This window comes from Phaseolus vulgaris, chromosome 8 (genome assembly GCF_051622355.1).
Source record: "Phaseolus vulgaris cultivar YP4 chromosome 8, ASM5162235v1, whole genome shotgun sequence".
Classification (NCBI taxonomy): domain Eukaryota; kingdom Viridiplantae; phylum Streptophyta; class Magnoliopsida; order Fabales; family Fabaceae; genus Phaseolus; species Phaseolus vulgaris.
Window position 1 is genome coordinate 5,551,842 of NC_143505.1, and position 69,038 is coordinate 5,620,879.

The following is a 69,038-nucleotide window of genomic DNA, read 5'->3' on the forward strand; positions in this document are numbered from 1 at the left end:
CTCAAATTAATATCATATTTCAGATTACAGGAATGATCGGATCATGAGATGTAAGTCCTGCTGATTTATAAATGAAGGCTTCAGCAGGTAAATTTCAAAGTGTTTGGGGTTTATAACTTCTAGACAAGTTTTCAGTTTGAAGAAAACCAAAATATTGATCCAACCAGTGAATTAAACTCTGTTTTTATGAAGGCTGTTAAAGGTGAATGGCACCTTTAAGGCACTAAAATCAGCAGCCAGAACACATGATGAAATATTTACAAAAATATAAACTTTTACATTGTAACTATTATATTTAACGTATAAATCAAGTCTAACAAAATTCCATATTATTTAAAAACTATATGATATTTTATATACAATATCAAATCTAAAATACAAGCAAATAGCTATTATCAGATTACAGTACACATCTACAAATGCCAAAATATCTAAAATTTTGATTTACATGATCACAAGAATAATATCTCATGATTCAATAATTGCATTGATGAAATTTACTTCTTGAAAAGTGTTTTTAAAAGTGTAATTATACATAGTATGCCACTTACTTAGTGTTGATTGGTTCTGTCACATTTTTAGAGTATTAACATTTCAAGATTGAAGTACCTGGATATATCTGCTTCAAATACTGTAAAAAGAAGCCACTCTAGACAATGTGAAAAATGAGGCTTCTCGGCTGATAGCTCTGCCAGCCTTAAAGCTTCCTCAATTTTGTCCCTCTAGAAGAAACATAAATAAACAGGAAATAATCAGACAACTATTCCTTTTCTCTATAGAACAGGAGTTTTTTATTAAGAGAGAAATGATAAGTTAAAATAAAGGGTCTAACATGGCTCAAAAAAAATCATAAAAAATAAAAGCAACAACCCCGCAACTTTAACCAGAGAATTGCAGGCTCCCAAAACTCTTTGAATATGTGAATGTGACAGTTCTTAAATCTTATTTAATCTATTTTTCTTATACAATAGAGGTGAGAAATAAGAAGAGTAGAAACTCAGAGAATAAGCAATCCTTATAAGAAATATAAAAGACATATATGTTCCATCTAGAACAAAAACAGGACAAAATCTGTTTGACAATTCACACATCCTCTGTGATAGTTCTGAATTATTTTCTTATCAAACTCTTTGCATGTTTCAAAGCAATGGATCACAAATTATGGCAAATATGAACAAAGACTATGACAAATTCAACAAGATTAAAGACCAATTCTACTTTATATATAGTGCCTCTGAAAGTAAAAAATTGAAACTCTTATCAAACTTCTCAAAGACCAACATCAATAATGAAAATTGCAATTTTCTCTATTGCTTTCTTAGATACTTATGTTCATTACACTGTTCATATGATACCTAGTAAAAATATACCTTTGACTCCATTTCTTTTAATTTAATATTCGTATGTGACCCCAGGGTGGGAATATACATGATCGTCAATCAGAATTCAAATCATAAAGTTGCCTTAATTTATGATCATAATCCCTCTGAAAGATTCAAATTGCTTATGAAGTCACAGGCAATATAAAATCTGAAGGAAATTGGAACTCAATTCATAAAATTGGAAAAATCAAGTGATTTTTTTCGACTTCATAATCTGATCCATTTGAAAGGTTTTTGACCCAGTGTAATCTGTTGACCCAGTTTTAAAGTTAGTGGCCCTAGATTTGGTTCTATACTGTTTGAAGCTTGTCTCTGCATGACTGCAAACCCTAACATCAAAGTTGTTGTTGTTGTTGCTGCTGCTAAATCAAACCCTGAACCTAACCACCATTATTCTCCCTCCGTCTGAACAAAGCTGCAACCACCATTTCTGATGAAAGTTCTATTATTTTGGTGTTTAACCTTTGCTTTATGGTCAACAATGAAGAATCAAGCTGCGATTCAGTAAGTAATTGTTCAACTGATTCTAAAAGCTATGATCAATTATTAATTGCATTTAAGGAAACGCATGATAAAGCTAATAGACTTGTTGTCATATGTAATAAGCTAAGAAGTGCCAATAATCTTCTTGAACCTAAGGTTAAGTCTTTAGAAAAAGAGCTGCATAATGCTAAAACAGAATTAGTTACTCTTGAATTAATGTGTTTGCATGCTTCCATTAAAACCTGTGAAAACTGCAAAGGTTTAGAAAATAAAGTAGAATATCTTCTAAAAACCTTATCTAAGTTTACCATGGGTAGAGATAATCTTGAAACCATTCTAGGTTCTCAAAATGCTGTTTTAATAAAAATGGAATATAATATAACCCTGGGAAGAAGAAGAATGTTAAAAGATTATCAAGCTTCTTTGTTTCTGCTAAAACAAAGTATTCTTCTTTCAATAATTTTAAACCAATGCATTCAGTTTCCTGTTTTTATTGCATGAAGTCTGGTCATATTATATTGATTCCATTTTCTCAATATAAATAAAGCACATGCCTTGTCTCGTAAACACACAGGTTCAACTAATACCTCTCTATTTATTATAGTTTAACAATGATTTTTACCCACCTCTAGATTTAAGGTAAAATCCTGATTTTGATTGCAGAGATGATATTTATTGGTTCATATAGTGAATGCATGCCATACTAAAAAAAATCCTTTAAAGTATTGAATGAAAAAGGCAACCAAGAGACCAAAAAAACCCAAAAATAGAATATGAACCAAGAGCTCAAGAAATTATAACAATCTTCAATTTAACTCAATGCAGTACCTGAAGAAGATGGCGGAGTAAGCAGTGAAGTATTGTTTGTGCTTGAGGAGATGGTTCAAAACATGGAAATTCAGCACTTGATGAAAATGACATTCTCTGGGAAACACCAACAACTACACCAGCATTTGGAAGAAGACCCAAAGGGTAAACTTCACGATCAAACTCCAGCTCTGGGTCCAACTAAAAATTGTGGCAAATATCAGAAAATTAACTGATTTCAGAATGAAGGAATGACTGAAGTTATTTGTTTCAAATAGAATAAATTGTTTTTTCTTTACAAGATCTATTATCTACCAGATAAATTGTAAGACAATGCAGAAATTACTCAATAAAGGAAACAGAGTAAAGAAGATAAGAAGTCAGATATGATGTGTAGTTCTTCATTTAGAGTGAAACCAGAGTATTATAATATGAAGCCAATCACATACACAAACTACGTGGACCTTCAATTGCATGTGATTTCTTCATAATTATAATACAATATAAACAAAAAAATCTGAAAGGATGAATACAATGTCAAATGTTAAGGGAAGAAAATTTTGAATAAATGAATATGAGGTAATGCAGTATGTTCAACGCAGCCTACAAGGTTGTAAACATCCTTTCCGGTTAATCTATACCTGTAAGAAATCTTCCTGCTTAAAAGGATTAGCACCTGGAGATGGATACCAAACCTGCAACAGTAAACTTCCATGTAAAAAATTATCAGACAGAGTAAAAAGGAAATACACCACAGGGTGAATCAAGAGTTAAAAACCTAGTCAAATTTAGGGAAGTACATACAGCGAATAGGAAAGATCTTAACAGTTTACCTGCATTCCCCGATGACCATAATCTAACCATGAAACTTCTTCAATCAAATTTGTTTTATCCTCAGACTGGCCACAGGTGACCCAAAACAGTTCGACCGAATCAGTAAGATTTCTCTCCCGTCCATCATCCAGATCAAGAAGTGAAAGCTCCCCGTTTGCCCTCAATATCAAACATCTAGAACAAAAAACACTTTCATGAGGAATGTAATGTGAAAATATAAGCCCACCTCCTCCTGCATTGGATGCTTCCATCCTAGTTAATTTTTCTTAGCACAAAACAATAAGGAAAAAAAATTTCTCAAGATGAATTATTAGTTAGAGAAAAATAGCACTAAGGACAGCAACAAAATTAGAGAAATAGCGAACCAAATTGGAGAAAGTAAGTAAGGCTGTTCACAAGAACATATACCTAGCTGGCTCTCTTGTTAATGAATCTGATGAAACTGAACTGTAATTGTTTGAAATAGATTCTCTTGGAAGTTGATCAGGAATGAATCGCATCGCAGCAGGATGGCTCTTGGCAGTCATAATTGAAAGTTCTCGTACTGCAGAAAGCTGTTTGTCATGTTATCACTTAAAAATGTATAACAATGCAGGATTTATAGAAGAAAACTTAAATAAATAAAAAGGGCATAACAAGCAATAGTCTTACTTGAGGCCAAAAAAAGTAGAAGAACTATTTGAAAGTATGCATTTACCTGTAAATCTGGACTTCCTGAAGGAGATAATTCACCAAATAATTTCACATGGAATATGTGGACATCAAATGGTCTATAAGTAAGCAGCATATGATCTTGGTACACATCCATCACCATTGGTTTAGCAAGCAACGGTTTTCGACAGAGTAATGAACTTTGATCAAGGTGATATCTTGGGTAAAAGAGCAATTCATACCTGAAGATAAAATGAGGAGACACAAGAGACAGTGGATTTAGAACAAAATGGTGTTGCATAATGCTACAAAAAGACATAATTTAAATGAGACCTATTTCTTTTCTTGTGTGTGGACATCTACTAGAATTAGGCTTTTTCATACATGTACATTGCTCAACACCACTTGATTATGAAAGATATTTTGACTAGCACTAAAATTTGTGAAGCATCAACAACATGTAACATGTTAAGTGACAAGAGTATCTCACGTGTTGGATGAATCAACATAGTTGCAGACAACAACAATTTTGCCCAGCCATAACAAGCCTTTACACTGAATCTTTTGCTCTTGAGTAACATCTCCAAATACTCTCCATCTTTTCAGTCGTATGTCATACAATATCAAACCATGAAGACCAGCAATAGCTAAGTACATCCCATCCTGGCTGGCTGCCACATGTTGAACAGGCCAGTTTTGGGAAATATAAGAAACCTGCACAAGCTTTTCAACTTTAGAAGGGATTTCCATACAGCAAATTACATGTTCACAATTTGACAATCAAACACGTAACTGGAAGCTTAAGATGTAGCATTTTAAGTTCATCCGTCTCTTCTGACTGCACAATGAGTAGACGGTCTTCTCCATAAATCACTTGACGGATATATGTAGTGCCTGAAACACCTCTGCTAAGACAGCATTTCCCAAATGAGAACGATAGAATTCTCTCGGAACACCCCTCCTCAATAGCATAAAGTCTATATCCATATTCATCCCACTGCATCAGTGAGGTACCACCCATCAATGATTCATACTTACAATCATGGTTTGATTTAGCAATTGGGGAAGACATGGAACTTAAGCCTATTTGTCGGACAGTTGACATCAAGCGACAACCAGAAACGGACCAAACTGTAAGCCCTCTTAACTTCCACCCGACTGCAAAAGCGGAATTATCGGGTGTCCAAGCAATGCAACTAACAGGACCAGTGTCATCCATTGAATATCTGCAATTTAATATTTCAAGCCATCAAACCAAACTCCATCTAAATAAAAGGAAAATACTCTCTAGAGTGAGTTTGTATCTAAAGTGCACAAGAGTGTATCCACACTTGATCTTAAAAAAGTATATCATGATCTTACCCACTCAAATTCAATGGTGGATACATCCTTATTTGTGCAATTTATAGATAAGCTCATTTTAGAGGAGCCTTATCTGTAAATGACATTCAACACAAGTCCCAATATACTGTAAGATAGAGATAACTATAGTCATATGTCTTCTTACACTCTGAAATTGCATGCATTCAATAGACAGCAAAGAAATGTAATTTTATAATGACTGGTTTTGGATAACTATGGTCATTGCTGATCTTTCCAATAATGTTAACTGTGACTATATACTTTCAAAACATAAAAAAAAAGTAATAAAAATGAGATAGCATTAACATCAAGGATACATAACACAACATTAGACCGGGTATTTATTCATAATCTTTGAGAGAACTTGTGTGTCAAGCTTGGAAAAGTATATCATGAAGGTTTCAATCTGATACTGATTCCTTAGATGTATAATAAACAAAACTTACCCCCAGTCATACAAAGAGACTGCACGTATAAGTGATACTGATTCTGCCAAATCATACAACTCCACTGTTCCTCTTTTAGTACCAACAGCAAGAATTTGCTGCTCTAGAGCTACTGAGGCACAGACAGCATCCCCACCAGACAACCTCTTTTCTGCTTTGATACAGTCAACTTGCTTTAGGCCTTTTTTACTCACAGAACATGAGACAAGTTGCCCATCAGAATACAAGACAAATAGCAACCTCAATGGAAGGCAAAGTTCAAGTTGATTGATTTCAGACTTTTTAGGAATAACATGGTTGAACATAACAGACTTCGGTTGAGTTTTAGGAGAAAGACCATTCTCTAGTGTAGGTGGCAGTTGAGAACTGTCAAAGCTAGCAGTGGGTTGTGGATCAAATTCAAAAGCCCCAAAGAACTGTTCAGGAGATCAAAAAATCATAGTAATATTGTTAAAAAAAATTATTGTATTACATGGCTGAATATTGCTGGATATCAATGATCATACAATGTCCAAAATTGTTTAGTCGAGTATTTTAAATTACCTCCCCTTTCCAAGACATGCTGTATAAAGTTCCATCAGAAAGTCCGAGTAACATATGTTTGTTATCACAGACAATATTGCTCCTGGCAAAACAGTAGAATAAAAAGAAGTATCAAAATCACACTGCAAATGGCTTCAGATTTAAACTATGATACAGAGTGAAGCACAGAAAGTTGACACTTTCTAGGAAACATTGAGGAATTAGAAGTTTATAACTTGGTATGGCCAGTGGGTTAAAAAGAGATCGTGTAGGAAACATTGAGGAATTAGAAGTTTATAACTTGGTATGGCCAGTGGGTTAAAAAGAGATCGTGTAGACACCCAATTGTGATAATAATTAATAACCCATAATATGACACATACCGTTGATACCAATAGTTACTTTGTAAAGCATTGGCCCTTACACAATCAAATGGATACAGACTTTTACAAGAGGCATATTCTTCAGAGCTAATACAATACTCCTTCTACTTTTTATTTACAAATACCTATACTCTTTACTTCTCTCTTCATTTCCTATCTATCAGGAAGACATTACACTCAATTTCAACTATCACAAACTAATAAACATACGTTTTGTTGGTTTTGTAAAATGGACGATATACAATTTTTAATTACTAAAAAAAACTCTATTCAATTCACATTCCACAATCCATACCAGTAGGAGTCTAATACTTTTGTTCAATCAAACTAATTCATTTCATATAGATGAAGAAAATTATAAAATCAAAACGAGAAGGAAACTTACACAGACAAATCCTTTACTGCAAAAGGAACTTGCTCTGTAAGCAGAAGAGAAATGATAGCAAGGCACAAAGCAGGTGGATGTCTCCCACCAGTGTGTATTCTTTTATCCGAGAACTGGACTTTGAAAATATGAAGAAAGAAGCTAGATGTCTGCAGATGGAAAATATAGAAGCATAAGGAAGATGAATATGACTGGATGATTTATACTTAGAAAGTAAAGTTGGTCATTCATTAATCATATATCAAAAGACTAGCAAACTTACAAGAATAGCAATTAATTTGGCATCAGGGCTCCACACGGCCTGCAAGTTTTCTCCTTCCCTCTGCAATGAATCTGAATCTCTCTTGTACTTCCCCAATCTCACTCTATGCTGAACCAACAAAAAATCATAAACACTGTTAAGCCCAAACTCTTTATACCACATTACAGCAATCATCCCCATATATCCCATGAAACCCACTTCATCTTTCATCCTAAAATTTAAAAATAAATATATACCCATTATACTTAACTTCAATTACCCACATTTCAGAAACTCACCTCCATCAAAACCCAGTTAACATTTTTTCCCAAAAAAAAAAAAATATTAACACAATTGAGTATAATCACAAATTCCCAATAAACTCGCATTAATGAAAACCAGTCCACACACAAAAACAACACACACACATTGATTCAAACACCCACATTTAAGAATCCCACCTCCAGGAAAACCCATATCAATTCTCTCAAAAAACAAAAGAATTTATACAGAACCCAACCACACAACCGGTAAAACACGGATCCATGTACCTGGGAAGTGCTCCAAAGTTCAAAGTGAGTGGGGGAGACAACGAGCAACGTGCGATTGATGACTTTGAGGTACACAATCTTGTGTGCAGATGCACACAGTCCTTGCTCGAGAAGGATGACCTGAGGCCACCCATATGCCATATACATGTTTTTCCTCTTGTCTTCTCAGATTTGGTTGTGATTGTTACAATCTGTGACGGATCTAGAATAAGCAGAGCGATATGAGGAACTGCAAAACCGAGATCATGAGCATTTCCTAAGGACGCTAATTGTTCAGCTTTGATCCACGATTCGGATTTGCGATTGGAACAACAACAACCAAGTTCAACTACAAGGCCACCCCAACAACACACTGAAAATTAAATTAGAATATCGTTTTTCTCACAGAAAATTGTATGCATAGTAATACTCATAAATAATAAATTAATAACAATTCATCTCTATACATCAATCTATATGCCACGTAATAAATATTTTCTATTAATTTACATTGCCATACAATTCAAATATATATATATATATATATATGTATATATGTATGTATGATTTTAATTTTAATACGTGATTAAGTTGTTTTAATTTATCATAAATTTTTATATTTGTAGAATTTTACCTTTTAATTCCTATTCTTAAAATTTACCACCTATAGTCTTTTCATGTATAATTTTATTTTCTAATTTTATACGTATTTTTTTGTTTAATTTTATAAAATATTAAAAATAGTATATATAAAGATTAAAATAAAAACTTAAAGTGTAAGTATAAATAAAAATTATATTATTTTATAAATTATTGGACTATTAACTAATTAAGATCACTTATAAAAGATAATTTACGATTAAATGGTTGCTTATATATAAATAAAAGTCTTAGATATTATTATATATTAATAGATTTTGTTAGATATTTTAATGCATAAAATATATTTTGCTTATATATAAATAAAAGTATGAAATATTATTATATATTATTAGATATTTTTATGTGTGTAGGGTATATTTTTGTTTCATATAAACATAACTTTATGAGAGAGTTTTTTTTTTATTTTAATAAAATTAAAAGATTGTTTTTTCTTTATCTATGGAAATTATTTAGATTTCCCATTTCGAAATCAATTTTTTTCTATTTGTGGAATGTGTAATTTAAAGAAAATTATAAATTCTGGATAAAATTTTAGGAAAGTGTAAATTTTTTTAAAGATTTTATTCATTTCATTGTAAAGGAAGGTACGAAAAGTAATTATGGAGTGCAAATGCAAAAGCTTTTATTTTATTGACTTGGGGCTGATGAATGTGTATGTTATTTTTTGTTAATGGGCTTCACCCAATTTTAGCTTTAGGACTGCTTCTTCCTGCACCTCCATATGTTCTTGTGCCACCTCCATATAAAATGTGAACATTTTATCTGTCACCTCATCGATATATATATATATATATATATATATATATATATATATATATATATATATATATATATATATATATATATTTCGTACTACATCATCCGGAAGCTAATTTTGGATTTGGAAATAGCTTACGGATTATGTAATCCAAAATATATTTTTAAAATAATCCGAAAGTCTGGATTTGAGAGTAGCTTCCGGAATATGTAATTTGGAAACACATTTAAAAAAAGACTTTCAGATTAAAATTCAAAAATAAATCTCATATTAGAAAAGCCTTCCGAATTATGTAATCCAAAAAACTAATCATGCATCTCAAAAAGACTTATAGATTACATAATCCGAAAGCTAATTACAAATTCAAAAAAAAAATAACTTATATTATGTAATCTGAAATATTACATAAGAACGTTTTTGGAATACAAAAATTTATTTATGGAAGTGAGATAATAACATTTGGAGGTGCAGGAAGAAACAATTTAGTTTTAGACTTTTACTTCCTACAAATCCTATTTTTGGACCTGAAGCTCCTCAGAAAGGTTCTTTCTCCCTGCACCATATCAATTTTAATATCCATCCAACATAAAATTTAAAACCCAAAAATTCTCTTTTCATCTTTATTTTCAAAAAAAAATATCAAATGAAAAAAAGCATACGCACTGACTTTTAGATTTATGCATTCGGAACACCATTGCGTTTTTTATTTTCATATATGAAACAATTACGGATATCCAAATCCGAAAGCAATCAATTCTTCTTTAAACTTCCAGACAACACCACTTAGAAAATCTTCGAATTTCCCTATTCGGATTAGATAAAACACTTTTGGATATACAAATTCAAAATTCACCAGTTTCACGAAAACTCACATTCTTCTCTGATGAACAATGTATATCACAACCCACCAACACTGTCTTCTTCGATGCACCCTTCTCCTTCGTCGACAACTCTTCTATTTGCCGCTGGAAAATTAGCTTTTCCAAAATAACTGTTTTTCCTTTTCTTAAAGTCACTTCTAGATCATCTCTTGTGGACATTTTTCAGAACACACTCTTTTTGAATTCATGAAATAAATTTGGAACCCGTTTTAAAATAGGAAGATTTTGGGAGCAAAATTTCTAAAATAAAATTTTCGGAGCGATTAACTACATTAACAAACTTTCGAGAACATGTTTTTTAAAACAAAACTTTCTGAAACGTATAATATCTTTCGAAATGCATTTTTTTAATGAATTTTCTAGAGTAAGCTTGTGTTTTAGAGAGAGCTTCATAGAACAAATTTTATGTGTTCTTCTTCGTCTAATTGCAGCGTTCTCCTTCTCTTCTTCTTCTACAACGATGATGGTGCAACAACGATGATTATAGGGAGAAGCGGAGAGAAAATTCAATCATTTTACACAGTTATGAGGGTGCAGGTTCTAGAGTAGGGGTGTAGGAAGTAAAGGCCTTTGATTTTGAAGTGCTTTTAGGACTTATTTTCTTATGGGCTGATTCTCCCTCCACTATATCAATTTAGACATGCACCCAACACACTAACGTAAATTTTTGTCTTTTGGATATTCATATTCGTAAATCAAATTACAAAATTCCAAATATACAAATTCAGAATTAATATGTCACTTCCAGATTTTACCATCCAGAAGTTTACTTGAACAACATAAATGACCTTTCGGATGTCAATATCCATACGTAAACATAAATGAGTTCCGGAACTCATAACTCATTTCTGGATATAACTATCCGGAAGCTTAAATAAAATACAAAAATGACTTTCCATATTTTGAAATCCATAATATATAAAACTCACTTCCAAATTTGTGCATCCATAATAAGCAAAAATAAAATCAAAGGCAATGTTGAGTTTTAAATTTTCTCTTGGGTGTAATTGCCTTCTTATATATGTTGCTAAAGCCTGCCCTGAGCTCTTGGATAATGGTATGCAACTTTGGGTCTTGCCTCTTTTAATATTTGGCAATTGATTCCTGCACCATATAACTGCACCCAATTTTAGATGAAAAGACGAAAATGCTCTTAAAAAAATGGAATACATATAAAAATACATTTTGAATCCCATTTTCCAGAACACAATAATCTCTTTCAGATCTACTTTTTTGGAATGTATTATTTTAATTCCGAATTTTCTTATTTGGAATGAAATTTTTTATTTTTGTTCAAAATTTTTATTTTTGAATTTTTATTTCCAAAATACAATAATCACTTTTGGATCTATTTTTTAAGAATATATTATTTTCAATTCCGAATTTTTATTTTCAAAATAAATGGTATTTTCGGAATTTAAATATTTTGTTCGGTAGAGGTTAAAAATGTTGGGTGTAGGAAGTCTTGCCTTAATATTTTTCTCCTCTTAAAAACACTTCATACTTTTGCTAGTTTAAACAAAGGCAAACATAACCTATTTGTACTATAATAATAAAAAATTGCTTAATATTTTTTATTTTTTTTCTGTTTTGTTATAAGAGCTAATTATTAAATCACTAATTAAACTGGATAATTTAAAATGAGTTGGAATAACATTTTTTTTTAATACATGATTACTTTTTGTGGACTCAACTTATTTAAGTTTTGCCTTTTTGCAATGTTTTTCTTTCCGTGTTCTAATAGTAATCATGGATTGAATTTTTCAAGATTTAGTCTAAATTCAATAAAACAAAATAGATATAAAATCCAAATACATTTCACTAGATTAAATTGATTTGAATTTTTTAATTTAATTTAAATTAAATTAAATATAGATTTAATTTATTTTGTTAATTAGATTTAATTTAATGTGGGATCGACCTAATTACCTGACATGAGATCAACTTAATTCATCTTGATATGGTCTCGACTCGATGTAGGTTCAATGTCCTGATCTAATAGAGACCCAATTCTACATGGTAAGATTAAATACAAGGTTGAGAGTGATAGTATTAATAATGATAATTATGACAACGTTGACAATATAAGAATACCACAAAAAGTGATGTCACTAATGATAGTTTTTTTTATCAGCAATAAATATTGAATAACAGGAACCACTTAAGGTGATTCAACCTTATACATACCTATATAATATCAATTTCTCAGGTCTCCCAAACCAACAAAATGAGAGAAACAAAAAAATCTACCACTAAAAATTCGTACAAACCCGTACAATCTCATACAAACTCAAAAAAAAATCATACAAACTCAAAACAAACCCAATACAATATCACGGCAACCAAAACAAGGGGCAAAAAGAACAACATCCCTTATCCACCAACTCAGACACCAACCCAGACACTAACCGAACAGCCCACAAAAACCAACAACTATCGAAATAGAGATACCTATCACCCTAGACTGGGTCATGCCAATTAAATCGATTTCAAACACGATAAAGGAGCAAGACACCAGTCAGAAAAGGAGAAGCAAGCATAGGATATATTAGAGGTAAAAGGGTCAATAATGATAGTGGTGAAGGTGTAATAGTTTTTAATATGAAAACAATATAGTGATAATGATAACAAAAATGAAAATGACAATAATAATAATGGTGGTCACTATTGTGACAAAAGTTTTGGCAATAACAATAAAAGTAAGAGGGTTTGTTATCAAAATTGATGTGAACATCGATAATTAAAGGCAATGACATGTAATCCTTTCTCTATAATGTTTCATATCTTTTTTTTCATGTTAGTGTGTTAAGTTTCATGTATTGTAAGTTCTGATTAATTCTTTTTGATTGGATTGTGTTGTATTCAACTGATATCTAACACGAACATATATGAGTATTTATCTAAAATGATATTTTGAGGCATGTTTAAAAGAAAACTTATTTAAAGATACTTTTAAAAAGAAAAAAAATGTTTTTATAAGTTAAGATTAACCTTTAGTAAGTTAAAAAATTGATTTAAAAAAATAAAAATAATTTTAAAAACTAATTTATATAAAAGTTATTTAATTTATTATAAAAATAATTTTGTTTTCTTCTTATTTTCCCCTTCAGAACTTTTGTGAACAAGTTTTTCAAACATCAGTATTCTCCATATTATATTTTGCCTCTTAATTAAGAATGCAACATCCTTTTCTTAATTAATAATGTAATTCACTTTTCTTCTACCGGTTAATCTTTTATGTACATATTTTATAAGTTTAATTGAGATTTATGTTTTTCGTAAGTTTAATTTTTTTTATTGAGTTTTTTTTGTTATTAATTATATACAAAATTTATATCTTTAAATTGAATCTCTACTATTTGACATTGTTGTTAACTTGGATGATACGACTCTTACTTTCTTCACACTACACGAAAAGAAAATCATGAAATAGAAACTAATTTGTAGAAACCAAAATAATTAGTTGCAATAGTAACTAAATTTTAGAGACCAAAATAATCAGTTTCTATTATTTTCTATTATTGTTAAATAGTTTCTAAATTGGTATCTAATTAGCGTTTTAGAGACCAAATTTAGAAACTAAATAATTGGTAGTTAAAACCTTAGTTGCTAATTAAATACCAATTTAGAAACTATTTAACAATAATAGAAAATAATAGAAACTAATTTAGAAACCAATTTTTTTTAGTTTCTAAAATGGTCTCTATTTTAGTTCCTATTGTAATTAATTATTTTGGTCTCTAAAGATTGGTTTCTATTTCATGATTTTCTTGTAGTGTCAACGGTGTTGCTGGTTTGTTTTCACATTGAGAAATAAAAAAAACTTACATTAAAAAAAATATTAAATAACAATCAAATTTAGAGACAAAAAATAATTAGTCACTATATTAACTAAATTAGATATTATTTTAGAGACTAAAAAATTATTAATATCTAAAATAATTTTTATTATTTTAAAATTTTTATAAAATAGTTTATAAATTGGTATCTAACTATTAGTTATCGAGGTTTTAGCTACTAATATTTTAGATTTTAATTAGTCTAACTAAAATCTTGGTAGCTAATAATTAGATATTAATTTAGAATCTATTTTATAAATTTTGATTAGACACCAATATTATTTTTAGTATATAAAATAGTCTCTAATTTAATGAAATAATAATTAAATATTTTTTAAAATTAGTTTTTAATTAACTATTTTCTTGTAGTAATTCTCTCGTAAATTTGAGTAAGTTGAATTGAGTATCGGTTAATAATATTTTTTATATTGAGTGTCCGAATTTTTTATATTTTAATTGAATATCTACCTTAATTGGGTGACAAGGCACTCTAATTTTTTAGTTTCAGCAAAACACCACTTGGACAAGAAAAACAAATTTTTAAAATCCTAATTATCCTTATGAAATGTCATCTTTTCATGTTTTCACATGGTGGATTTGATTTTTGTTTTAGTATTTAATTTATAAAATGAAACAATGTTGTTTTTATAAAGATAAGTAGGGTTTTAGAACTCCATCTTTTTATTGTCAAAGTTCTTGATGTTCTACTTGACACTACAAAACAAAATGGTCATATCACTCCAATTTATGACAGAGACATTGAAAAATATATAAAGATTTTAAACACCTAATAGAACAATTTTTTTTTTAATAAAAACTCAAATGAAAATAGTCAAATTTATGAAAAATTCAAAACTTAATTAAGTAATTTTTTATTTTTCATACACAAACATATGTAAGCAACTGCGATATACAAAGTATTATATCCACATCCTTTTAGTTGTTGGAAAAATCAAAAGACAGATACTCAATCAAAAATATAAAATTTTTGAGTACTCAGCATAACTTTTTTTAATAATTTTTTTTTTAAAATATTAAAATTTATGAGAATTTAAACTTAACTAAACCTAAACCTATATTATAAACACATAGTCCCTTTACTTGCACTAGCCACGATAAAATGAATGGAAGCGAAACACTTGTACAATGCAAATAGTTGTGTTACTAATATTTGAATAAAGAATGAATAAGTTAGAAAGATAGTTTTGTTTTATTAAAAAAAATGTTAGAGAGTGTATTAAAAGTAATTAGGGTGAGATATTTTAACAATATTGTTGTGAAAAAATAGAGTGATGAGATTATAATGGAAGTGAAAGTGAAAAATGATTATGAAAATGAAAAGAGTTGGAAAAGGAATAAGATGATGGAGTGAGGAGATGAGGAGCACCGAAAGAGAAAGAGAAAGAGATGAAAGTAAAAGATCCAAATGAAGAGTCAAAGAAATAGCAATGGAGGGATAAGGTAATGCCTTAGGTGGGCACGTGGGCTTGCATGCTTGATGTGAACTTTGAATGGGAGACACAGATTTAACATATATAGTATTCCTTTCATGTATTGGGTCCCTTCTATCTTCTTCACCATTACTCCCTTCTTAAAGGAATCATCTTACATCACAAACTAAACTCTTTCTTTTCTCTCAACAACTCATTTCAAACTCTACAAATACCACATCACATCAGTTAATCAGTTAATGAAGTGAAGTTTATATTCACAGTGAAGTTTACACTCACTTGTATATTATGAAATGTTCTTAATATGATCGGAAATCTTCAACATATCATCTATCAACTCGTGCGTGAGACTATATATGTATGTATGATTTGATAATGATCTGATAAACTTAACAAACTCTCGATAAATTTGAATGTTGATGACTTTGATACCATATTATTATAATCAAAATTAATATCTAACTCCATATAAATAAATAAATAAATCATTTTATCGGGAAAAAAAATTCTATACGTTCATCTTTAAAAATAAAATAATATATTATTATTATTATTATTATTTTCTGTCATTGTTCAAATGAGCTTTATTTGAACAATTGTTCTTCTGTCCCCCACTCTATGTTTTTGGCACATGTATAGTTGTTGCACTACTTTTCCAAAAAATCTCGACAAAAACTGTAGCCTAGCAGTAAAGTTCATTCAATTATATATGCTATCATTCAAAAGGAGTTTTAGTATTAGGCCTAATTCATACTGCATATGCTTCATTGGTTAAGATAATTTTAACTATTTCCCTATTTAAATTAGTTTACTTTTAATCTTTTCAATAAAATCATATTAAAATAAGTACTTATAATAAACAAGATGGTGATTTTTTTAAATCTGTAATTCAAAAATATGCATGACTTTTTGACATTTATATATTATTAAATATTTGTGATAAAATTTGTATTTACACTCTTTGATATATTTTTTTATTAATAAAAAAGATTAAATAACAAGAACCACTTAAGGGGTAGTTCAACCCTTATACATACCTAAAAAATATGAGACACTCTTTGATGCTAAAAGTTTTTTTCAAAAATTTGAATATAGAAAAACATGTGAGGAACCATGAACAAAATGATAATAGAGCCTCACCTAACTATAACAATATTATTATTAGTTGATGTAAATGATGACCTAGTTTTTTAAGGTAAATTTGCAAACATCATTGACAATGTCTCACCCATAAGCAGGAAATTGGCCCTATGGAAAAAGATGAGAGAAAAGCAAAAAGTTGTAAGCATTGGGGCATTGGTGTCTTAGCATGGTGAGGCATAGCCAAAAAACAGAACATTTGTGTAAAAGCTTAGGTGTGAGTTGATATGGGTTGAGAGCATATTCATGCATTGTGGTGCAGACATTGAGGCAGATTCATGATTTTGATGGTGAGGTTGAATTGCATGGATGATGAGATGAGCAATGGTCCATTGTTATTTTGTTGTGGGTTTGAAATTTGATTCCCTTTGTCCTTTTGAATGGTCCCTTATGTGTGTGTGTTGGTTAGGTTAATCCCCCTTTATCTCTATCTTTCTCTTCGTCTGGTCAACATAGGGTTCAACCCATCAGAGACAGTTCACAAGGTTGGCCAGGTTTCACAATCACAAACTACATCTGCATGCAAATTATCTCCCCTTTTCTTCTTTTCTAATTACATCATTAATCAAACCCTACTTAATTAAGTGAACCACTCACATCATAATTACACACAAAAACTTGTTGTTGCTATCACCATTTATGCTCTATCACTTAATTATACTTTGGCTAATCTCAACATGTTTACAAAAAAAAAATGTATTAGATATTAAACATATTGGGATTCCTATACATGCATAGCTCTACTTCAAAAAAGAAGTGTGTTTGATGATGTACCGCAAAAAAAAATCATGAAATAGAAACTAAGTTTAGAGACAAAATATAATTAGTTGCTATAGTGACTAAATTAGAAACCATTTTAGAGACTAATTTTTTTTTTTGTTTCTAAATTAGTTTTTATTATTGTTAAATAGTTTCTAAATTGGTATCTAATTAGCTACCAAGGTTTTAACTACCAATTATTTAGATTATAAATTTGGTAGCAAACCTTGGTAGCTAATTAGATATCAATTTAGAAACCATTTAACAATAATAGAAACTAATTTAGAAACCAAAAGTTTTTTTAGTTTCTAAAATGGTCTCTAATTTAGATATTATAGCAACTAGTTATTTTGGTTGGTAAAATTGGTTTCTATTTCATGATTTTCTTGTAGTGGTAGTAAATTTTTTATTTAAAGTTTGTTAACATTATAAGAATATTACTAAATAAAAATTAATTTTAAAGACTAAAAATAATTAGTAACTATATTCACTAAATTATATATTATTTTAGATACTAAAAAAATTATTAATATCTAAATAGTTTATATTATTAATAAAATTTATAAATTGGTATCTAATTAGTTAAAATTTTGGTAGTTATAATTAGATACCAATTTAAAAACTAGTTTACAAAATTTTATTAATATTATTTTGTCTCTAAATATTATTTTCTCTCACTTAAATAATTCATATTTTGTTTTTTCGTCTCAAATTTTGTTTTGTTAGACTATTTTGTGCTTGTAATCTATTTTGAATCCTTGTCATTTTGTTTTAATCATTTTAATATGTGTCAACTTTTCATATTAGTCCTCATATATAATATTTATAATATGTGCATTAATTTCTTTTAAAATAAACAAAATGTTTAGGACTAAATAAAAGTAGATATATTTAAAAATAATATAAAAGTAGATAACAATAATGTATACAAGATTTTTTACATGAACTAAAAGTTAAACATTTCTTTTTAAAATATAAAATATTTACATAAAAGGCACTGTTCAATGCTTATATAAACATTTAAATAAAAAAAATATTCGTAAAAATATGAAATATGAAATTTTCAAGAAATTTTTTTGAACAAACTAAATATTATATAAAAAAACTGATGTAACTAGTATTCCTAACAAAAAACATGTGTTAGAGAAATATAATGATATAGCAAAGTGTGTATTGAAATATGTATTTAATATCATGTTTTAAAATTATATAGTTTAATTTATTCAATTATGTTTCCTTAATCTTAACCGTAAGTTAAAAGTACAAAACTAAAGATTGTGATAACCTAGGATTTCTCTAAAGAGATGAAGGATATGGTTTTTTATTTTTGTTTCCGATTCCTTTTCCCTGCTTTAATGCTTTATGGTTGCAAGTTTTTTACTCCTTTGCTGGATGAGTGGGACCAATACATAATTTATAAAAAATTTTAATAACTAATTTTAAAGTCTAATTATTGTTAAAATTTCAAAAACTAATTTATCAATTTTATTATAATAGAATACTTTAAATATGAATAATTTTTTATATAATTTTATTAAAAAAATATTAAATATCAATTGATTTTAGATTTAAAAATAATTAAATATTTTATAATTAAATTAATATTATTTTACAAAGTAAAAAAATTATTAATAAATTAATTAATTTTTATTATTAATAAAAAATGTAAATTAATTTATAAAATAGTTTTCTATCAAATCTCGGATTCATCTCTCGCACAATATTAAAAATAGAAGTTAGATAGCATGTACTGGTTCTCTAAAATAAATTCAACAAAAAATAATATTTAAAAGCAAGATGGTTGCATCATCATTTCTAATCAAATCAATATTAGATATCTCCACTTAATTTATTCATATAATCACATATTTCACCTTTTTACCTACCCACATATTAGTGAATTGTTATCCAAATGACATAAAAATAAAACATCTATCATTTGAAATTCACGTGAGAAAAATCATAACATTTTGAAATTAAAATTTGAATCGTAAAATTTACAAAAGCCTCTCAAAGTTCAATAATGAAAAAATAATATATATATATATAATCTAAAATACAATACACATGAAATATACTTAATTTAAATATATTTCATGGAACTCAAGTTCGTTGGACAACATCGCTAGGTTAATCATCGTATTCGAGGTATTGTCCGCTTTGGAGGTCAGTGTTCTGTCACAGTTTTGTCCTGAAAAGGCACTTCGAAAAGTGAAGAGAGGAATTTCAGGACAAAACCGTGACGGAGCACCGACCTCCAAAATAAACAATACCTCAACAAATACGGTGATTGACCATAATGATGCTGTCAAACAGACTTGAGATCGAAACACTTCATATTAATTATATTATTATATTAATAATTTAGCACCCAAATAACTAAAAGTAAAATATTTATCATGCTGAAACTTATATCATAAAATTCATGAAATTAGAATTTCAATAATAAAATCAAGAAAAGTAAAACTTTAATAGTAAAATGTCTGATTAATCCACCAATAAAAGAATATTAGTTTCCTTCGGTGTGAAGCTATCTGGAGAAAAATGAAATCAATCAGAATCTTCTTGATTACATGAGAGTGTCTTTTTCAAATTCAGAGAGGTCCACCATAATTTCTTTAAGAATTTTTCCATTGCCACAAGCAATGAAGATTTTGGAACCATTACCAAAATTTCTTCAGCTACTTCATTGCTGATTAAGCAGAAAATTTAAAACTTCTAGAAGCAGCAGGAATGAAAAAATATGATTAAATAATAAGATCTTATTAGAAATAATTAATAATATTTTTTGATAAAAAATATTATCCATATTTTAGCAATTCTAGGGTAAGTGTTGAACGTTTCTTCAAGTTTCAACCTTTTGTCTGCTTTCTTCCACTATTGGTCCAATGCTCTTAGTTTCTTTCCCTTCACTCATCCTTTTCATTTGTTATTATCAAAATTTTCAAAACATTTATAATGAGTTTCGTACGTCAACCCCATCATCAATCAAGGTAGAAGAATTGATACGTGGAACACAGTCCAAAATAATATTTGTTATAATTAATAATAAAATTATTTATTGAAAATAAACTTTAAACATAAATTAATTTTATAAATTTAAAATAAAATTTACATCCATTCATATATTATAATTTTATTTATGAATGTAGGATTTTCAACACATAACTCTCGTGAGACTCGAACACTTCTCTTAAATGGGCGTATTTGTATCGGACACATGTATCGGTGTCGACACTTGTAGGACACTTATCGATAAAATGTTCAATTCAAAAAATATTTGTTGGATTTTTAAAAATTCTAACACGGTTCTAACACAATTTTAAAAGATATAAATACAATAATTTTCTAAAAAGTCAAATTTATTGTATAAATTTTTATTATGATTATAAAAATAAGGAACAAATTTTTTTGAACCAGTCATGAGCTCCCCAAATAATCTGAAACATACTTTTGCACATAAATATTTATTTTCAATTTATATAATTCAAAATTATATAATATATAGATTCGTGTCCCTGTGCCCTACATTTTAGAGATTATACGTATCTCTGTATCTGTATCCGTGTCGTGTTAGTGTCCGGATCCGTATCTATGCTACATAGCTCACGATGAAATTATTAACTTGTGTATAAAAATTATATAATAAATAATTCATTAACGACTCGATAGCGAGTGACTTATCAATCCATCAAATTTTTGTTAAATTAATTTTTAAATAATTTTAATATTACATTACAAAATGTGACTTTTAATTCTATAAAACCGACTCATGAAATAAAATTTACATTTACTAATTATATACTATAAAAATCATTATCTTTTAATCGAGAATTTCCAACCATATTCGTATTCATATTATATACTAATATTTTTATATTTAGTAGTTGCATCAAATAAATCATATTTTTTATACTAATATCACCACTACCAACTCATGAGAACATTAATACATCGTTTTTGTTTTGCATATGTAACAGTGAACACATGTATATAACCTCACCGAGTAAACTTGTTTGACCAAGTTTGAACGTTTGACGCGTTTTTCATTTCTGACTCTTTACGCAATCTTTCCTTGCAACAGTTTTGACCTACATTTCACCAAATCTCTGTGTTCACATTCAAATATCAGATTAGGAAACATGTTTAATATTAGATTAATATTATATAAGTGTTTTTTTCAGCATGGATAATTTATTTTTTTTAAATCATTTAACTTGAAGTGTTTTTGCACACATCAGATGTAGAATGTGAAAAATTAAAGAACATAATACTTTACTAAAATTCTAAATTACTATCAAAAGTTTTTAAACTAATCATTACATGAATTTTTAGATTTTTTTTTCTTTTCATAGGTATCTTTCAGTCAATCTGAAACTAATCTCATCTATAGTACTATAATTGTCACAAATATATGATTTAAAAAAAATGTGACTGTAAATACTTTTACTAAATACTACTAAAATTGTAAGATTGGTAGCAAAAAATTTGAAACTGATAATCTTTAATGTTAAAAGTATAAGAGTGAAAAATAATTGACTTTAACTTATGCTTTTTAAATAATAAATTAAAGCACAACATATTATTATTTCACACTATGTTTGAAATGACTAGTTTCTATATAATACTAAAAGATAAATGAATAAAAATGTATCGGAAATAGTAATGCTTCCATGTTTGGAATCGAAAAATAGAAGAAAAATATTAATGATTTTGGTATGGATCAAGGTGCAAAAGTTCATCTTCATTTCACAGCTAATAACTGAAATTAATTATGTCATGCATAAATTATAAATTATTTGAATTGTATTGTGATTTATTTGAAATGTAAAGATTTATGTGTTGGTCGGCTGAATCTAGATATTAAAATTGGTTTAGAAAATCATAAAAGGTAAGTATATAGGTTGACACAGGAGATCAATAAGAGTACCTTTATAAGTCTGAGTAAAGTCGTTATTTTGATACGATAAGTTTTACAAAATACAAGTTGGAATGTAAAATTTTGGTGAGATCATGCATAAATTAGTTTTAGTGAAATTTTTTCTTGCATATCTCGTTCAAGCGAATAATCCTTGCTCAAGCTAGATTGAGATAGTGTGTTTTGGGTTGTTCTCAAACATATTTCCACTCAAGCGAAAATGGGGTAATAGGGTGCTACAATGTCCATTTTCACTTAAGAAAAAATGGAATGAATTTTGGGGTACTCTCAGGTTTATTTTTGCTCAAGCGACAATATTTTTGTTCAGATGATGCCCATTTTCGCTTAAGCTAAAAAAACTTAAATTTAGGTTTTGCTTTTGAAATAATGATGTAGTATCGTTTATTGTTTTAATTAATTATATTTGGTTGAAAATCTTTAGTTTAGGTGTTCATGTGTTTTTTAGATAAAATTTGGTTGGTTTGTTTTATAAGCTTTGTTATGATTAAATGGTTTGATTTTATATAATGCGAGACATGAAATATAAAGTGATAATCGAGACATAGTATTTTCAGGAAAGAAAATATCGTGTTGAGATTGTTATGATATGCATTGGCTAGTGATTTTTCTAGAAGGAGGTATCATGACTTGACTGAGATAATAGAATCACATAGATGAAGTTATTCAGGTTAGTGAGATTCGAAAGAGGTTCTTATGACTTTGTCTGCGGTTTGAAAAATAATCTAGTCTGGCAGGTCATAAGATTTAACATTGTCATACGAGATGATTCGATGCTAAGATTATTATGTGTATAAAGTGTGGATTCACAGTGAGATAATATGATATGTACACATCTTTGAGTCTAAGTTAATACAAAAGACTTTCGAAAGTATAGTAAAGTGTCTGTGTATATTATAGAAGTCTGACATAAGAAATATGAATTATGAATTATTATAAACACTTGATTGCTTTTTAAAATACATGAAAATTGATGTTTGTATTTAAAGCTACATATTTATATTAGAATTTTAAAAATAGCTAGTTTATCATGTTGTTTGTGTCGTATTTGTTTTTCTTTATATTAATGATCGTGTATTTATATGAGAAACAAATAATATTTAGAGCTCCACTCTGAATTGTGGAGTATTTGATGTTTTGTTTGGATAATTTGTTTTAACATATGTAAATACTAAAATCCCTATAAAGAATGATATATTTTGAGACACTATATTGAAAATATTTATATATATATATATATATATTTATATGTTAATAAAATAATTATTTGTATTAGAAATATTAGAAAATCACATATATATTTAGAGTAATAACTATACAACCAATTATATAAACTAATTATATAAATCATTAACTAATTTATATATAAGGATATCATGGTACTTTTAAATTAAAAACTATTTATCTTATTAAACTAAATAACCTATTAAATATATTTTCCCCCTATTCTTCTTATATTTCATTTCAACTAAACAAGATGTATTTCTAACTTACACTACAAGAAAATCATGAAATAGAAACCAATTTTTAGATATCAAAATTTAGTTACAATAGTAACTAAATTAGATATTATTTTAGAAACTAAAAAAAAATTGGTTTCTAAATAAGTTTCTATTATTGTTAAATAGTTTCTAAATTGTTATCTAATTAGCAATCAAGGTTTTTGCTACCAAATTTAGAAACTAAATAATTGGTAGTTAAAATCTTGGTTGCTAATTAAATATCAATTTAAAAATTATTTAACAATAATAGAAACTAATTTAGAAATAAAAAAATTTCATGTCCCGTCTTTGTGCTACATAACTTTTTTTTGAAGTTATTTGATTTTATCTCATGAAATTGAGAAAAAAAAAGGAACTCTAATAGTTTATACGGGTTTAAACTAATTATTACAAAACATGAATTTAAACTAAAACACATGTTTGTCTTAAACTGTATTATTTTTATGTATAGGTTGATAATACGAACATGATACATATTTTAAGAAAGTGATATGGCAAATAATTAAATATATTTATATTTGAGACAAGACATGGATTATTCATGTTCTTGACAATCATGTCATGGTTCGTGCTCTTTACACGTATGGTGTGATTGTATGACTGTTGAGAATATATGTTTTTTTTTTAATGGGAAGAAGAAGAAGACGATGATGATTAGGTGCCTCATAGTTCCACACTCTTTCGTTCACTATTGAAGCATGTGAGAGTTGTGCAATATTCTAGAAACGCACAGCTTCTACGAAAGAAAACCACTTTAGTTTATTAAGATAAAACAAAAACTAACCAACCATTTCCATTCTCATCCATACCCATCATTATGAAATATGGAAAATGGAATCAAGATCGTTGAAAACCAAATGTAACTCCTATTTTAAATTGGATCTTCTTCTCACATGATTAGATTTTGCGGTGAAAACATAATAATTAAGCACTTATTCCAAATGCAAATCACCTAATACGCAATAACATTAACATGTATTAATTTAATTTAATTTAATTTTGAATTATATAGATTGCATAAGAGTGCTGACGATCTCATACCTATTTAATATAGTTAATTTGTTTGTGAAAACTTTTAATTACCGTGTAATTTGTCTTTTTTCACGTCGAGACTGCCAACGACTGCCAACTCGTGCGTGAGACTATATATTTTGGACTTTAAGCCTAACTCAACCCTATAAAGTCGGCTCATAAGGTTGAGGTTTGCACCCACTTATATACAATGAAAGACTCTAATCTCTAGTCGATGTGGGATCTCCAATATTTCTCATTCAATATCGATTATTCGAGATTTTCTAAGTATATCGATAAGCAACCAATTTAGTTACACAATCAGGCACATCATGACGTACAATATAATTTTAATAATTATATAAAAAATATTATATTTTTGAAGTTGAAGGTGAAATTGGAGAGGGAAAAAGTGTGATAATGAAGTTAAAATAAGAATGGTTATGGAAATAAAAAGTGTATTAGAATAGATTCATTTACCAAACAAGGAGCGTACTAGATTTCCCATATTCTCAAGTACACACATCTTTCACCAACCATCCTTTAACCTACGCCATCTCCCATTCGTCTTTCCCCTTACCCTACGTCACAGCCAGTCACTTTATCATCTCCCATAACCCCCAATATATAAGCCCCACTCCCTCACTCACTCACTCGCATTTCCACAACACCCTTCCCACTTTCTCTCTCCAACCGCACAAACTCCTCCACTTTCTCTCTCCTAGACAAACAGCGCGTATCCCCCACGCGCCGATGGGATTTCCGGTAGGGTATCCGGAAGTGCTGGTCCCCAAGCTCTTCCTCAACGCGCTCTCGCTCCTCGCGTGGCTCCGCTCGCTCGTCGCCGCGCTCTTCCGCCTCCTCCGCCTCTCCGACCTCCTCGACACCGACGCCGCCGCGCTCGCCTGGCCGCCGGAGTCCCCGCCGCAGCGCGCTCCCACTCTCTCAGCAGTCCTCATCCGCGAGTTTCTCCCCGTGGCAGCGTTCCGTGACCTCGACGGCGCCGGCGAATCCCTTCCATCGCCGACTGGATGCGCGGTGTGCCTGAGCGAGTTCTGCGCGGAGGAGGAGATCAGGTGCATGGCGAACTGCAAACACATGTTCCACCGCGCGTGCGTGGACCGTTGGATCGATCACGATCAGAAGACGTGTCCTCTGTGTAGGACACCGTTCGTCCCCGAGCACAAGGTGGAGGAGTATAACCAACGACTATGGGCAGCTTCTGGTGTTTCGCAGTTTTACCAAGACGATTACACTCCTTCCCTCTGATTTCTTTCTCCCTTTTTTTATTTTTTACCTTTTTTATTTATATATTTATCGTTACATATATCTTTTTTTCCTATATTCTGGGACTAGTGTAGTGAAATGTACATACCTAATTAAACAACAAATTACATGTATCAATAAAAATTGAAAAAATTTTGGATTGATTTTTCTATTTTCCCACCTTCTTATCACCCACTTTTCTTTATCATTGTTTTTTCTAATTTTTTAAAACTCAATTCTATATTATTTCCTTAGACTAAAATTTATCAAAATTACTAATTTTGTTGATCCTCTCTTTGATCTAGAAATCAGACTCATAAAAATGATTAACTTTTACTAAATTTAAGTTCACAAAATCAATAATAGAAACAGTCTCAGTAGAACAGAGTCAAAACCAGCTTAATTGCATTAATTATAACACTTCTAATCATTTTTATTATCCAATATTTGAATTATAATTATGTACTATATATGTTAAATTTGAGACAACGTATTATATTTTTATATTTTTCTATATTATTTTTACATTAAGGGTTAGTTAAGTTCTAGTTTCTTTTTCTGCTTCATATTTTTAGTTACATAATTTTTAGCTTATTTTCAATTTCAACACACAAGAAAAAATAGAAATAAAATATAAGTAAAAAGCCTTTAAGTTCATTAATTGGTTTATTAGATAGTATGATGCATAAAACTAATTTTGACAGTGTAGAAAACTAAATTCAAAAGGTTTTATAAGATTAATTTATTAGACAGAAAGATGTCATAACTTTTAAGATTTATTAATAACATTAATTTATAATAAGTGATTAATCGTAAGAGTAATTTTATAATTCTCAAAAGTGATTATTATGAAGATAAATAAATATATTATTTATTATATATTATAATTTAGATCTGGTACTGAAAATTATTTGTTTCCAAAACGTGACGTGACACGGTGGATTTCACTGACAAACGCTCCTAGACCGTTGAAATGAATCTTACAATAGATTATTTTACAATTTTCGAAAATTGCTATTGATTTATTAAGTTATCAAGAAAAAAAATCCTATATACACTAATTTTAATTTATGAATAATTATATTTTTTTAAAATATTTTAACAAACACCTCTTGTGATATTCGATAAAAGAAGAGTTCTTCCTAATTGGAGGCTTAGAAATTTGAATATTAATATATATAAGTGTGAAAAGGAAAAGATCTGTAAATATTATTTTATGTTTACTTGAAAACGAAAAAATTGTAGTTAATTGTTGACTTAATTGTCTTGTCGATTATTGTTGCAGTGGTTTTGTTTATGAACATGGGAGCAAGAAGGTTTTGGGGGACCAGATTTCCTTGTATTGTAGTTCAAGATAACAAGATAATATATCCTTTTAGCAATGATAATAAAAATAATTAACAAATCATTTTTACATTAAAAGTGGGCATCTTAATAAATTTTTAATAACTATGTATTGTTAGCATTAAAAACATGTGAATAATTGATTAAGAGCAATTTTTTATATGATTTTCAATAATGTACTAGTATAAAAAAATAATGAAAAAGTTGCATAGAGATATGATAATGTATATATATTTACAGAATTTTGAGAAAAATAAATAAATTTACATCCTATTTTAATATTTGCTATCATTGAAAGAGAAGCAAAGAAATAAAAAAAAAGATGTAAAAAAGTGAGAGAAAATAGTTATATATATAAAATGTTAATTAACATTATCCTTATTAACAACTTAAAATTTGTCGTATGCTAAGTTGAAAAATTAGAAAAGGAATGAATGAGTGGTATGATAGTGGTGCCCCAAACAGAAACTAATGATTGGTCTTCCAAAAACTGTTCCAACCACTAAAGCCATTTTTATTAATTACGATTATTACTTTTTCATATTGAGTTCGAATGTCTTAAATTAATGCCAAATTAATTTTTCATACTTTACTATAACTTTTTCTCCTAATAAACCAATCTTTATTTCTCCGGGCATAAATTTAATATAAATAATATATAAATTCGATTAATTATATCTAATAATTTTTTTTAATAATTTTAAAAACAAATATAAATTTAAAATATTAAAAATCATTTTTAATATTAGAAAGTGTTTTGAATTTATGAATATTATTAAAATATATAAAATACAACTAATAATAAAATGGTAGCATGACACAACAACATCAAACTATATTATATTAATTGGAGACATCTAGGAAGATGGATGGTTCAAACGACTCTACCATCAAACTGATAACCTTGATAAAAACTGATGATCTTCATGAGTTTATGAAGTATAAAACTACTAAATTCAATGGACAATATAGTCAAAATCAAAAGATCAATGAATTACATTCATGCATAAGAAAAAAAAAAGAAAAGAAAAATTTAAAGTGTGTTATGCATAATAAACACGTGTAAAAACATGACAAAACACATTGAAACACATGCTAAGGTTTGCACAAATTTCAAATCAGAATCCACCTTAGGATATTATTTTATAATTATTAAATATTTTCTTTCCCAGATTTGAATTATTAAGTAGATATATGCTTTTCCAATTAGATTTAGATATTATTCTCGTTTTTCTTTCAAATATGTTGTTGTTTATAATTAAACTCAAGACCACTGCGAGAGAGATATTTGTTTATAATTAATTTCAGAGATAAATATTAGACCATTTGTGAGATATTAGATAATTTATTCTAAAAAATATTAGACCGTCTTAAAATACAAAATTAACATAAATAATAATTAAGATCAAAATAAATTCAATTAGATGAATTTCAACTTAAAACAATGAACAATTATAAAATTATTCATGATTATATTACAAAGAATACATAATTAAAGCTTTAAAGTATAAATGAAATTATGTTCATCACTACTTCATCTAAAATAATGTAGATGAAACCTTAAAGTAGCAGGTTAAGTCTTTTCCTTTAGTGTGTTTTGTTATAAGTTTTACATTAAAAGTTTTGTATGATTCTTGAACAACACATTCATTTATATGAATTAAAACTCTATTAGAAAGAGCTACAATGCAATTTGTTCATGTCTACACCAAATAACTATTCTAGTATGGTGATTGCATATTATGTATGTTCTAGATGCAAGATGTTTGCACAAGGATTAAAAATACTTTTTGATAAATAATTGAGACAAAATTATTGTGACATAATGGTCACAAACTCATTAATGTATTAAAATTTCATTTTATTTGGTCCAATCATAAATTTCTTTATTTCATTGTATTTTATTGTGTATAACATGTGAGGGTTTAAAAAGTTCACGTGGCTTGGGTGGGAGTGATAATGATTCGTTAATCAAGATTTAATTGGCTTTGTAAAGTGAGGACAAAATAAAGTTTGAAAATTTGTATTGATACAGAAAATTGGAAATAAAACGATTGATTTAATGTTCAGAAATAAAAAATAACATAGTATAATTCATTATTCGTATTTATTTTTGGAATAGTAGTTACCAACACCAAATGCCTAAATTAGATCAGCCACAACACTAAAATAGCAAACTCGCCACCTATTCTCCATCACTATTTATACCTAACTTTATCAGAAAAAAAATCTATTTTTATATGGAAAAACAAATGTATAACATCTGTGTGTAATGATTGACAAAGAAATCTTAATTTACCAAAAGAAGAAAACAGATCGTAAATTAGTACATTTATTGCTTATTACATAATTAAGATTTCATGTCACCATATCTAATTCTATGTCACCATAGTGTAGTTACAAATGATTCACCAACCACTATAAGTATCTGAAATAGAATTTATGACTTTGTGAAAGGAGCATGTCCTATTTCATTTTCTTTTTGGGTGAAAGAGATCTAGAGGAGTTCAGCTAATTAATCAAGTGTCAATCAAAACCACACAAAACTGGAAACCCTAATAGTAATATGGCAAAGAAATTTGAAAAAAATATGGAATAGAGGCACCACATATATGGATCTATAATAAGTAGTAGAACTGAGAGCAATGCGCCAACAAACCAACTACCCTATTTAATTTTCTTCTTAAGCATATACCTAAAAAAACAAAAGACCAATACCTTTTGTCAAACTTTGTTGACTATGAAGACATGCATTATTATGTTGAATCACCAACCATTATTAGCTCATAAGTTTACTCAATTAAAGTCAGATCACCGAATAGCTACTGCAACTTACTATCATGATTTCATAATTTTCAATTTTATTTGTCGTTTATTTTTTTTAGATTCAATCTCCGACCATTGTTGCATTAAATCTGTACACACCTCTTTATGATTTCATAATTTTCAATTTTATTTGTCGTTTCTTATTTTTAGATTCAATCTCCGACCATTGTTGCATTAATTCTGTACACACCTCTTTATGATATTTACTATTGAACCTTTTCCTTTCCTTATATTTCCCTAATTCACACTTTCATTCAAAGTGAATGTAGACCTCTAGGGATTGCAGGCATTTTCAATTAGTATGTTTTTTTTTTTCCAATTTTAATATATATCTAACAAACACTATTTCTCCCACAGATGTATGCATGAAACATGCCGACTCAAACATGGAGCAACCCCCAGATTTTCAGTTCCCAAATATGCCAAATGATAAGAAAGTCATGAAGGCAACCTCATCTAATTTGAATATTTCAAGAACATAACCAAATTATCATATGTTTGGGTTTATTATTTTTAACTTAGATTCTTGTAAATAGATTTTTCTTTTATTTTTTAATTTCATATGACTTTTGCTTTATTTTGAAAAAAAAATATTATTCTAAATCTTAATTTAAAACTAATTTAAGTTGGAATAAAGTCAAACAAAAGAAAATTACAAACCTTTTGATCCAGCTGCCACTAAAAGAACAACTATATTTTACATATATACTTTCGTAAAAGGCTATACTATTATTTCCTCTTACAGTTATACATGTCATAAGTGGTGCTTTATGTCCTTCACATACAAATTCCTTTATAAATGCTAATTAGCTATGGACAGAACACATTTATACATTCCAAGAAATAAAAAAGATTTTTATGCACTAATTCATTCTAATTAGAGATGTACCTTGAAAGTGAATGAGTTTAGCATGGTATCATCAACAACACAATTAATGTTGACATAGGGATTTCAAGCATGAGATCTTCAAGTGCTGTGACTATCCCCAAAACCTTCCCAGAATTGGTTCAGACACCGAAGAGCGTGGGGGCCTGAAACAATACTCTTTCAGAGACAGTCATGGTGGATTTGGCAGATATGGAGTTGGAAGCTTTCTAGAACAGGTTGCATAATAAAAAACAAATCATTTAGCTGTTAATATAACAAACTAGCATCAAAGATACAATGGTGAAAAGTCAACAACACAGGAGGAAACATTTGGAAAACCTTGAATTTCCATTTGACTTTATTGAATAGATATGCCACACATAATGAAATTCAAGCAATCACCACATTTTCCTAATAATAGATTTATTGAGGTAAGAATGATTCCTAACATAATCACCTGATTGTAACAATAATTTCACCGGGAAGCACAACACAACCAATTCATATAATAAATTCCAAATCACATAAAACTAAGTATTTAAAAAGTATAAGTTTTTTGTGCTATTAGCAATTTAGGCCACATGGAGAATATACATTTCTCATCCATGATTTTCAGCTTATAGATTGACTGAGAGACCAAGATCAATGTTTATAGTAGATTCAGCAAGTGATATGCAACTAGACTGCTAAACAATCCTCAAAATCATTAGTTGGTCTGGAGAAGAAACAAAGACGATAATTCAAATGAAGTTAGACAGTATAATCTAAAATAAAATATATTACGCATTTCTAGTTAAGGAATTGAGAAATATATTGCAATCTAAAAATCAACAATTGTAGAAGAGTTTATCCTATTTTATTAAGGCCCTCATGTACTGGATTTACATGTCTATTGTGATTATGATTGCACTCAAGAGCCTATCATAAATTGCAATCTTTTATGACCACGATAGGTCTCTATCACTTTTAAATTGACATGTATGCATCTTTCTTCATCACTCGGGCAAAGTTCAAGAAACAGTAAAAACATGCCCCAAATCATGAAAAGGATCGCAATAATTTGCACTACAAAAGATGAAATCTGAGAGACACCTACAAACAACGGTCGAGAGAGAAGGCAGGCAAGGACACAAACTTATCATGAGAATGGACTCAAAAGGCAGAAAAGGCACATGGTCAATTGCAGACAGAGAGTGAATAAAAGTTCAAGAGTGACATAGGCTTGTGGAAGGTACTTCCACACTAACAAAAAAGATTCTTGAGTATTTTTGGAGAAATTGAAAACGAAGAGAAAAATTAGGGTGAAAATGGAAACGCTAATCGGAAAAGGGAAAGAAGTGTCACCTGTGTAGAGCACAGCGAAGCCGTGACCGGCGAACGGTGACGCGGAGGCTTTCAAAATGGTGATATATAGGCCTTCGACGGCGACGCGATGGCCTGCGGTGGCCTGAGAGCAAGCACACGGTGGCTTGTGCCTTGCAAGCACGGAGAACGTGCAAGCTCTGTTGAGAAAGCTTCGTACAAAAATGATTGTGATAGATTAGGATGTATCTTTGTTAAAATAGGAAAAAACCAAAATATTTGGGGTACAAAAAAAATAATTATAACATAATTTAAGAAATAGTTAAATATTAGCAACAATTTTTCTATAGTTTTAATTAAAAATAATAATAATCTATATTAAAATAATAACATCATAAGTAATTATAAAATTGGCTCTATAATTGTATTTTCTATTATTTAATAAAAAACATTTTTGTTAGATAACACAACTGCTAAATTAGTCTTCCTATAGTGACAGCAAAACCAGTCACTGGTAAAAATATACACAAATTAAAATTAAAATTGTAGAGTGATATTTTTCAAAAAATACTAAAAAAAGTAAGTGCAACAGGACCATTTTTCAGTCAGTAATTAAATTAAAATTAAAATTTAACAAACAAAAACACTTATCTCAGCCTTATGACTGATTTGATGACTGAATAATATTTTGTAAACAATTATAAAAATTCAATCACTATATGTCATTCTTGAGTCTTTCTTTTTAAGTAGTGAACATCATTTTCTTTTTGTACTATGTCACATGATAAAGTTGACTAAAATATTTCAAATGGCTTCATCTTTATCTTTTTTTTCCACTTCCAAAATACATTTCAACATTTTTGAGGAAACAAGAAAGTAAGATACTTGCCAGAAATTATCAATTATGCAAGCAAGAGACCAAACTTAAGTGCACCCAAAAATGTCCAATTGCATTAAATATATAACAACTTATGAAGTTCGGACACTCTTCTTAAATAACATGTCCAATATCCGATATTCTTATCGGACACCGACATTCGTATGACACTACACGTATCCGTGAAGTGTCTAATTCAAAAAATATTTGTTAGATTTCTAACAATTCTAGTACGGTTATAACACAATTTTAAAAAGGAAAAATACATTAATTTTCTCAAAATTCAAATTTTATTGTATAAATTGTTATTATGATTATAAAAATAAGAAATAAATCCTTGTGAATTAGTCATAAAAAAACATTTCTGCTTTAAAAAATAATCTAGAATATATTTATGCACATAAATCTTTATTGTCAATTTATATAATTCATAATTATATAATATATTGATATGTGTCCCCGTGTCCTACATTTGAGAGATTTTACATATCTTCGTATCCATGTCCGTGTCGTATCAGTGTCTGTGTCAATGTCTGTACTAGATAGATAACAACTGCTGAATCTTAATACTATTATTCCTTAAGTTAATCTTACTTCCTTAAGCTCCTTGGATTAGAATACACAATAAAGTAGAACAGAACCTCGTTTGACTTCCAAAAGCACATGCAACCTAATTGTCATAAATGCCAATTTTGACCTTAAACATTCCATGTTCTAACATAGTCTTCAAGAATTAAGGGTATTGTGAAGCCCAATATTGGTAATTAAAATTAAAACTCCCTCTCTATCACAGCTTTAACTTAATTTCCAAGTTTGAGCTCACTCGGCACTAGTACCAACTCATAAAAAACTTTTTAACCTTTGCTTGAATCTTAAGTAACTATTTCACTGATCTAAAACATTGTATCAACGAAAAAGAAATATATAGTGAAGGAAAAATCTCACACACAAAACAAGTAAATGATAAAAATGTCAATCACAACAGGAATATATCATGTAGTTGCTGTTTCATTGCTTTTGGGGTCACTGAACGTGTATTTCTTGGAATGTGAAGATGATCGCTGCAAAACTGGGTTGTGCAACAGCTCTGGTGCCTGCATTTGCAACCTCCCAGATCCTTCCACCATCTTAAACGGAAATAGAACTTTCCTCGGGTAAAAAACACATCAAATTTCAAAGCATTCATACTGTTTTATCAGTTTCTTGAAGCAGAAATGTTATTTCTGATTACTATCAGCATTAAAAAATAAAGGGGTGGGATAAAAACTGTCTTTAATTAGGCCCATCAAAGGTAAAAGGGTCTTTTTGAACGAATATTTCTTTCCATGATCATATTGATATAAAACTTTTAAATTGAGGTCTCAGTTAATTATGATCTTTGTTCATTATAGAAAATTGTGAACAAATATGGCTAATGTGGCCATTTGCACTGCTGCCAAAGTGATTTTAAGAATCTTAAGGTTGTGAACAAAATTGCAGTCACATACTATTTTACAGAACCTTGTTTAATATCATGAATGCTAATAGTATTAGTCCTTCTGATTCAAAATTGCTTTTTCAAATTTCTGAATGAGATTTATGTACTGGGGGCTTGAGGCTGTGGGGGTAAGTTTTGTGATGAAGAAATGAGTATGTGTGATGGAACAAACTCCTTCTGGTGTGAACATGGGGCAAGTTGTGAGGAAATTGTTCAAGGAGAGAAGTACTCATGCAAATGTCCCCCTGGATTTGGTGGGGAGCATTGTGAGCATTCTGGAGCATCCTGTGGTCAGACTTTTTGTTTCCATAATGCTGAATGCTTGGCTGAAGCAGGTGAGGTTTGCCAGTGCCCATCTGAATGGAAAGGCAGCCCTGATTGCTCTCTTCTAACCAGGTCACCAGGTTTTCTCCCTTCTCCCTTTCACAACTCAAAACCCAGTTTAGATGCTGTTCAAATGAAGATATGCTTGTCTCACCACAAACATGTCTAACCACTTGAAATCACTTGAATGAAAACTTTGGAGTTTAAACTCTTCCCAACTTATCACAAGCTAGAAGTTTGTGCTTGCATAAAAATGCTGCTCTTTATTTAGATTCTGTAATTTACTTATTTATATACTCATCCAAACATGGCAGAATTCTTAACATAATTCTTGATTGTTATTTATATAATTCATAATGACAGATTTGTGTGTATCCTATATTTTAAAAATTATGTGTTGAACATATCATATCATGTAGTGTTCAGTGTCCGTGTGAGTGTATGTGCAGAGAAAGGCATTTTACAGTTATTAGTTACTAATACTTAATATATAAGGATTACCTAATAGATTTTCTACCACAGATATTAACTCAAATTCAACTGAGACAAAATTGTCTAAGGTCAGTAGCAGCAGTGACTCCAAGGTGAGTGCGACACAAAATCTTCTCAGTTTTACTAATCATCATCACTATTATTAACTCATTTTACAATTTGAGAACCATGTGCTATTGCCAAGTGCAGAAGACACTGGCTGTCTTGGCTTTTTCTGTAGTGGGAGCAACTGTTGTTGGTGCCATTTATGGAAAAAAACTATTCAGCAAGAAAAAGAGAGAGGCAGTTAAGTTCCAACAATTATCTGAAATGCACACAAAGGGGATATTGGATGATGATGATATCTCACACATTTAGTGGGCACACTACAAGAAAATCATGAAATAGAAACCAATTTGTAGAAATCAAAATAATTAGTTGCAATAGTAACTAAATTAGAGACCATTTTAGAAACTAAAAAGAAATTTGGTTTCTAAATTAGTTTCCATTATTTTCTATTATTATTAAATAGTTTCTAAATTGGTATCTAATTAGCAACTAAGGTTTTTGCTACCAAATTTAGAAACTAAATAATTGGTAGTTAAAATCTTAGTTGCTAATTAGATACCAATTTAGAAACTATTTAACAATAATAGAAAATAATAGAAACTAATTTAGAAACCAATTTTTTTTTTTAGTTTCTAAAATGATCTCTATTTTAGTTCCTATTGTAACTAATTATTTTGGTCTCTAAAAATTGGTTTCTATTTCATGATTTTCTTGTAGTGGCACTTCCTTTCTCATAACATTTTGGGACTCTTAGCTAGAACTGTTCATTTTAATTATTTGATTCTTATAGAAGTGTTCATTTTAATTACTTGTCATCTTAAAGTTGTAATTTTTGACATAATTGCTACAAGTGTTTTCTTAAACGACGACTTCTAAGCTAATCATCGTAAAATGACATTATTGCACTAGTGATAAGGACCAAGGAGAGAGGGCGCCTGAGGCCCAAGCCCAACAAGTCCAAGTCCAATTTGAGGCCCGAGCCCAACCCATGATCTCATCATCCACTATACCTCAGAGGATTACTAGGAGTAGGGCACAAGCATTAGGAAATGAGCATCAAATGATGTCTCTTTTTGTAATTTCTTTTTAGTAGATTTAAATCGAACATAAAAGGGAGGTGTGAATAGGAGTTTAAGGCTTATGAGAAGAAGTAGCAAAGTCGCACCTTCCATGTGACTTGTTTTTTGGCGGAATTTTCAAGGGGTTTCCATTTGAATTTCCCACCTTAAAACCGACCCTCTAAACACTACAAAAAGAGGTGCTTGGTTCATGTAAAATAACATTGAAATTGAGTGAGAATTAGTGAGACTTGTTTCTCCTAGCTTAGTCTTATCTTGTGAGGCTTTGGGAGCTCTCAAATGGTGGCAACCTCACTTATCTTGGAGTCTATTCATCTTCCAAGTGGCGTGAACCTTCTTCCCTAGCTTCAACCACATAAGTTTTCCTATCATTCATCTTCCAATTCCATTTTCCATTCCATGTCAAATTGATAAATATGTCTTGTGTTGTTGTTCTTGTGTTTCTATTTTGTGCAATGTGTTTGTTTCTTAATTTCAATCGGTGCAATTGTTTTTAATTGTGTTTCTATTCGGTTCATTAGCTTTGTATTGTGTTCTTGATTCCGCACCACTAATTGTTATTCATATTCACCCATACTTGTGTTTTTTCTTTGGTCTTTGGAAATGAACATTCACATCTACTTAACACTTGTTAAATTAATGTTCAGTAGGGATTTTCCTTAAACTTCTCACCATAATTGCTTAAGAATTACTGATCCTAATTCTAAGAAGTGTCACCTAATGAATCAACCTAAAATCAACTCACATCAACTAGTAATCAGTGAGTGATGAGATCAATATATAAATTTGGAAAATGAACAACCAAGGGAGATATTAGATACGAGGCTGGTGCTGGAGGAATTCTATTATTCACTTAAGGGGCAAAGATAGCAAATGAACCTGTAATTGCAAGTATTGTTTGAATTAGTCTCGATTTTGACACAAAATCCTCGTATAGATCGAGTACGAGTACGAGTATGAATATGAGTAATATTAAATTTTTTAAATATGATATGAGTAATATCCAATTTTTTAAATTGGCTATGGGGTAGATACGAGTAAGCAAATATTCAGCTCGTTCCTATCCCAATACCTATCATCATCATTATCATCATCATATCCGTTTCCGTTTCTGTTTTCAATTACTAAAACACTTTTAATTCATTACATAATCTAAAAAACTTATATTAACTTCTCTTTGATTCTTAGTTGTGTAACTTATTTCTAGGTCATACATTTGATCATTCATACTCTTTCCTATAATTATTTGACATCTTTATCTAGTATTTATTTGATACTCTCATTTGATATTTATACAATTATAATTTCTTTCTTGATATTTTGATATTGGAGAAAATAATGTGTATCATTTTGAACTAAATCCTTGATAATATAATCTTTCCTTTGTAGTAATCTTTATTATTTATAGAAAAAAAATCATAAATAAATATAAGAATAGAGTATTCTTAAAATCATCCAAAATTTACTATGAAAAAAATAAATGGTTTTATATTTTTTTTTAATTTTACATTATTTTTAAAATAAAAAATAGATATAGCATAGGATGTTATAAATATCATGTATGTAATAGTGTTAAAGCAATAATTTCTCATTAAGTTTATTCATTATTCAAAAGTAACATTGATTTACTTCTTACTTCTATATATTTTAATAATAATAATAATAATATTAATAATACTTATATATAAATAATAATAAATGATTATATTTAGATAGTTTATTTTCATTTTAAAATTATAATTAAAAGTAAAATAAAAAATTTAAATATGTATTTCCTTTATGTGTTATTGGCGGAAACACATAGTTGTTCTTGAATATACTTATTTTTCAATTTTATCATAAACCTATGTATTTGTATTTTTTAAAATATTATTCTAAATTTATATTGTAATATTATAATATATGTACAAAATCACAATGTATGTAAAGAAGGTGAAAGAATTGAAACAAAATAAAAATTGAATTTAGACTAAGTAAAGGAATAGATTTTGCCATATTAAAAAGAGAAATGAAAATGAAAATGTGCATGAAAGAGTGAAAATGAGAATGTGTGTCCAAAAGAGAGAAAAGGAAAGGAGAAAAGAAAGTGGAGTTTGAAATACATTATTTAAAGAATTTTTTGTAACATATGATAATTTTAAGGGAAATAAAAGTTATTAAACTGATAAGAGAAGTTATTCAACTGAGATTTTTTTTTTCAAGGATAAAATTGAGAAAAGGTTATGTAAAAGAAAACAATTATAAGGAGAATCCTAGTTAAATATTGTTATAATTTGTAGATTTTTAAACTTTTTAAAATATAATTAAGAGTAATAGTAATATAAAATATGTATATTAAAAATGAGAATTTATTCTATATATTGTTATAGATACTTTTTAATTCATTTAATCCAGAAATATAATTCAAATATTAGTCGTTATTATTTTTATAAATGTTAATTATATATATATATATATTTGTTTTGATTAAATTATAAAATCAAATATGAAGTTTGATTCAATATTTTTTTTCTTAATTTTAGTTTACTTGATTTTTTATTTATTCTATCTTCAATTTTTGAAATGACTTCTTTTTTTTCAATTTTTGTTGATTTACAACAAGTTAAATAAAAGTAACAGAAATGGAAAATTGAAACTATATAGTAAAGTAACCGTTCACTACGTGATTATTTAAACAATCCATTATTTTTTTTCCCATTCATCCTATAACTCCAAATATTATTATTTTAATCATTTTTTACATCATCTAATTATAAATTTATTTTTCATTACATTTTTTTAAAATTCTCAAATCAAGAATCATATAGAACTTAAGTATAATTTTTCTTATTTAAAATAACGAGTCATGGTTTAGAAACTTTTGTTACTTTTGCTTAAATAAGGATTAAGAGATACTCATATAATGAATTATCTATTAATATTATATAATAATTGCTATATTTTGTAATTACTATTTGTTATCGTGCGTCCAATAACTTAGAAATTAAAACAAAAAATAATTCTTTTATCTTAATATTTTTAAACATCTTTTAAGATAAAATTGTAATAAAACTTCGGATTTTAAAACAAACAATACATATTATCCAAACTGACTTGAAATAACATAAAACAACTATTCATTATAAGCATAATATATAAACAAGTAGTTTTTAATCAAAAGAAAAAGTTATTATTGATTATAATCTTGATTATATTTCTTTTTGTGATATTTTTATTTGTTCTGAACATTCCAAACAAACATGACAGGTGGAAGAGTAATCGAGGTCTAACATCCTCAACTCAAGTCAACCCAACAACACTTAACTAAGCAAAGAGCAGCATCGTATCATAGATTTTGTGTCAATTATGTGATTACTTTTAGTACTATATAGCCCCTCACTCGTAACTCTTCACCCTCTAGTTGTCTTTACCACATCTCCACTGACAAAGATTTCTCATTATTATTTAATTAATCAACTAACACCCTTTTGCATCACTCACTTTCTGGCGTCTTCATGATCTCAGAATTTGCCTCAAAATCACACCAACAGTCATAAAGAGATGGGTTTCAATTTGATTCTATGGTATCATCCCAATCTGCTTCTCGCTGTTCTGCTGCTCTTTTCCTGTTCATTTGGCCTTTTCTCTGCAAACGATGAAGTGGGCACGGGTAAAGGTGAAACCTTTACTGTTTCAAGCTTCAGGTACCCTGAGACTAGGCTCAGGCCCTTTGATTTGCGCTACATCAGAGGTATGTCAGCCTGTTGGCAGTGACCCTTTCTTCATAGTGATCATTATTTGCTTTGTTGTTGTCTTTGGTTGTTCATGAAGCACTATCTTTTGTGATTTTAACGGGTTGCAATTGGATTTCAATGTAAAGGTGAATTTATTGGAGAATAATCTCTCTCTCCATGCTTTCCTTTTATCTTACTTCGGTTGCTTAATTTCTAAGAATTATACTGTTGCCATGATTTTGTATAGAAGAGGGCTAAGGTGTGAATTAAGAATTAAGCCTAAGGAAATTTAGGAGCTTGGCAATAATGTGAATGTTGTATATGTTATTAAGGAGTTTATTTTATTCATTACGAGTCATGCTTTTCTATTAGTCATTCTGATAGAAATTTCAGAGTGCTATATACAGCTTATATAGCTATATTTGATCATTGTAAGAATCATAAATTGACTTGAAACATATCATACAGTATTGTTTATTGGGGATATTTGTAATTTGCTCTCTAATTTGTGATTCATTGAATTTGTAACATTTAACTGCTACCATTAGATTACCTATATAAGCAAGAAAATGGATAAAAATCAGCCTCGTCTGATTTACTTTCATATGTTTCGTATGGAAACAGGGTGAGATAGTATTACTGATGAAGCAAAAATTTTCCTTTCCTTCTGTTTTGGTGATCCAATAAGTTATATGGTTTTGAATTCGTTATTTTTTACAAACTACTAAATATTAAAAAGAACTCATTTTCTGTTACATAAGGAATTGATGACTTATGGATGACCTTACTTTTCTCTTAATGTTTTCCATTGCTGCAGTTGACTTACCACCATGGTTTTCTGCACTCTCTATAGCATTGAACTCAGATGTAGACATTGTAAGTATATTCATACCTCTTTGTACATAGGGTCATTTTAGAATCATAGTGACAGAGGCTTGGGTATTATCGGGTGTCTAAGTTCCATCAAGTAATATGCAATGTCTGGTGATTGCTAGCTTTTGTGATGTGGAACTCCTAATGTTCTTATCAATGAGTATCAGAGTCTTCCACTGCAAAAGAGGGGTGGTGACACCAACATTATAGTGTTTGTCTAGGACTAGTTAGTGCACACTCAACTCATGTAAGGCGTAAGCATTGGGGCTACAGAGTGCGGTGGGATGTTAGATTCAATTCCAAGCCATAGGGCCAAGTCCCATGTTATAAGTATGGGATTCTAGTGAGGTTAATGAGACCTTGGATGCCACAACCACAATGTCTAACCTTTAAGGGAGGGTTCTCCAACTGCTGAGTGACTATAGTTGGTGCCAAAGCTAGTTGTCAATGTCTCTAACTAATAGGGTATGAAGAAGTCGACCAAAAAGGATAAGTGAAGTGTCGTAGAATGTAGTCCAGGACATCAACTCTCAAGGGTGGTCCTATGATAGGAACTTGAGTATTTAGGAGTGTGTAACTTCCACATCGAGTAGTATGGTATGCGTGTTGGAGTACGAAAGTAGCTTGATCTCCCCAATCCCATTCCCAATGCCCTATCAGATAGATAGCTGTGGCTGTTGGATGATTTCATAGTTTTCTATTTTGTTATCTTGTATTAGGTGCATACTGCATGAATGAAAATGAAAATGATAAGTTCTCTGATGATAAAAAATCCTATTTATATGTTCCTTTTTTATGTAACTTTTTAAATTCTCATTGTTGACTGTGCAACAAAAGAAGTCCGAGGAGTGACCTTCTGTATTTGTCTTTCCTTTTAATTGTGTCTGGTTTATTTACTTCCCTCATTTGTTCATACTTCATATGTGCATTGTTTTCAGGATATCTCTAGAATTGAAAGGGTTCCAATACAGACACTGCCAATAATATGCTTTAGAGATGGAAGTCCTCCACTGCCAGATGCCTTAAACACATCCCTCAAAGATTCAGCCACTTCTGGTAGGGGACCCACTTCACTACATTCAACTAAAGTTAATTATACTCTTTTTTTCTAATTAAAGTTCAAGAACATAAATTGTCTTAAATTTCTTTTTAAGAAATATTTATGAGTTCATTTAAGGGCTTAGAAATTGCATTTTAGTAATACCCAATACACACACACACACACATTTACATGATTAAGATGTTGGATTGGAGCTTTACCAAGTTCCCACCATTTATTAAATTGGTGTTATAATTTCTAAAGAAGGAGGTATATGTCTTGACTCAACAGTGCATGTTTAGTTTTTCCACCACTTCCATTAATTTATATGCTCTACTATGATTATTTCTTTGGTAATGGATGGTGCTGATCTCGTGAATGTGTAATGCTTCTTTATTACCAGTTGGGTTTGTTTTGAATCACTTTGACATTACTAATTTAGAGATTCAAATCTTTTATTCCCTTTCCTTTTCTGCCCCTTACTTCCATTTGAATGTTGATGACTCATTAAAAAGCTAACAACCAAGAGAGAAGGTTTTGTGATTTAAAATTGGATTGTTCTTTCTGAATTGTCATTATTCATTTGGAGGAACAGTAAAAGGGAGACAACAGTTTTCAGTTCTCCACTTTCACTTGCTCTTTCTCTCTCATTGTCAATCTCCTTGACAAGAAAGAAGAGAAAATATCTTTTTACAACTTTCTAATGCCATTTCCCTAATATAAATACTGTTTGTTCCCCATTTTCTTTAGGAATAAATGGTCTAGATGTGGAACAGTGCTTTCCCATGCAGAAAAATATCACTATGAAACTGACAAACAATCAGGTATTGTTATATAGGTCCTTTTTACTTGAAGTACTGTTTTTTAATTGCTCAGTGTCTCCCTTTGCTTTTGTTAACTTAGATATATCTGCCTTAAAATTGAAATTCCTATTGTCAAGGACCATCTGTCTTAAAAGTTTAAGCTGTTTGTTAACGTATATTGGTTTTACTTAGTTGACATTCATAAAAAGTATCTAATGATTTATGAATTCAATACATCCTGTTAGTAGAAAGACGTTTGACACATCCCTCTAGCGCCCGCTAGTGCTTGAAATGAAGACTATGTACTTGTCCAATCTACCTTGCACCATGGTTATTAGGTGATGGCACATTGTTATTTTTATATCTCTAACATCCTTATTATTACTTGCAAAGGGTTAGTTTACTAGTGAATTTTGTTTTGTCGTTTTATAATATTGCATAGAGCAAACATAACAAATTATTGTTCAGATATCTCCAGGTGTTTGGTACATTGGTCTTTTCAATGGCATTGGACCTACAAGGACACAATCAAAGATGGTAAGGTTTATTGTAATATTTAACTTCTATCCAAAGAAGTTTAAAATTATGTTTCATTACTATTGTAGAAGTTTTTTGTCCTTGCATGCAGTCTTTCAAATACATTTACACATTGGAAAGGTTGATATAATGTTGGCAAAGTTACTACCTTTTCATAATATTGTGCATGACTTAAGAAAATTGTGCTTTTTTTTTTAATCACAATTTTGGTGGTGGACTACATTTGTTACTTTCACCCTTTATCGTATATTCAGGTGACAACATTTTTAAGTTTTAATCAATGATCTTGTGATCTAAATATTCTAAAATGACAATATTCAATCTAAGATTAATTGAAGTTTTCTACAAATAATACTTATTTTAAACTATTGTTTTCCAAAAGAAGATATTGTGATTATTATTTTGATTGTAATAGTGATAGAATTTTCAGCCAACGGTCATTTGAATAAAATTTATGTCTTCCACATTAAAGAATGTTCATTTGACGCATCTATCTCCTTTAGCAAAGGTCTTGATGCATTAACCACGTGTGGATGGATAAACAATTACTCCTCTGTCTGCAGATTATCCGCGGTCCATCATATTCCTTTATCGCCAATATAAGTGTGGAAGCATGCACAAATTCAATGATGAGTGGGGATTTCTGTAACAGTTCAGTTTATCCACTTTCATGCAAAGCATCTGATGTCTCTAATGCTTTGGAAACTAAAGTGAACAAGTCAATGTTGGAAAATTTGGTCACTTGCAAAAGTAACTCTGAAGCATTTTGTGTTCATGAAGGTGTGCCAAACTTCTTCTCCCTGAATATAATGAATGTTGCAGAACAAATTATCATTACAGCAACAAATATCAGATTCAATGTTACTCCATCAAATGATATTAGTTTAATGTGTTTTGTCCGCCATGGTGCTATACCTTCTGTGACTTCAAATGATTATTCCATTGATATAGCTAAAGGTCCCCTGGTTATTCATTCCCCATTAATTGGCCGTTGGTATATTAGTATAGTGCCAGTCAATCTTACAAAAACTCCGGTTAGCAATGTAAGAGTTTGCTATTCAGTGGAATCTCAAGTGCTTCAATGTCCACTTGGAAAAGCTGGACCAAATTGTACAATGGATAGCTACTTTCTCCAGGTAGTAATTGAATTCTTTGCATGATGCTGTCACCTTTAGTTCTTTCTTTATAACATGATCAAATGGGCTCTAAATTGTGTTCGTGGGATATTGCATTGAACTACAAACTGCATTTTGGGCCTAGAAATTTAATAGGTAGAATCAGGATATGATCAAATATAGCCATATCTTGTAATCCTGAAAATTAAAAGAACATTAAAGTATAAATATTAACTTTCTGTTAGCAAATTATGCACTCAGGTAACATCTGATGTGTACACTAACAGAGATGAATGTATCATGCAGACATTGAAAACATTAGAACACATGATGTGCTTGTCCCTTTGGAGTTGACTTATTGGCTTCTTTACTTAGATAAACTTCATTTTTAGATCTTTAAGATTTAAACTATCTCATGCCTGTGCTTAAGAAAGGGGCTTTAAACCCTATAATTTTTTTTGTCTGTTGGTCCTTTTCTTTAAGGAAGCTTCACCCAACAGGATACTGAAATGGTTACCTTTCTTGGTTGCTTTACTACTATTAAGTATATATGTATTGTGATGTTTGAAAATATTATTATGCATTGGAATAAATTATTGACAAGAAAATGGTTGTCTGCAGACATTTGTAAGGAGAGGTTCAACCCCTTTTGAATCCTATTATTTACCAGTTGGTGGAGCATCTTATGATTCTGCCAATTTCCCTCTTGAGCCACTTTTAAAAAACTCATCATACGTTGGAGAATCTGATAACATTTGGACTTACTTTCTTTTGGACATTCCTCGTGGTGCTGCTGGAGGAAATATTCACATACAGCTATCCTCAGATACAAAGATTGGTTATGAAGTGTATGCTAGATTTGGTGGATTACCATCTCTAGATAGCTGGGACTATTATTATGCTAACAAGACAAGGAGAACTGATCCATCTATGTTTTTCACGCTGTATGACTCAAGTGATAGCAAAGTTAACTTTTATATTATGTATGCTAGAGAAGGAACTTGGGGTTTTGGTCTAAGACATCTTAATAGCAGCAGTGATTCCGTAAAAGGGCTAAGTATCATGTCCATTTCACTTGAGAGATGCCCAAAACGATGTTCCTCTCATGGAGACTGTAAATTTTCGTTTGACGCTAGTGGACTAACATCATACAGGTTTCTCTTAAGCCCTTTGTTTGTTCTTAATTCACCAGCTGTGTTTACATTCCATTTGTTTTCTTAGTTGCTGAACAAGGATAATGAAAGTCCTTGGTAATGACTGAGACACAAGGAAAAAAATTCAATGCCATATGGTGGAGTTTCCAGATTTCATGTTTGCATCTGATCCCCAACCCATTAAGGAATTTACCAGTTTAAACATTTACTTGTTTGCATCAGCTTCTGCTCTTGTGATCGAAACCATGGAGGCTTTGACTGCAGCATTGAGATTGTAACTCATCAAGGTGATTGCTCATTTTTATATTCATAAAATTGGCTCATTAATATGGTGTACAGATTCCTTATTGAAGTTTTAAAAAATTGTATAGGGCATGTTCGACAATCAATATTTCTCATTGTATCAAATGCTGCAGCCATACTTCCTGCCTATTGGGCCCTTCGGAAGAAGGTGGTTCTTTCCCTTTACTATTGCTGCTACTGATAACTCTATTTCCTTATATAGATTTTGTTTTTGCTTTTACATAGAGATCAGAGTTTCCTTTTTATTTTACTAAACCCGTAAATAATTTCCTCAATGCAGGCATTAGCAGAATGGGTTTTATACACATCCAGTGGGATTTCAAGTGGACTATATCATGCTTGTGATGTGGGCACCTGGTGTGCATTGAACTATAATGTCTTACAGGTTAGCTCCATCTCCACAATTCCATCTTACACTTTCTGAAAATATATAAAGAGAAATTTTTGGAAGTGGAAATGTTATGCCATTGGCATAGTATTACTAACTTAAATAGACCTCTATAATTTGATTATCTAATGGAATGAATTATGTTGTGGAAGCATGAGCCATGGGCATCAATCATATTTAACATTTCAACATGCTTAGACTAGAAGAAAAAAAAAAGATTTTGTATTATGACCAATGACCCTAAATACAATGTCATGCAAAATGGCTATATTTATGTTTCTGAGAGTTTACAAAGGCTTTACATATCAATGTTTCAGTTCATGGACTTCTGGCTTTCGTTCATGGCTGTGATTAGCACTTTTCTTTATCTAACTACCATTGATGAAGTATTTAAGAGGGCAATCCACACAGCTGTTGCTATCCTTACTGCCCTAATGGCTGCAACAAAAGCAACCAGGTACTTGAACTAGTAGACGGACAATTTAGATCCACCCACTCAATCATTAAAGGTGTTAATGTCCTTTTCATATTCTTCTATGCTGAATAGTGCAGGTCTTCCAATGTTATTCTTGTGATTGTGATTGGTGCTCTTGGTCTCTTTGTTGGATGGTTGATAGAAATCTCAACAAAGTATAGGTCCCTTTCACTTTCAATTGGAATCTCATTTAACTTCTCTCACTGGTATGTTCTCTATACTGAGATATAAATTTGTATACGATATTATATAGATATATTAGCAACAATTTTGATTTTTTTTTTATTTTTCATGCACTTACTGCCTATTCATTATTAGCCATTGTTGTGAACCCTCAAACCTATTGTTCTTGTTGGAGATACCATATCAACTAGAGATTTGGACATTTCATAGTATATAAGTGGGTGAAAATCTCACCTTATAAGCCGATTTTATAAGGTTGAGTTAGGCTTAAAGTTCATTTCTTAAAAGTTCTGATAATCGTTGCATAACCTAACTCTATGCTACCTGTTTAGAGTGTGATTATTAGAATACATTAATTAGATTTCATTGTTTTCCTTGGTTGTTTGCTAGTTTCCTTAGATAGCTCATTCTAGTGACCAAAGGTAACTCATGTATATAAATATTCTAAAGTATTTGATAGTAATGTAAATATAACACAATGACCCACTATCTCTTTATGTGATAAGTCTTCCTCTCATTCTCTATATAAAGGGAACTTGTGAGGAAGAGAAAAGGAAAGCAAGTGAGAAGAGCAACATAGAGAGTTGATATCCACCATTGTGTGAAATTAGAAATCCTAGTGAAAGGCTAGAGAGACATTGTATTTCATCCTTGTTGGGTGAGATTGAATGTTATCGTGAGTGAGAGAAACAAATATTGTAATGTGGAGACATTTTCTGGACTAGGTCCCGTGGGTTTTTATTTCTCAAGTTGAGGAAGTTTTTTTCACGTTAAAAATTCTCGGTGTCATTATTCTTTTTTGTTATATTTTTCTTCTATTTGCTTATTGCTTCCGCAAGTGCCCATTTTGTATCTACACCAAAGAGGGAGAATTAATTCACATTTTCCCAATAGATCCATTCTCTCAAATATTACATTTGTAACTAAATAAATGATAGTAATAAACTTCCACTGCAGCTTCCAAGCTATAAAGCGTTGGCTCTATAATCTTGTGAAGACACTTTTGAGACGGTACCACTTGGCATTCGCCTTTGCTGGTTTTACTGCATTGGCCATGGCAGCGATAAGCTGGACACTTGAAACCAGTGAATCCTACTGGTTTTGGCACAGGTATTACAAACTTACATTACATCTATCCTCTCTCTCTTTCTCTCTTTCTTCCCTATCTCATCTTATTCTCTTTTTAAATGTTTACAGCATTTGGCATATTACAATATACACATCCTCTTTCTTCTTCCTTTGTTCAAAAATTGAGGACAGTGAGACTCCGGTTCCTACAGATGGAAACTATGAACTGACTCATCAGGATTCACTACCAAGAAGTGGTTAGAATAAAGACAATGGAATAGGTTAGTGTAGAAAGGGGAGAGAGGTTGATCAGATTTTAATATTCGAGTAATGGTATATGGACACTTGCATACTGTATACACCCAATTGATACCCTTCATTTATCTCTATCTCTCTTATCACATTCTACATGGACACCTTTCTTTCTTTTATCTCTTTCTTTGGGTGTATATTGAGCTTAAGTGTCCATAAATCATTTTTGTTGATATATTTGGTGTTTGTGGTGAGTTCATGTGAAGGTGGCACAAGAATGTGTGGCTGCCAACATTGAATTTTGATGCAACAAACAATGATCAAGCAAAGCAGTGTCTTGTAAATTCTTGTTAGCACAAGTTTTCTTTCTGCAATTCTTTATCAATTTTGGCTTGATTTTGTGTAGGATAAAGAATCAAACTGTGGCTACATTTTTGTCATAGGATAAAGGAGCTTTGTTTATGTAATTAGTTATGAACTTATGATTTACAAGATAACTTCCTTTTGAACTGTATCATATTTAGAGATCCTTCTGATAAAAGAAAAAGAGTCAAAATGATGGATCTAATTTACTGCAGCAATTTCTTGTAACCTGCTCCTGTTTTCTATTTTATGAAAATTAGAAAGTGGAGAATGTTGCAAGACACATGTAGTTTAAGGTTGATATAAAAACAATAAACTAAGAAAGAAAAAGAGATTTCTCATTTGGATAAGAACATTAGAACTATTATTTTTAAACGGTGTAGTGTGGAATTCAAAGCAAATTAAAAACTCCTCAGATGAAGTTTATCTAATGTTTAGGTTTCTATTTATTTTAAAGATGAATAAGATTGATTTTGATAGCATCAACTTAAGTTTATTTGCTTAAACATAATTAAGTGTAGGTTTAATTACCTTTTTCGTCCCTATATTTATAGCCAATAGTCAATTTGGTATAGTGGTTTTTAAAAAATTCAATTTGGTCCCTAAGTTTTTTAAAATGTATTCAAAATGGTCCTTTCTGTTAAATATCACCAAACGGCATTAAGTGGTGCTTATGTGGCAGACACATGTAAATTACGTGGATAGTGCTTAGTGAATACTAAATTAGGGTTTAGGTTATTCAAATTGGGGATTCCGAATTTCTAATTTAGGGTTTCTAATACGAGGATTGCTCCCCTGGTTGGATTCTGTGGTGCGCTTCCCTACTTCGATTCCATTTGGAGGTGTGCTCCCATCATTCGATTCTGTGGTGCGAGTGAATTCGGAGGTGCGATCTTGTGGTTTGTGATTCGAACGAGGGATCGCACCACAAAATCGAATGAGGGGAGCACACCTCCGAATGGAATCGAAGCAGGGAAGCGCACCATAGAATCCAACCAGGGGAGCAATCCTCATATCAGAAACCCTAAATCAGAAATTCGAAATCTCCAATTTGAATAACCTAAACCCTAATTCAGTATTCACCAAAGTAATGTAAGCACAATCCACGTGTCTGCCACATAAGCACCACTTAACGTCGTTTGGTGATATTTAACAGAAATGACCATTTTGAATACATTTTAAAAAACTTAGGGACCAAATTGAATTTTTTAAAAACCACTGTACCAAATTGACTGTTGGCTATAAATATAGGGACGAAAAAGGTAATTAAACCTTAAGTGTACCCAAATTAATCTTCCCGTTTTACATGTGAACACATACGCAATTTCTTCGTGCACCATATCATTTATGACATGCACAAAAAGCAAAATTTAAAACTCAACCTTGTCCTTGATTTCATTTTTGTTTACGGATGCACAAATCCAAAAGTGATTTTTATACATTCTGGATTTTGAAATCTGGAAGGTCATTTTCGTATTTCATTTAAGCTTTTGGATGGTCATATCCGGAAGTGAGTTATGAATTATGGATTTTCATATTCGGAATGGTGTGCTGTAAATGGTGCTGAGGATTGAGATCCAAAACTCATTTATGTTTGCTTACGGATCTTGACATCTGGAAGGTCATTTATGTTGTCCAGGTAAGCTTCTCAATGGTGAAATCGAGAAGTGACATATTAGTTCTGGATTTATATATCCGAAACTTTGTGATTTGACTTACGGATAATATTCAAAAGTAAGAAATTTTAAATCATTAAGAAGAAAATGGATATTTTACATCGGTGTGTTGGGTGCAGGTCTGAATTAATATGGTGCTGGGAGAATCAGCCTAAGAAGAATTGAATTTGTAGATAGAACAAACAGGTTTTATTCTGGTTTTCTTGAATGGGCCCAAATGAATAGCATGTTACAAATATACATATAAAGTTGTTTCTCAATTACTTCACCTCCATACACTCATAAGGCGAAAAAATCATTTTGTTTAAAATATATATTTTGGATTGTAAATTTACAATCTAAAATGTTTTTTTTTTCAATTTACACATTTTAGATAGTATTTTCAAATTCAGAAATATTGATTGGATTCTATAATTCATAATGTATTTAAAAAAAACACATTTTGAATTATAGAATCTGAAAGATATTTTCAGTTTTGAAAATATAATTCGGAATTTTTTTTATCACTCATCTCAAAATGAAAAACATCAACCGAATAAAGGGTAATTTTTATTTTATTTTAAGAAGTATGGAGTGTCTCAAATTTTTGTTCATATTTTTTGTGTGTGTAATTTTAGTCTCTTATTTCTAGCTATCCATAATTTTGGTTACTGAAATTATTTTTTTTATGCAATTTGCATCCTTACCTTTTAATTATACGTAATTTTGTTCAATTTTCAGTTTGAAAAATATATTGAATGTCCAATTATGTTGGGTAACAAGTTTTCTAACATATATTAACATCTTCAATTTTGTAAGAAAAAGTTATAAATATTATGACTCTTTTCTCAATTTTATATATCAAGTCCTAAGTAAAAAAAAAAAACTATGAATAATATTAAACTGGAAATCTTACAAAATTTTAAACAGTTAAAGATTAAGGACCAAAATTGCATAACAAATTTTAGAACTAAAATAGTTAAAAAAAATATAAACTACAATTATGGATTTTGTAAAATATAATGACAAAAGATTCAAATAAGCTAATATAAATGAACGATAAAAACAAATGTAACGTATTGTTACGCCGTGTGTATTTGGATACATGTTTAACAAAACTGATTTTGAATAAAAAATTGGTTATGGTTAAAAATAATTTTAATGTAACGTGATTTATTTGTAGATATTTTTATTATAGAAGCAAGATGGAATTAAAACTTAGTATAATATTTTTTTTAACTAATATGTCAACATTATTTTTGGATAATTGACAAAAAAACACTTATTTTTTTTCCTAAATGCGAGTTTAGAGCATGTGCTAATAGGTACACGAATTTGTTTTTTGTTTTTGGAATTAAGATGTTATTCACTAAATGTCAAAGCTAATAACAACAACTAAACATGTATTATAGTCCTTCAAATTTCACGTGTTAGTTGTTAATCATTTTATCTTATACAAGATTTATTTTATTTCACTTTTTCAAACCATTATTTAGTTTAATCCCAGTGTAAAATTACATGAATACTTTTTAGCAAAATCAATAATTAAAGTGAGGATTTTATTAAATAACAAAGACTTCGACTACCAAAGTTAAAACTAATAAAATTAAACACAGAAAACAAAAGTATTTTTATACTTAAATTTTCCACATAATATTGAGATGATTTGGAGGAATTACTATGCAAATAAGAAACAAAAGATAATCGATATCGTTTTAATATAATTAATTATTATTATTATCATTATTATTTATGTTTTCCTATCATAATAAACTAAATAATTAAAATAAAATAAAAATATTGAAAAATTAAATTATTTTACTAATTGTATTAATATAAAAAATGTATTTTCTCACATCGATGAAATTATTTACAAATTTTTCATTTATATCTTCAATTTAACTTAACTTTTTTAGTCTTTTTTATTTTCTTTTTTATTTTCTCTTTTATTTTCTCTTTTATGTCTCTCCTCAATCTAAACAAAACATAAATGATGAAATGATTGATTATTTTGTGTCTATCAAATAATAGGTTGCATAAATAACCTATTAATATTCACAATCATATTTTTTTTTATCAATTTGTAATTTAAATAATCTTAATAACATATTGATGTACTATCTTAAAACAATAATTTTAGTTTTTAACTATAAATAGTAAACTTTTAATCTCTAAACCGTGTTACATTGATTAATATTTAGTTTTAGAAATTTCTCAATGAAAATAATTTAAGGAAATTCCCTAGTTTGGAAGAATTGATATAGATATATCAAGAGCTTGAAGAAGGATGAAGTATGAATTTTGTTTGTTTTAATGTATTACATATTAGGTATACCAATCCTTGTGTACTTGATTTTGTTGATTATAAGATGTTTGAGTAGGTTTCTCAAGCACTGTGTTTGGAAGAGGAAAAAGAAAGTAGGCAAATGAGAAAAAAAAGGAAATAAAATAAAATAAAAGTTATTTAGTTTACAAGAAATTAAAAAATAAAGTAAAAAACAAAAAAGTAAGATTGTTTGATTTGAAACTAAATAAAAAAGAGAAATAATTTTTTTAATACAAATATGATTTTATCCATGCTAACTATGCTTCTTTTTTTCAATTTTTGAGAATAATAAATATAAACCATACTATCAAATAAAAAAAATTATGCTTGTGTAGTTTTTGTCTTTTCCTTTCACCAAATTTTTTATTTCTTATGTAACAAAGTCCAAAAATCTTGTACCCATCATTGCATGACTCATTTTCTCATTTCTTATAGTCTTAAAATATATTATTTGAATCCAATTTGTTGTTATCCAAATGTGTTATTGGTTATATAAAACTCTGTGAATTCTACCTACAACATAATAATTTTGTAATAATGTTCTTACTTTAGTTTCTTATTATTAAAAAAATAATAAAATCTTAAACAACTTATGTAAACAAAGTGCTAAACCTAGTGAACAAATGTTTTTTTTTGTTGATGATGCAAGCTAGGTCTTTTAAAAATTTTGGAAGTTCTATTTTAATTATGAAAAATTTGAGAGATAAAAAAATAAAGGTCTAAATTTGAGAACTTTAAAATATGGAAACCAAAGGCATAGAGAGAGGTCTACATGTATGAATCTTCTGATTTTTTTTAATTATCCTTGTAATTATTGTGTCTTTTTTTGGTAAAATTATAATTATTATGTCTGATTTATTATATTTTATTTCACATCACCAATATTTTGATAATGTTATGTGGACCCTATAATTCCCCATTCCATGCAACATACCTTTAATTATAATTAAAATTCAAGTGGTAGCTGAGGAACTATTTTAAATAATTTATAATCCAGCAATAATTAAGCTCAAGACAAAACTGTACTTAATCAGAAATTGCAATTAATTTATTATTAAGCTAACTAATGGATTTCGTCACCTTCATTTGTTTCTTAATCTCCATGACTAATCAAGAAAAATCTTTACCTATTTGTAGTTAGAAAATGGACCAACCTAACCTAATTATGTATTAGGTTAGGTTCTTCCCACAAAACCTAATTATTTCACTGCATAAAATATTTTTTAGTCTTTTGAAATGTAGAATATTGGTATTGGTATATATCAATTATTGAAACTAAAAATGCTAAATAAATAATTAATTAAGATACAATTCATAAACCATTCTAATAGAACATTTTACACCTATATATTATTATAAAAACAATTTTTTATTAACAAATATTTAATACGAATGGTATAGCATGATTAAAAAAAGAATTTCTCCTATGACCTTTGATTGTATATTTATTATTATAATGGTAATTTTCTCGATTGAGTAATATGAAATGGTGGAATATGGTTATCATTTTTCAATTTCAGTTATTTAAATTTCTGCATAATAATTAAATTAATGAATGTTTTTTTTATTACCATAATAGGGTTATGAAATTGAGAGTTGTTTGAAATTCAACATTCACTTGTTGTAGTCTTTATCTTGTTCAGCAGCCCTAACCCTAAGGCTAAGCTAGAGACAATTTAAGTTGACTTTTTTTGGAATAAAAGTCATGATTGAGTGAAATGTTACATAATGAACAAAATTAAAAATAATAAAAGATTATATCATACACATGTGTTGAGATTTTTAAGTTAAATATAATTAAAGTATTTGTTAAATAGGAAAAAAAAATACTCACCACACTACACTACAAGAAAATAATGAAATAAACACAAATTTTTAGAGACTAAAATAATTAGTTGCAATAGTAACTAAATTAGAAATCATTTTAGAAACTAAAAAAAAATTAGTTTCTAAATTAGTTTATATTATTGTTAAATAGTTTCTAAATTATATCTAATTAGCAATCAAAGTTTTAACTAAATTAAATACTATTTTATAAATTAAAAAAATTATTGATATTTAAAGTAATTTTTATTATTAATAAAAATTTATAAAATAATTTTTAAATTAGTATTTAATCATTAGCTACCAAAGTTTTACCTACTTACTAATTTATAGTCTCTAATAGTCTTTTAAAGACTAATTTAGAATTTAAATATTAGTAGTTAAAATTAAGTAACTAATTTAGATATCAATTTTTAAGTTATTTTATAATTTTTTATTAATAATAAAAATCACTTTAGATATAAATAATTTTTTGTCTCTAAATTAGTATCTAATTTAATCAAGTGATTATTTCTTTTTCTAAATTTAGATGTTATTTAATGATTTTTTATTGTGATAATTAAGCCAACTCATTTTTATATAATATTAAATAATTATTTAAAGGTTAATGAATTTTTAGGATCCTCTTATAGTATATTAACACACAATATTAAACTAATATATACACAGACACACTAAATATTGCCTAATAAGAAATTTATTTTCAATATTGTTTTTATTTTTTTCCCAGAATACTCTCACAAGCTACTAAAATATAAACAAGGTAAACTATTAAATGTGAAGCATTGTACATAAATAATTTTAATTTAACTGATGAGTTTATGTGCTTTAACGAAACAAATAAGTTGAAGTTTTAATATAAACCAAGTTATTTAAATAAGAACTTGGCATTAATAATTTTGTAAATAACCCTTACACGACTGTATGGTATAAAGAGTTGTAGTTTTATTTATAGATTTTCTTACATAATAATAAGAAAATCTATATTTACTACTTACGCAACTTTAATCTTTAAAATAATATCATAAAAAAATTATTGTTTTAATTTTAAGTAATTATCATTGCAAAATTAGACATAGCTATATTTCTAGTTTATTTGCAGTAAGATGTTTTATAAATTTTAAATTAGTAGTTTTAAAATAATATTATAAAAAATTTGACTACAAATAGAAACTAATTTTTAGAGACGAAAATAATTAGTTGCAATAATAATTAAATTATAGATATTTTAGAAACTAAAACAAAATTTGGTTTCTAAATTAATTTTTATTATTATTAAATAGTTTTTAAATTAGTATGTAATTTAGTTACTATTACAACTAATTATTTTGATATCTGAAAATGAGTTTTTATTTCATGATTTTCTTGTAGTGATTAATAAAAAATTTAAATGGTAAAGGAATTATAAAAGCTAATTTAAATTTCAAATTTTAAAATAAGACCATTTTCAATCTTTTAAATTAATTAATTTAACCAAAATAAAGTAAGTCCACAAGTCAAATTTTTAATATTCAATGACACCCGAATTCTACAATGTATTTTGTGACTAATAATAGTCTCCATACAAATATTGTACTGTGTTCTGTTGACGAGGAAAAAAAACAAACCAAAAACAAACAAAGATACACAGAACCATAACCATAGCCAAAGACATAGTCACCTTCGTGAAACAAACCCAACTCCTCAACAGTTTCTCACCCTTCTCTTCATCTACTCTTTCCAAAAAGGTAAGTTTTTGGCTCCTACCCTTCGCTTTATCAGCTTTCATGGAGTGTACTTCCCATCTACTTGAGTTTTGGCCACCCTTTTGTGCCTTGCAAATAGGGTTTTATGCTTTGAATTTGGCTGTGATGCTTTTCACTTCCTATCCTTTTCTTGTTCTCTCAAAAGGGTTGTTGTTTGAGCTGTTTTGGTTTTATTGGTCAACAAGGGGTTTCCTCTGTTATGCTGTGTCTGGTTGTGATTTTTTTTGGAGGGTGCCCCTCTTCTTCTTTCTATAGTATTAAATCTTTGAATTTTAATGATTTTTTCTTCTTGTAAAAATGTGTTGTTTTATGAAATTATATGCTAGTTCAAGTAATCTGTAAGTGGGATTTTATTGGTTTTGGTTAAAATATACTCATGATTGACATGGAGGTTGATGTTCTATGCTTCCTTTTAATGTTTTTTTGTCATGGATATTATTGAGGTAAAACCCTAATACTAATTGGCGAACAATAACAAAATCATGTAAGGAAATCTGTGAATTTTGTCTTATATGGCCTTATTATGCACAATAATATCAATGGAAATCTAAAGAATTCTAGAATCGTTTCTCAAGTGTAGGGCTTGACTTCCTATAACGTTTAACTTATCACTGTTTTTGCTTGAGTAATTTGAAGTTTCTATTGATGTAATTGTGGCTTTATGAAATTGATTTTGTTTCTTATGTGGATTAATCCTTAATAATATTTTTTTGGCTTGTGGAAGCAGATTATTGGATAAAGTTTGGTGGCCCCTGATCTGATCCCGGCTTCATTTCAAACAACAGAAGACAATGAAACTAGCAGTGATTGTTTTGATTAAATATTAAAATAATTAGTGGAAAATGGGAGGTTGCTGTTGTTCTGCCAGAAAACCTCTGCAAGGGGCACCAGTGTATTACTATGTTAGTAGTTTTCTATCCTTTCTCACCTGATTTGTAACTTAGACCATATGGTAGCTGATAAGAAATTTTCTAGTAATTTCACTCCAGCATTTTTATTTCAAACATCCTCACCTATGTAATCTTTTGATCATTAGCATTAGAAATGATTGATGAAGAACTATGTGAAGGAAAATTCGAACTATTTCATAATCAACCTGCTCTAAAAGCCTTAAAATTTGTATTTATAGGGGAACCATTGTGTAATAAGATATTATTTCTGCTTTATTTTGTTTACAAGATTACAATTTTTTTGGATGAAATGTCCATGTTCACTTAATTGAAAGAGCAACCAGTTTCCTGTGTAGTAATTTAGCAACATGGATTTATTACTGCCTTTTGAACTTAAGCACACATTTCTCACATAATATCAGATTTCTTGCAAAAAGGAGTGCTTGCTAGTGAATATTACTGTTACAGTTGAATCAAGTTAGGCATCTGCCAGAAATCACATTCATAACACTCAGAAATGATCTTTAATAGCTGCTACTTGGATGATATGTTGGGGAAGATGTGTGATCGGATGCAAAATAATGGAATATTGTTAAAGCTCAAATGGAATTATTTTGCTCTCTTTTTTGCTTTTTTAAAATGATTTTCCATTAGATTGTTTCTTTTTGTCACCACTTAGCGTTGGTGGACAAATAGTAAGGAAGTCAAATAAACATCTGTCACTACCTTCACAATTAAATTGATATTTTCTATACTTGGATATACTCAAAAGAATGAGTGTATCATTATCATCTAAAAATTTGCAAAGATTTCTTGGGAGCTTGAACAAAATTGTTATGGATACTATGCAATATATTTTACTCTTCGTAAAAGACCTATAGATTTTGCTGTTTCTTTCTTTTACTTGAATGCATGATCCCCTGATGGAGGTCAAATGGGAAGGTGGATGAAATGTAGTGAGAAATGGATTGTTTTCATTGTTCTTTCTATTCAACTTTCAGTACTTCCAGAATAGTAATCTGATCCTGCTGTTAGTTTGTTGTTTTAGATTATGGTTTATAAGTTACGAGCTTATGATTTGAACCCAAAAAAATCCTGTTTGCAGTGCCCACCAACTTTTGAAGAGCGCGAGTCTTTAACATCTAATGATGGCACAAATGCTTCACTCAATGCTGGATTTTTGGTTGGTTTGAACCTGGAAGCATCCGTGCCTGACACTTTCCAGCCCCCTCCCGTGCCTCTTCCTTATGACACGGTTTTGGGAGGTTCTGCATCAACAACATATTCTGAATCTGGCAGAGAAACAATTAGTAGTTTTGAAACTTTAATTACACGTGAAGATGTTGAAGAATCAAATTATAAAGCTCAAACCAACTCCACTCCAACATCTCCAAGGAAGCAAGGACTATCAAAACCAAATGAAAGTAAAGTATTATCGATGGAAGAAGAGGATGTCTGTCCAATTTGTCTCGAAGGTACAGTTGCTTGTGTTATTAAAAGTAAATGTCAGTTAGATTTCCCATGCTTCAGGTGCGCGAATATAGAGGAATGAATCCTCTCTCACTCATAGAGATGACAAAAATAATAATTTGTTATCTTTTAATTTCTAATGCAGAATATGATGTTGAAAATCCTAGAGATTTGACAAAATGTGAACACCATTTTCACCTATCTTGCATTCTTGAATGGATGGAAAGAAGTGACTCCTGTCCTATATGTGATCAGGTATGGCTTTTTGCATTAGTTCTTGAAAAACCTCATCTTAGACTTGCTTCCATGGTGCATGTATGGAAATGCATGAGTTTGGATTGCTTATTTTGCATTAGTTGGATTCTCTTGTGTTTAAGTCTTAACAATTGGTGCTCTAGTTGAAAGTTACTCTCACATTAAGTAGAATGAACTACTTGATGTACTACTCAACCCTTGAGGCTCTCGAACCTAATGGACTAGTCTTTAAGGTTGAATTTTCTTCTTATGTTTAAGTCCTAACATCATGTTAACTAAACTTTTATTCAGGTTGCACTAAATATAGGAATTAAAAAAGCAAGAGGTGAAAAAATGGTTTTCCTTACTTTGTTTTCTTGACAAACTAACTCTAGAAGTCCCAATTAGATGCTCATTATTCATCATTATTGACAATAAAATAATATCTGCATGATCATTCTTATGTAGCAAGTCAGTTATGATACATTGATTATGGAGATGTTGACAATACTGTTCTTCCTTAAATGTTACAGGAGATGATATTTTGACCAGACAATGAATTAGTTTGGTTGTTTTAAAATCAAAGACTATTGATGAAGTTCATTGGATGATAATTGGTTAGATGATGGTAGCTACAGATTCATTTTCATTTCATGGTGCAGAGACGAAGTCATTATTTTAGAAGACCCAGCCATGGGGTATCTGTGAGAAGAAAAAAGAGGTTTTGACAGAAAGATACACCATATAGCATGTCTCTTCAAATGCAATTTCTTTGGTGAGATTTACCTATTATTATTAGTGAAACAGGCAGCAGTTTTCTAGATCATCCCAACATTCATCTTCACAGCTCTTTTTTCTTCTGTTCATTTACTGCTTTCCTTTCTCTTGTAAAAATTTCTTACTATTTATTTCTGTATATATACATATATCCTTGTGGATTCTGGGGTTCCATATTTTTGCTGTATTTGCAACTAGTAATTATGAAGTATACAATAAGATCCTTTTTTTTCAATTTATTTTTCTTCACTCCTTTATTTTCCATTATTAGGACCCACTTCCTATTATTTTCAAACCCAGAAAATACTTTCTGAATTCTAAAATTTGGAAAACAAAATTGTATTCCGAATTCTAGACTTCATAATACATTTTTGAATTCAGAAAATACCTTTTGAATTCTAGAATTTGGAAAATCTAAAAAAAAAATTGAAAATGAAGAAAAACCAAATCCTGCACTCTTGAATTTGGAATACAAATATTCTAAATTCTAGAATTGAGAAGGTTTATGGATTATACAATTCGAAAACCAGATCCTGCACCTTTTGTCCAAGGGTAATTTTAGAATTGAAAGATTTGTGGAGGTTTAGGAATAAAATATGGTGGTGGAGAAAGAAATTGGCTCCATACTCTAGGCCTTTGTGCTGGTGGGCAACATCGTTATTATATAATGAAAAAATCACTCCCAAATGTTTCAGAATAATCAATTGAGAATTGTTAAAAATCAATATCAGATTACACATTTTCAAAATTTTATCAGATTACTACCACATGTTTTCCTAGAATATTTTAAGAAAGTATAATTTGAAATTTTTGAAATATATTTATTGGGTTTTAAGAAATAGATTTTTGGTAAGTTTGGAGACTAAAGAGTAGGGACATAAACAAAACTGCACCATACCAATTCGAACCGGGATTCTATCACTTTTCAAATTTTCCAAAATTAATTTTTATTTCAAATTTGAAAATTCAAAATTTGAAAAATAAAATTCGAAGATCAAAATTTCATTTTGGAAAAGTAAATCCAAAATAAAAAAAGTATATTTTAAAAAAGAAAATTCGGAACACAAATCTAAAAATACATTTTGAAAAAAAAAATTCAAAAATATGTTTCAGATATTCAAATTGAACGAGATTTAGGTAAAAAAAATTCCATATCTTCATTTCATTTAGAGTCATTTTCGTTATTTTGTATGAATATTTTCTTTATTTCATCAGGTGCAATTTCACTGATAAATCGGGTGCCAAGTTATGATGGACGAAAAATTTGTCCAAAATATTGTTTGGCAATTGCTTCCTGCACCATATCACTACACCCGATCCTATGAAAAAGACGAAACTGTCCTTAAAAAAAATATCCAAAATATGTGTTATGGATTTTTTTTTCCAGAACGAAATTTTATATTACGAATTTTTTTATCTGGAATGGGTTTTTCATTTTTGATTCCAGATTTTCATTTCCGAAACACAATTATTTCTTTTCCGGATTTTTTTTTAAAGAATGTATTATTTTCAGTTCCGGATTTTTTTATCTGGAATGAAATTTTAATTTTTTTTTCCGAATTTTTATATCCGAAACACAAAAACTCTTCTGGATTTTTTTTTTCTGGAATACATTATTTTCAATTTCAGATTTTTATTTCCGGAATAAAGGGTATTTTTGGAATTTTTGAAATTATGTTGGGTGCAAGTTCAAAAGTGTTGGGTGCAGGGAGCATTTGCCATATTGTTTTACTTGTAAGTCCACCAATCAGCTAACTGATATGCAAACTAAGCCCACATTTTAAACGGACCAACCTATAAGGGGCCTCTTCATCCTGCACCCCTACGTTTTTCTTCCTGCACCCCATAATTTTAAAAATCTCAAAATTGGCCTTGACCTTTTATTTAGAAAAGAGCATCGTGGTGGAGTGTGCTACAGATTCATCAGTATGAAAGTGAATCATGTTGTTTTCTAGATGAAGAGATGTCCCAGAAGCAAATTGTTAATAAATTGTTGATTTCTGAATTGCTGAACTCGGAAGCCTAATTTTTGTTACGGATTGATGGGTCTAGAAGATTTACGGTTTTCCCAATATGAAAGATTTACGAATTCCCCAATCCAAAAGATTTATGGATTTCCAAATCCATAATGTGAAAAAACCAATACGGATTTCTGATTCTATAAAATTACCGAACTACATTGTTTGGAATACTATATATAAACTGTGAAAACGATAATCTGAGACACTACCGACCACCACCAAAAGAAATACCTTCTTGTGTTAAGAGATGGAGTAGCGTCGCCGCTGTTTAGAGAGAAATGGTCATGTGTGCAGTCTCTGAACAAAGGAAGAAGAAAGAGTAATGTGAGTTTTATGTGTATTTTAGGATTTTTAAAAAATAATAAGATTATTTTTTTCTTTACATAACATTGTGGATGAAGAGAAAAAAACATAGAGATGCAGGAAGAAGAACCTCTAAGGTAAACACAATTAAATTAATTTAAAGTTTTAGGACTTCTGATCTTTGCCCGACCATAAGTAAAAATAGACTGCCCAACAAACTTTGTATTTATATTTTATTTAGACAAAAAAGTTTTATAATTTTCAAAAGATTTAAATACAACTAATTTAAATTGTTTTATTTTAAACTAATTTAATTTTTTTAACTTTTTAAATTTTTTTTAATAGAATATTTTAACTATCACAAAATATAAAAATATCAAATATAAAATTACTCTCAAATAACATTATTAATATTGATAAGAAAAAAAAAAGTCCTATAAACATCAAAATAATAATTACAAACCGAAAAAATTACTAGTTGTCATATACTAAAAAATAATTCTATTAATATTGGTTGACAGTTTCTGAAAGAGTTCGCAAATCTTCCTTAGAACAAAAAATGTTTTTTAAACAATTTTTAAATTAATATTTAATTAATTACTGATTATTTAAATTTTAAAATTAGTAATTAAAACTTTTATAACTAAATTAATATCAATTTAAAAAAATTATTTATTAATAATAAAAATTAATTTAAAATTAATAATTTTTTAATTTATAAAATAATATTTAATTTAAATAATATAATAATTAATTATTTTTTGTTCCTATTTATATTTAATAATTATTTTGTACTGTACAAAGTGAACTATTCATAAGAATAAAGTATTTTTATCATATTATTAAAATATATATTATTCATAAAAATTACAAGGGACATCATATGAAAGAAATAATATTACTTTAAACCGATTATATATCTTTGTTGATATACGGTGTATATATATATTATAAGAAAAAATTATAAATATAAATTATTTTAAAAAAATATAATTATATTAACTAAATTAGATATTATTTAAAGATAACAAATTTATTTATATATAAAATAAATTTTATTATTAATAAATAATTTCTAAATTAATATTTAATTATCTATTAAAATTTTAGTTACCAACTAATTAGAGGCAATTTCTTCCTGCACCCAATCCATTTTGATTGGCACTTGACGAACATTCTAAAATTCAATTGTACCCTTGTCATGTTTATTTTGAAAAAGTTTGTAGGGTGTGCTGATGCCCTCATACCTTCGCGCAACAATGGAGGACCTTCGCCCTCTTGGCTTCATCTTTGTTCAAGGGGTTCTTCTACTCAACACTACGTTGCCGGAGAAATGTCAACCAAGATGCGAGGATGCGAACGCTCGTGCCAGAGATGGTGTTGGGTGCGAGAATGACAGAAACGAATTTGGGTGTGTGATTGGGTGCAGAAATCACTAAAATCTAATTTCATTTTCATTTTCAATTGGGTGCGGGTCCAATTTGATTGGGTGTAGGGAGAATCAGCCCTAATTAGATTAGATAAATATCAATTTAAAAAATATTTATTGATAATAGATATTATTTTAGATACTAATATTTTTTTAATTTAAATAATATAGTTATTTTTATCATTATAATTAATCTCTATTTAATGATATTTATTGATTTTAAAATTTTCATTTTACAACATTTTTTATTTTAAATAATCACAACTAATAATTTCTTCTGATTATACCTGATACTATAACAAATGAAAGCTGTCATATTAAATTAATAAATAATTAAAAGGGCTTTTACCCTATATGCCGAATTACTGAAATAAATAAATAGTTAAAAGCCAGTCTCCACCCTATAAAAAATAATGAAAATTTATTAAAATGATTTTTACTAGATAAACTAATGTCCTATGAGATAGATAACCAATTTTAAAATAATATCTATTACCACTAAAATTAATTTATAATTATATATACTTGAGAATATCAATATTAACATAAAAAATTATAAACTCTATAAAAATAAAATGAAAAGATTATTTTAGTCAATTTTTTTAATAACTTATGTTATTTAATTAGTCAAATAATACCATATCGAATAATAATTTAACACTCAGTACTAACCATGCTATAAAAAATAATCCGATAAAAATGCTTTAAATAATAAAATTTTATATTTTGTATGAAAAATAATCTAACAAATGAAGAAACGTTACACAGACTTTGTATAATAAAAAAATAAAGATACCATGTTGTTTAATATATAATATATTTTATTTATTTATTTCAATAAATTAATAAAATAAATAGTTAATGTTAATTTCTTAAGGAAAACTTAAATTGTTTAATAAAATTAAATTAAACTAGGATAAGTTTATATAAGCATGCGTTATAAGTTAGCAAATATCATTACAACAAAATCATGAAATAGAAATCATACAAAAAAAATAATTAATTACACTAAATTAGAGACCATTTTAAAGACAAAAAATGTTATGATTTCTAAATTAGTTTCTATTATTATTAAATAGTTTCTAAATTGGTATCTAATTAACTACATAGGTTTTAACTACCAAATATGAAGGTTTCGAATGTAAAATTCTTTTCGGTTTCCATTTTTTTATATAATTTATTGCTTTGATTTTTGTATTTTTCTTGAGCACATTTAATATTCGCTTTTCTTCACCAGAAGCAAACAAAGTCTTAAGCTAATATATTGAGAATTATTTTCAATCAATAATAAATAAAGATGGTCTAGACATGTAACATTATGATTTTTTTTCCTGTTACAATATATTAATAAGTAAACTTTAAGTTTAACTAAATCTTATAAAATCGACTGATTTTTTAATATAAGATTTGCACTAGTGACTTTTAATATGAGATTTGCACTAGTCAATGTGAAATCTCCAATACATCCCTTATATAAATTTTAAGTCTAAAATCTTATCAAATTAGTTTATAAAGTAAAGTTTGTATCCACATATATAAAAAAATGTCTTTATTTGAATGTCAAATCTTCAACACAATCCCACCTTTTACAAATATAGTAACTTAAATAATTATTAGATAACATATAAAGAATGTAACTCAAACATATAATGCTAACAAATTAACATATAATAAACAACAAGGAAATGCTAACAAATTAACATATAATGTATGATTTGGTTTATAGAAGAGGTTTCGTATATGTGAATCAAATAACTCATTTTTCATAAGTTGTACATTATAATAAAAATAAATAAAATAATATTGTGTACGAATATTTTATTAAAATTGTTATATTTTATATGTATACACATAGAAGGCTGTTGTAGAATGAATACTTCTAATATATTGAAAAATAATTCCAATTGACTTAGAACTTACATTAATGGTGACAATATATATATATATATATATATATATATATATATATATATATACCAAAATTAGTCTTTCATGTTTTCTATTGATACTTCTTCTATGGTTGTTGCTTGTGGAGTTAAGTTGAGATATGAATATTTATTAAGAATATTAACTCAAACAATAATTAAGATAACTTAATTTAAGAACAGTTAAGAATGGTTTTTTCTTGTATCAATACTATGACCCATTTGCTTAAAAAATTAAACTATTCAGACAATAACTCAAATAATTCCCTCTGTTGTAATGTGCAGCAGAATTATTGGAGAGTGTGGTTATCCTTATGTTACTGTGATACACAAACGTTACGCAGTGTGTTCTATGATTTCTATCTTTGGCCAACGCAAAAAAAACGCAGAAAACAGTCAATAAATGGGAAAGTTTTTTTTGCTTAGAAACAATAAATATCTGTGTCAGTTGGAGAATGGAGGAGACTAAGTCATCTCATACGTTTCTTGGTCTGCATGGTTTCATTTCAAGGCAAGCCTAAATTGTAGCCAAAAAAATCTTGTGTTGTGTAAACAAAGAAGCAATAAAGTAAAGTTGTTCACACAAAGACAGCAAGAAAATAGAAAGAAAACAAAAAGCCTTCACAAGACCACTTTTTCTTCTTGTTTTCTAGGCACTTTTTTTTGTCTCCACTGCTCTTGCATGAGTTAAGTTCTGCATGCAACCGTCTCATTCAAATCAATACCTGAGAAACAAAAAGGGTTGGATAAAAATCTGCCAAAATAGGTAAAGGAGAGGGAGAAAATGTAGGAGGGTGCAGTAGCTCACCCTCCTCTCCTGAAAACAGTTATAGCAAAACAGCAAAGTTGGGGGGAGAGACACCATTGTTCAACAGTGTGAATTCCATGGAGAACACAGAGCTCCACCATGCTCCTGAGGGTCTAATTGACACAAACGCAGTAGACTACAGTAAAATGACTTCCTTTGCAGATTTTAGAACTGTGTTCGCCATGGAATCCGTAAAGCTTTGGACAATTGCTGGCCCTATTGCTTTCAGCATACTCTGCAATTATGGTGTCAATTCCTTCACAAGTATCTTTGTTGGCCATCTTGGAGATTTGGAACTCTCTGCAGTTTCAATCTCTCTTTCAGTCATTTCAAATTTCTCTTTTGGTTTCTTGGTTAGCTTCTAACGTCTATCAACACTTGGCTTCTTTTCCCATGGTTTTATATACATCAATGTAGACAATTATGCTTGGCTCTATTTTCCATGATTTTTTCTGAATGCAATGATCTTTACCTTTCTGAACAGTAACTTCTAAAGTCCCCACATGAATATATATGTGACTCTCTCGTTACTAGACAATAGATATTCATTCTAGTTAAGAAAACCTTCTAAAATAATTGGTTAAATTTCACTTTAATTTACAAATCAACCAAAGGAAAAAAATACTCTACGTCTATATGCATTTACAAAAGATTCTAAATTGATAGAAAAAACTTGATAGCTAATTGAATATCAATTTAGAAACCAATAATGTTTTTAGTTTTTAAAATGGTCTTTAGTTTAATCAATATAACCAGTACTCTAAAATTGGTTTCTATTTAATGATTTTCTTGTATTGTTAATCCTGGTGGCAACCTTTGTGACTTTGAATTTGATCTTGAAAGAGCAAGTCTATATAGAATTTAATGCTTGAAACTTGTCAATATGTTAACAAGTTCATCTTACTAATCAAGCCATAAACTCTCCAAAAAATTTCATCCCACAAAAGAGTAATCTGTAAAGACATGCGCTTAATGGCAACAAAGTGTGTAGTTGTTTCTAACAAAATGGTATTTGCAGCTTGGTATGGCTAGTGCCCTTGAGACTCTATGTGGGCAAGCATTTGGTGCTGGACAAGTAGAAATGCTAGGGGTTTACATGCAACGTTCTTGGATAATCTTATTGGGTGGATGCGTGTGTCTCTTGCCAATTTACATTTTTTCTGAGAGAATCCTTTTACTCCTTGGACAAGAACGTGAGATTGCAGAGTTAGCTGGAGTATTCACTATTCAATCTATCCCTCAGATGTTTTCTCTAGCAGTCAATTTCCCTACACAGAAGTTCTTGCAGGCACAAACCAAAGTGGGGTTTCTGGCATGGGTGGGTTTTGCAGCCCTTATTTTACATGTGATAATTCTAGTTGTTTTCATGAAAGTTCTTGCTTTGGGTACCACTGGTGCTGCTATAGCCTATTGCTTAACAGCTTGGATCATTGCTTTGGCTCAAGCTGCCTATGTGATTGGCTGGTGCAAGGATGGTTGGACAGGGTTCTCTTGGTTAGCCTTCAAGGATCTTTGGGCCTTCATCAAATTGTCAGTTGCTTCTGCAGTCATGCTTTGCCTTGAGGTTTGGTATTTTATGATCTTGATTGTGCTCACTGGCCACCTTGACAATCCAGTTATTGCTGTTGGATCTCTTTCAATATGGTAAGTCATATCCAAACAACTACATTTCTCACATTATGACTATAATAATGATGAAAAAATTATAGTAATAAAGATGATAATAATAATAATGTAATTATTATGAAAATAATGATGTTAATAATGATGACAGTGAGAGAATAGTACTAGTAATAGGATATGATGACCTTAACAATAAAAATGACAGTGATAGGAATAGTGACACTAATGACAGTTAATGTTCTAAATAGGAGAAACTCAATCATATGGAACAACACTGACTGTGATATTCTCTAAGGTTGTTCTTAAATAGTCTAAGAGCTAGTGTATTTGATACTTTCTGTTTTTGCTCTTTCAGCATGAATATAAATGGATGGGAAGGAATGTTATTTATAGGGGTCAATGCAGCAATTAGGTAAATTCTTTATTTGTGGCTTTTTTTTTCCCACTTTTACAACTTCAAGGAATGATTTTATTTTTCATTTTGTCAGTGTGAGGGTTTCAAATGAACTCGGATTAGGACGGCCAAGAGCAGCAAAATATTCAGTGATTGTGACGATTGTTGAGTCCCTCGTCATTGGGTTAATTTTTGCAGGCATTATTTTGCTTACAAAAGATCATTTTGCTGTGATTTTCACTACAAGTAAAGAAATGATAAAAGCAGTTTCTAAATTAGCAAACCTTCTTGGCATCACCATGATTCTGAATAGTGTTCAGCCAGTGATATCAGGTAAGAGGATCCCAATAATTTGAATTGTATAAAAACACTATTATGCAGTATTAGGCAAATCATGAAATGCTTCTCTTATTCTTTCAGGTGTTGCTGTTGGAGGTGGTTGGCAGTATTTGGTAGCTTACATCAACCTCTTTTGTTATT

At 29.3% G+C, this 69,038-nt stretch overlaps 6 protein-coding genes and 1 long non-coding RNA gene across 16 annotated transcripts in view; 5 read left to right on the forward strand and 2 right to left on the reverse strand.

Annotated features, from left to right (window-relative positions):
* Positions 1-8,464, reverse strand: part of LOC137823759 (RIC1-like guanyl-nucleotide exchange factor) — a 13,014-nt gene extending 4,550 nt beyond the window's left edge. The window contains exons 1-13 of one of the 3 annotated variants that reach the window (XR_016514588.1): positions 8,048-8,464; positions 7,518-7,625; positions 7,256-7,404; positions 6,509-6,590; positions 5,966-6,381; positions 4,951-5,383; positions 4,648-4,871; positions 4,204-4,399; positions 3,915-4,050; positions 3,506-3,680; positions 3,314-3,367; positions 2,694-2,873; positions 610-722 (exon numbers count right to left, since the gene is read on the reverse strand). Coding sequence is in view for 2 of the 3 variants with exons in the window: in XM_068629018.1 (XP_068485119.1) it covers positions 610-722; positions 2,694-2,873; positions 3,314-3,367; positions 3,506-3,680; positions 3,915-4,060; positions 4,204-4,399; positions 4,648-4,871; positions 4,951-5,383; positions 5,966-6,381; positions 6,509-6,590; positions 7,256-7,404; positions 7,518-7,625; positions 8,048-8,194 (2,423 nt within the window). In the remaining variant the exon portion in view is untranslated. Of the gene's footprint in view, positions 1-609; positions 723-2,693; positions 2,874-3,313; positions 3,381-3,505; positions 3,681-3,914; positions 4,061-4,203; positions 4,400-4,647; positions 4,872-4,950; positions 5,384-5,965; positions 6,382-6,508; positions 6,591-7,255; positions 7,405-7,517; positions 7,626-8,047 lie in introns of those variants that run through there. The other 2 variants (XM_068629018.1, XM_090293487.1) reach the window with 2 other exon arrangements.
* A 16,988-nt stretch (positions 8,465-25,452) lies between these two features.
* LOC137827014 (brassinosteroid-responsive RING protein 1) lies at positions 25,453-26,395 on the forward strand. The gene has a single exon (XM_068633203.1). It carries the CDS (start codon positions 25,719-25,721, stop codon positions 26,232-26,234), a length of 516 nt encoding a protein of 171 aa, XP_068489304.1. The 5' UTR covers positions 25,453-25,718; the 3' UTR covers positions 26,235-26,395.
* Positions 26,396-31,110: 4,715 nt separating this feature from the next.
* LOC137827017 (uncharacterized) lies at positions 31,111-32,801 on the reverse strand. The gene is made up of 2 exons (XR_011083639.2): positions 32,614-32,801; positions 31,111-31,496 (listed from the first exon to the last, which is right to left on the reverse strand). It is a non-coding gene; the product is annotated as an uncharacterized LOC137827017 (long non-coding RNA).
* Positions 32,802-34,408: 1,607 nt separating this feature from the next.
* Positions 34,409-36,173, forward strand: LOC137827015 (uncharacterized). The gene is made up of 4 exons (XM_090293536.1): positions 34,409-34,599; positions 35,049-35,329; positions 35,772-35,833; positions 35,931-36,173. The coding sequence occupies exons 1-4, from the start codon at positions 34,409-34,411 to the stop codon at positions 36,096-36,098; spliced, it is 702 nt and encodes a 233-aa protein (XP_090149662.1). The 3' UTR covers positions 36,099-36,173.
* A 3,947-nt stretch (positions 36,174-40,120) lies between these two features.
* Positions 40,121-49,288, forward strand: LOC137827012 (transmembrane protein-like protein). Of its 4 annotated transcripts, none has more exons than XM_068633199.2 (14): positions 40,121-40,598; positions 41,399-41,457; positions 42,393-42,510; positions 43,244-43,317; positions 43,765-43,833; positions 44,397-44,969; positions 45,570-46,102; positions 46,325-46,389; positions 46,474-46,553; positions 46,686-46,790; positions 47,111-47,250; positions 47,346-47,474; positions 48,409-48,561; positions 48,649-49,288. In XM_068633199.2, the coding sequence occupies exons 1-14, from the start codon at positions 40,409-40,411 to the stop codon at positions 48,779-48,781; spliced, it is 2,421 nt and encodes an 806-aa protein (XP_068489300.1). In that variant the 5' UTR covers positions 40,121-40,408; the 3' UTR covers positions 48,782-49,288. The 4 variants fall into 4 exon arrangements, with proteins under 4 accessions (XP_068489300.1, XP_090149657.1, XP_090149656.1 ...); XM_090293531.1 differs by having other exon boundaries at positions 40,198-40,598; positions 43,775-43,833; XM_090293530.1 differs by lacking the exon at positions 41,399-41,457 and having other exon boundaries at positions 40,267-40,598.
* A 7,160-nt stretch (positions 49,289-56,448) lies between these two features.
* LOC137827013 (putative E3 ubiquitin-protein ligase RHB1A) lies at positions 56,449-60,290 on the forward strand. Of its 5 annotated transcripts, none has more exons than XM_068633202.1 (5): positions 56,449-56,666; positions 57,412-57,586; positions 58,680-59,049; positions 59,190-59,299; positions 59,812-60,290. In XM_068633202.1, exons 2-5 carry the CDS (start codon positions 57,527-57,529, stop codon positions 59,824-59,826), a joined length of 555 nt encoding a protein of 184 aa, XP_068489303.1. In that variant the 5' UTR covers positions 56,449-56,666; positions 57,412-57,526; the 3' UTR covers positions 59,827-60,290. The 5 variants fall into 5 exon arrangements, with proteins under 5 accessions (XP_068489303.1, XP_068489302.1, XP_090149660.1 ...); XM_068633201.2 differs by having other exon boundaries at positions 56,482-56,666; positions 59,941-60,290; XM_090293534.1 differs by lacking the exon at positions 56,449-56,666 and adding an exon at positions 56,726-56,895.
* A 3,348-nt stretch (positions 60,291-63,638) lies between these two features.
* LOC137827016 (protein DETOXIFICATION 35) overlaps positions 63,639-69,038 on the forward strand; it is a 7,229-nt gene continuing 1,829 nt past the window's right edge. The window contains exons 1-6 of the mRNA XM_068633206.2: positions 63,639-63,790; positions 66,483-66,894; positions 67,560-68,185; positions 68,520-68,576; positions 68,653-68,891; positions 68,979-69,038. The exon at positions 68,979-69,038 is cut by the window's right edge and continues 59 nt beyond it. Coding sequence (XP_068489307.2) covers positions 63,639-63,790; positions 66,483-66,894; positions 67,560-68,185; positions 68,520-68,576; positions 68,653-68,891; positions 68,979-69,038 — 1,546 coding nt within the window. The remainder of the gene's footprint in view (positions 63,791-66,482; positions 66,895-67,559; positions 68,186-68,519; positions 68,577-68,652; positions 68,892-68,978) is intronic.

Bases quoted from the DNA above. Each gene is read 5' to 3' on its own strand.
- LOC137827013 (XM_068633201.2), top strand. From the start codon at position 57,527: ATGGGAGGTTGCTGTTGTTCTGCCAGAAAACCTCTGCAAGGGGCACCA. The intron at 57,587-58,679 runs GTTAGTAGTTTT...TCCTGTTTGCAG, and splicing joins GGGCACCAGTGTATTACTAT to TGCCCACCAACTTTTGAAGA. The intron at 59,300-59,940 runs GTATGGCTTTTT...TTCATGGTGCAG, and splicing joins CCTGTCCTATATGTGATCAG to AGACGAAGTCATTATTTTAG.
- LOC137827012 (XM_068633199.2), top strand. From the start codon at position 40,409: ATGGGTTTCAATTTGATTCTATGGTATCATCCCAATCTGCTTCTCGCT. The intron at 46,554-46,685 runs GTGGTTCTTTCC...TCCTCAATGCAG, and splicing joins ATTGGGCCCTTCGGAAGAAG to GCATTAGCAGAATGGGTTTT. The intron at 48,562-48,648 runs GTATTACAAACT...AAATGTTTACAG, and splicing joins TCCTACTGGTTTTGGCACAG to CATTTGGCATATTACAATAT.
- LOC137827014 (XM_068633203.1), top strand. From the start codon at position 25,719: ATGGGATTTCCGGTAGGGTATCCGGAAGTGCTGGTCCCCAAGCTCTTC.
- LOC137827015 (XM_090293536.1), top strand. From the start codon at position 34,409: ATGATAAAAATGTCAATCACAACAGGAATATATCATGTAGTTGCTGTT. The intron at 34,600-35,048 runs CGGGTAAAAAAC...GGCTTGAGGCTG, and splicing joins AACGGAAATAGAACTTTCCT to TGGGGGTAAGTTTTGTGATG. The intron at 35,330-35,771 runs GTTTTCTCCCTT...TTTCTACCACAG, and splicing joins TCTTCTAACCAGGTCACCAG to ATATTAACTCAAATTCAACT.